General features: G+C 45.9%; 1 protein-coding gene and 1 pseudogene across 2 annotated transcripts, besides 7 other annotated features; one reads left to right on the top strand and one right to left on the bottom strand.

The window, feature by feature from the left end:
* Positions 5,240-5,831: an enhancer, noted in NCBI's record as "NANOG-H3K27ac-H3K4me1 hESC enhancer chrX:41334409-41335000 (GRCh37/hg19 assembly coordinates)". NCBI's record gives its function as "activates a minimal SCP1, AML or CMV promoter by ChIP-STARR-seq in naive and primed H9 embryonic stem cells {active_cell/tissue: H9 hESC(naive and primed)}" and the evidence as "EXISTENCE:reporter gene assay evidence [ECO:0000049][PMID:30033119]".
* NYX (nyctalopin) lies at positions 5,335-33,644 on the bottom strand. Of its 2 annotated transcripts, NM_001378477.3 has the most exons (3): positions 33,471-33,644; positions 33,061-33,138; positions 5,335-7,496 (listed from the first exon to the last, which is right to left on the bottom strand). In NM_001378477.3, the coding sequence occupies exons 2-3, from the start codon at positions 33,080-33,082 to the stop codon at positions 6,088-6,090; spliced, it is 1,431 nt and encodes a 476-aa protein (NP_001365406.2). In that variant the 5' UTR covers positions 33,083-33,138; positions 33,471-33,644; the 3' UTR covers positions 5,335-6,087. The 2 variants fall into 2 exon arrangements, with proteins under 2 accessions (NP_001365406.2, NP_072089.2); NM_022567.3 differs by having other exon boundaries at positions 33,061-33,644.
* GEMIN7P1 (GEMIN7 pseudogene 1) lies at positions 8,239-9,026 on the top strand (annotated as a pseudogene).
* Positions 35,519-35,568: an enhancer, noted in NCBI's record as "active region_29559". NCBI's record gives its function as "activates an Ori minimal core promoter by ATAC-STARR-seq in GM12878 lymphoblastoid cells {active_cell/tissue: GM12878}" and the evidence as "EXISTENCE:reporter gene assay evidence [ECO:0000049][PMID:35858748]".
* Positions 35,689-35,758: an enhancer, noted in NCBI's record as "active region_29558". NCBI's record gives its function as "activates an Ori minimal core promoter by ATAC-STARR-seq in GM12878 lymphoblastoid cells {active_cell/tissue: GM12878}" and the evidence as "EXISTENCE:reporter gene assay evidence [ECO:0000049][PMID:35858748]".
* Positions 35,909-35,978: an enhancer, noted in NCBI's record as "active region_29557". NCBI's record gives its function as "activates an Ori minimal core promoter by ATAC-STARR-seq in GM12878 lymphoblastoid cells {active_cell/tissue: GM12878}" and the evidence as "EXISTENCE:reporter gene assay evidence [ECO:0000049][PMID:35858748]".
* Positions 37,898-37,967: an enhancer, noted in NCBI's record as "active region_29556". NCBI's record gives its function as "activates an Ori minimal core promoter by ATAC-STARR-seq in GM12878 lymphoblastoid cells {active_cell/tissue: GM12878}" and the evidence as "EXISTENCE:reporter gene assay evidence [ECO:0000049][PMID:35858748]".
* Positions 38,288-38,797: a silencer, noted in NCBI's record as "silent region_20775". NCBI's record gives its function as "represses an Ori minimal core promoter by ATAC-STARR-seq in GM12878 lymphoblastoid cells {active_cell/tissue: GM12878}" and the evidence as "EXISTENCE:reporter gene assay evidence [ECO:0000049][PMID:35858748]".
* Positions 38,908-38,957: an enhancer, noted in NCBI's record as "active region_29555". NCBI's record gives its function as "activates an Ori minimal core promoter by ATAC-STARR-seq in GM12878 lymphoblastoid cells {active_cell/tissue: GM12878}" and the evidence as "EXISTENCE:reporter gene assay evidence [ECO:0000049][PMID:35858748]".

Below are 60,948 nucleotides of genomic sequence, written 5' to 3'. Positions count from 1 at the left end.
GCAGACTCGATCCTTGCCTCTGCAGAGGAAAGAATTTGTCCAAGGGGCATAAGGCAGAGTGAGAGACCTAGGCAAGTTTTAAAGCAGGAGTGAGAGTTTATTAAAAAGTTTTAGAGCAGGAACAAAAGGAAGTAAAGTAGACTTGGAAGAGGGCCAAGCAGGCAACTTGAGAGATTCAAGTGCATGGTGTGACCTTTGACTTGGGGTTTTCTATGTTGGCATGCTTCCGGAGTTGCATTACTTCTCCCCTGAGTCTTCCCTTGGGGTCAGCTGCCTGCATGCGCAGTGGCCTGCCAGCACTTGGGAGGGGCTGTACGCACAGTGCATTTACTGGAGTCGCATGCATGCTCACTTGAGGCATTTTTCCCTTACCAATCCAGTGTTCCTAGAGGAAGGTTAAACTCCACCATTTTGCCATTTTGTGTGCATGTTTGAGTCCACTCGGCCAACTCCTGAGATCTTATCGGGAAGCTGCTGATCACCAGTTTCAGGTGTTTTCTATCTATTGGCAGCCTGCCTTTCCCTGACACCAGCTGTGACAAATTATTATTTGAGCGCCACACTTTACCAACTGCCTGCCCATCACTTGATGGCCACCTGCCATTCCTGGTGGGGGGAGAGCCCTCTTCTGCTCTGCTCATGCCTGACTACCTACCCTAACATTATCATAGCTCACTGCAGCCTCCAACTTCTGGACTCAAGTGATCCTCCCACCCCAGCCTCCCTAGTAGCTGGGACTACAAGCATGTGTCACCACACCTGGCTAATTTTTTTGTTTGTTTTTTTTGTACAGACAGGGTCTCACTGTGTTGCCCAGGCTAGTCTAAAATGCCTGGCCTCAAGTGATCTCCTGCCTCAGCCTCCTGAAGTGCTGGGGTTACAGGCATGAGCCACCACACCCAGCCTGGAGCATTACTAGTGTTCACTGATATTCCCAGTTCCCCTCTCCTGGGTACATAGGGGAATCATGCTTCCATTTCTCAGTGAAATTAAGTCTGGCTATGTGTCCTTTTTGGTCAATGAGATTTGAGCAGCAATGTGTGTCACATCTGAGTGGAAGCATTTAAGAGGGATGCACAGGGCGGGTGCAGTGGCTCACACCTGTAATCCCAGCACTTTGGAAGGCTGAGGTGGGCAGATCACTTGAGGTCAGGAGTACAAGACCAGCCTGGCCAACATGGTGAAACCCCGTCTCTACAAAAACACAAAAATTAGCTGGGCATGATGGCGGGTGCCCTCCCAGCTACTTGGGAGGCTGAGGTGGGAGAATTGCTTGAACCCAGGATGGGGAGGTTGCAGTGAGCCAAGATGGCACCATTGCACTCCAGTCTGGGCGACAGAGCGAGACTCCGTATCAAAAAAAAAAAAAAAAAAGGCCGGGCACGGTGGCTCACGCCTGTAATCCCAGCACTTTGGGAGGCCAAGGTGGGCAGATTACAAGGTCAAGAGATCGAGACCATCCTGGCTAACACGGTGAAACCCCACCTCTACTAAAAATACAAAAAATTAGCCAGGCGTGGTGGCGGGCGCCTGTAGTCCCAGCTACTCAGGAGGCTGAGGCAGGAGAATGGCATGAACCCGGGAGGTGAAGCTTGCAGTGGGCCGATATCGTGCCACTGCACTCCAGCCTGGGTGACAGAGCGAGACTCCGTCTCAAAAAAAAAAAAAAAAAAAAAAAAGAGTGATGCACAACTCTCCCAAGCTCTCCTCTTCTGTGGCAAACCCTAGAGCCTCGTGTTTGGATAACAATGTCCTAAGATGGTGTACCCTTTGTCAGCCTGGGTCCCTGAATAGCTACAATGAGCAGAGCCCTGCTAATGATCCTACAATGGACAGGTAGCATGAGCAAGAAATAAACCTCCGTAAGCCACTGAGCTTTGGGAGTTATCTGTTACCGCAGCATAATATGGCCCATCCTGATTGGTACACATAGTTTTGCTTAACAGAATCTATAGTACCTACTATTTACTTAAGGTACCATGTAGCCAGTGATGGGGTGAGAGACTAAATGAACTCAAAATGGAAAGTCTTCACTCCCTGTTTTCTCACGAGAGCTCATAACGGCCACAAATTCACTGGCAACTCATTCCAAGCAACTCTGGGTCTGTTTGGCAGTAAGTAGCTCCCACGTTCCCAGAATTCTACTGGGCTGAGTAGCTCTATAAAAACCTGTTTCCCTGGAGGCTATTTTAATGCTGATACTCCTTCAAAAACATTCAGCCAAGCAAATGTCCATTAAAAAGCTGGCCATCTAACCACTCAGGCAGAACCGGAGCAGCATTTTGAGGCTGACTCTCACAAACCCGCTCCAAATGAAAGGAAGGACATTCCTCTCAAGGCAGCACCTTGTTCCTCAGTAACCCAGGCTGCATGTCAGCCACGGACTTCCATGGATACCTCAATGCAGAGATCTGGTCTCCAGGATTCTCGTGATCTTCACTCAGTTACCATGGTCACAACACTCGGTTTAAGCAAACAACAATTCTGCCCTCATCTGCTTGTCACTTTTCAAAAGTAAGACATTTGGAGAACAAATTCACTTTGAAATATTGCAATCAATCAACAGGTTTCTAGTTTTGAGTATTGTGACCAAACCAAAGCAAGCCATGACCTAGAAACCTCATTTTTCGCCCATAGGAAAAAAACATGACTGCTTAATAATTTTGATAACTCTTAAAATTTCAATATAGAGTGAATCTTTTTTTTTTTTTTTGAAGAGAAGAGGTTTTGTTCTGTTCCCCAGGCTGGAGCACAGTGGCGCAATCATAGCTCACTGTAACCTCAAACTCCTGGCTCAAAAGGTCATGATATTTGCAACTAAAACTGTTAGTAAGAAATAATAATAATACGGAAAGAGAGAGAGAAAAAGCAAATATGGTAAAATGTTAACAATTGGGAAACCTAGGTAAATGGCCAAAGTGTTCATTCTTGCAACTTTTCTGTAGGTTTGAAATTTTTCAAAATAAAAAATCACACATGCTCCAGATCAGTAGCTTTCAAATTTTAACATAACCCACAATAAAATATAAATTGTACACAGGAACCCAGTACACACACACATACAAGTATAATTTGAACAAATACATATATATTAAATAAAAAGTTCTGTCGGGCGCGGTGGTTCACGCCTGATAATCTCAGCACTTTGGGAGGCCGAGGCGGGTGAATCACAAGATCAGGAGTTCGAGACCAGCCTGGCCAACACAATGAAACCCCGTCTGTACTAAAATTACAAAAATTAGCCGGGCATGGTGGGGGGTGCCTGTAGTCCCGGCTACTCGGGAGGCTGAGGCAGTAGAATCGCTTGAACCCGGGAAGCGGAGGTTGCAGCGAGCCGAGATCACGCCACCGCACTCCAGCCTGGGCAACACAGCGAGACTCCGTCTCAAAAAAAAAAAGGTTTCACAAAACAATACTTAGTCTTATAATATTACGTGATACTCTGTGACTTTTCTATTCTATAATTTTTTTTTAAACGCTGGTTTTTGTTTTTTTTTTTTCCAGACAGGGCCTTGCTCTGTCACCCAGGCTGGAGTGCAGTGGTATGAACACAGTTCACTGCAGCCTCAACTTCCTGGGCTCAAGACATCCTCCCATCTCAGTCTCCTGCATAGCTGGGACTATTGGTGCTCGACACCATGCCAAACTAATTTTTTATTCTTTTGTAGAGATGGGGTCTCACCATGTTGCCCACACTGGTGTCAAACTACTGGGTTCAAGCGATCCTCCTGGCTCAGCTTCCCAAAGTGCTGGGATTACAGCCATGAGCCACTGTGCCCGGTCTGGTTTTTTAAGAATTTAAAACCCATTGAGTTAATGACCATTAATGGTTGAAACATTTGAATACACCTGTCCTCAGCAGTACTTTGTGCGACACTTCCAATACTTAGTATTACACAGAGACACAGGAGTGTCCCCATGAAGAAGTGACTGCTTGGCCGGGCGTGGGGGCTCACGCCTGTAATCCCAGCAGTTTGGGAGGCCGAGGCAGGCGGATCTCCTGAGGTCAGGAGTTCGAGACAAGCCTGATCAACATGGAGAAACCCTGTCTCTACTAAAAATACAAAATTAGCCGGGCGTGGTGGCACGTGCCTGTAATCCCGGCTACTCGGGAGGCTGAGGCAGGAGAATCGCTTGAACCCAGGAGGCGGAGGTTGTGGTGAGCCAAGATCGCGCCACTGCACTCCAACCTGGGCAACAAGAATGAAACTCCGTCTCAAAAAAAAAGAAGTGACAGCTTGGTGCACCCCGAATTCATTTGGGTTTTCTTTTTTTTTTTTTCAAGACAGAGTCTTGCTCTGTTGCCCAGGCTGGAGTGCAGTGGCGCAATCTCGGCTCACCACAACCTCCGCCTCCCAGGTTCAAGCGAGTCTCCTGCCTCAGGCTCCCAAGTAGCTGGGACTACAGGTGCGTGCCACCATGCCTGGCTAATTTTTGTATTTTTAGTAGAGATGGGGTTTCACTTTGTTGGCCAGGCTGGTCTCGAGCTCCTGACCTCGTGATCCACCTGCCTCAGCCTCCCAAAGTGCTGGGATTACAGGTGTGAGCCACCGCGCCTGGCCTTCATGTGGGTTTTCAAAACCCACCTCTTCAAATATAGAGAGGACATTAAAAAGATGACAATTTCCAGAATGTTGACAAATGCAGTCATAGCATGCAGTGCAGAGAACAGCTTGGGTTCTTGTGTAAGTGGTGAGCAGCATATGCACTTTTCTTGACTTGACTGCCTTACAGTCTGTCAGGAATCCCTGCCTGTTGTGACCAGCTTAGGACGGTTCTGCTGCAAACCACAGAGATGGCCACTGCAGACCAGCAGAGCCAGCATTTGCAACTCAGCCTGCAAAGCCTTATTCTTGCAGCATATGCTAAACGAGCTGCTGATCCTGAGGCAGACAGAACAAACACCGTTTGTTCCCACTGCAACCCTGAGAAAAGCTGGGTTTGGTAGGGCCCCTAGGTGGGATTTGGTAGCCCCGCCCTCAGGCACAGCACACCCAGAGCCATGCATGCTTGCTGCAGGCCTGGCTGGCCTTTGCCCTTGCAGTCAAGCCGGGGGGAATATAGTTGGCCAACCCCCAACCTGAGAAATCTCTAAATCCCCTTTCCCAGCTACTGGCTGCCTCCTTCCCTCTTGGCCGTTAGTCAGCCCCGAAGTGTGCAGCCCATAATAATTTCCACACCTAATGGAATCATCCAAGCTGGAGCCTCCCTGCCCCGCTCTCTGTGTCTTCCGGACATTCATCCCACAAAACGCTAAGAAAAAAGGATTGTGTGGCCTCTTGGGAGATTCACAATGAATGTTAGCATATGAAAGACTCTGAAAAGTCCAGCAGTAGAGAAACCGGTTTAACCTTTTTTTTTTTTTAATCCTCGGACTTTACAAATTTATTTGTCCACAAACACACCCCCTGCTGCCCCTTTTTTCCCTACCCTGCCCTAAAGTTCCTTTGTGGCTAGGGCCAGCCCTGGGAATAACTGTGGAGTAAATGAACTGGATCTTTGTTTTAAACGCCTCCTAACACATCTCAGACCCCAGGAACCACCGCCACCCTTTGTCTTAAATCTCTCTCCCATCTCCCTTCTCTCACGTCCTGCCTACCTTCCTGAATCCTAGTGTTTCCAGGCCCCTGGAGAGGAGGAGGAGGATTGTGGTAGAAAACAAAGGACTTCGGTGTAATGGGTTACCCCGCCAGGAGAAATGGGACGGCTCTTAACTACTTAGCCAATGGAAGTCTCTCTAATTCAGGCCTTGCAGGCACTGTTGCCTGGAAGATGAGGGGAAGGGGAGGGGAGGGGAAGGGATGTGAAGCCCTAGAAGCTTCCGATTCCTAGTCTTCCCACCCGAGGGCCCACGTTCATTCTTGCTTCTCTTTTCCAATGGATGCCCGTGTGACAAAAGCAGAAATCCATACCATCCTCCCCCTCGAGTGGCACGTCCCTGTGTTCTCCCTGGGGCCATCTCTGGAGGCAAACGGTTCCTTCCACCCTCCACTGGGATTTTCACCTCTGCCCTCCATTCCGGCTCCTCTCCCCTTACCACAAACACACTCAAGCCCAGTTAAGCAAACTTTCCCCCCTCTGGCCAGGTCAGTCCATCTGCAGGCCAAACACCACGTGCTGGGCCACGCTGGGCAGGAGACAAGAGGCGAGGAGAAACCAGGGCTGCCGGCCCGCGCCTCCCACCCCACGGGAGGAGAGGCTGTCGGACAGGGAGGCGTTGGCCAGCCCCCCAGTGGTGTTGGCCGCCTCCTCCACCGGGACCCTCGGGGCCAGCAGCTTGGAGAGGAGGCTGCTGAACCTGCTCACGGTGGTGGCCGCTGGTTCTGGGGACGGGCCTGGACTGGACGTGGTGAGGTTCAGCTCCTCGGGGTCCACACAGAGGCCATCGGAGGAGCGCCCGAAGGTCACCTGGCTGAGGTCCAGGCCGGCCACGGAGCCCGGGGAGGCGCACGGCACGTCGGTGACACGTCCGGAGCCCTCCATCCAGTCCCTCAGCCACTCCAGACGGCAGTCGCAGCACCACGGGTTGCGGAAGAGGAAGAGGCGGCCCAGGAAGAAGCCGGGCTGGAAGGCGACCCAGGCGAGCACGGTGAGGCGGTTGCCGTTGAGGTGCAGCGCGAGGAGACCCGAGAGGTTCTGGAAGGCGCCCTCCTCCACGAAGGCGATGCTGTTGCGGTCCAGGTAGAGCAGCTCGAGCTCGGCCAGGTCAGCGAACCAGGCGCGCGCCACGCGGTCCAGCGCGTTGCCACCCAGGTTGAGCGTGCGCAGGCGCCGCAGGCCGCGGAAGGCGTCGGCCGGGAGCTCGGCCAGCAGGTTGTCGTTGAGCAGCAGATGCTCCAGGACGCCACAGTCCCCGAAGGCGCCAGCGTGCACGGCACGGACGCGGTTGGCCTGCAGGCTGAGCGAGCGCAGGCGGCGCAGGCCCTGCAGCGAGCTGGAGGCCACCGCCTCGATGCGGCCGCGCTCCAGGTGCGCGTGCGTCAGGTTGGCCAGGCCGCGCAGCGCGCCCGGCACGCGGCGGAACAGGTTGTCGAAGGCGGCGAGTTCGCGCAGGGCCGGCAGTTCGGCCAGGAGGCGCTCGGGCACGCTGAAGAGGCGGCAGGCTGCTAGGTCTAGGCGGCGCAGGCGGCTGAGCGCCGCGAAGGTGCGCGCGTGCAGGTAGCGCAGGTCGCCGTTGTGCGCCAGGCGCAGCTCAGCCAGGCGCGGCAGGCCCTTGAAGGCGCCGGGCGTGATGAAGGACAGGTTGTTGTGGCGCAGCGACAGGCGGCGCAAGGACGGCAGCGTGCCGAAGGCTCGCTCGCCCAGGAAGCGCAGGCCGTTCCGGTCCAGGTCGATGGAGACCGCCTCGCACGGGAGCTCGGCCGGCACCCGCAGGAGGCCCGCGCGGTCGCAGCGCACCGAGCAGCCGCGCTCCACGGTGCTGCAGGCGCAGGCGGCGGGACAAGCGCGGGCGCAGGCCCCCACGGCCCAGGCGCTGGGCAGGCCGAGGACCACCGCTGCGGGGACAGGGTGGTGGGGAGTCGGGAAGGAGGAGAAAAGAGAAAAAAGGAGCAACCGTCAGCCAAAGGTCACCCCAGGAAAAATCCTGCCTGTCCGGGCAGCAGGATGCAGGCCCTCCACCGAGTTATCTTGTGTCAGGCACATGGCCTCTTCCCACCTCCGCGGCCTCACACGGGTTTATCCACCTAAGACACCCGCTCCTTTGCTTTCCGGTTACCTTAATCAGCAAAACCCAGCTGCAATCCCTGCAGCTGACCCCGTTCTAAACTCCCTCCTGCCTGTACCACCACTTGTGTGCTCCTAGTGTGGCAGGCCAGGACTCACTAATGCAGGCCTCCATAACTACTGTTTCGGCACTGACTGAATGGTTAAGTTAAATATTAAAAGCTGACCGGTCGCAGTGGCTCACGCCTGTAATCCCAGCACTTTGGGAGGCCGAGGCGGGCAGATCACCTGAGCTCAGGAGTTCACACCAGCCTGAGCAACATGGTGAAACTCCGTCTCTACTAAAAATACAAAAATTAGCCGGGCGTGGTGACGGGCTCCTGTAATCCCACCTACTTGGGAGGCTGAAGCACGAGAATCCCTTGAACCCGGGAGGCGGAGGTTCCAGTGAGCTGAGATCACGCCACAGCACTCTAGCCTGGGCGACAGAGTGAGACTCCATATCAAAAATAAATAAATAAATAAATAAATTTGCCCGTGACACGTGGGTTGGTGGCGGTGGCGCAGGCGGAACCCAGGCTCCGCGGCTCGGGGCCTGCCCTGGCCTCTACTGCGGGGTGCCGGCGGAAGTGGGGGCGCGCACAGTAGCCACGGACCTCGCCAAGACAATGCAGGCTCCAGTGACCTTTCCTGTGCCTGTGCTCCGGCTGCCCCGAGGCCCTGATGGTCTCAGCCGTGGCTTTGCCCCTGATGGACGCAGAGCCCCCCTGTAGTCAGAGGTTCTTGAAATCCAGGAGTGTTCCATAGCTCAAGAATCCTTGGAATCCCAGAAGCAGCGGGCCCGAGCCGCCCTTCGGGATCGTTACCTCCGCGGCCTGCTGGCCATGGTGAGTCATCAGGTGAGCTTCACATTGCACGAGGGTGTGCGTGTGGCCACCCACTTTGGAGCCACCGACATGGATGTGGCCAACTTCTATGTGTCACAGCTACAGACTCCCATAGGTGTGCAAGCAGAGGCGCTGCTCCGATGTAGTGACATTATTTCGTATACCTTCAAGCCATAAAGATATTGTTCACCTTTTTGCTTGAGGCTAAGCCACTGTATCCCAGGCCTCCCAATGTTCCCGAGCCAGGAACTCTGGGCTCCATGGAGTTATGAGCTCCCTTGGAATTTTGAGCCAAGCTTTAAGGAAGTCTGGACTCCTGAGACCTCCTGAGTCTAGTCAGTAAAATTCTGCAACTCTAAGAATTCTAAGATCCCATTGGAAGGAATGCTCTACCTCACAGAACTCTGAACTCTACGGAAATATGGGCCTGATGCCATTGCCTGAATACCAGGGCATCGGAGTGTGGTGATAAAGGAGGACAAACTGCACAGGGGGAAGTTGTTTATTAAAGAGGTTGCAAAGTTCAGCCACCCTGAAGATACTCCCCAGTGCTCCCCTCTTGCTAAAGAACCAGTTACCCCAGGGGAAAAAAAAAAAAAAATACATATATATATATACACCAGTGCCCTTATACAAAGGCTGGAAGGTAACAAAAGCCCACCAAGAGTTTTGCCCAAGCCTTTCCTGGGCCTTAAAGCATGACAAGATTATGAAATAATTCTTAACAGGACCCATTTAGGATTAAACAAGTTTTACTGGGGGTCTAAACTCCCCAGACCTCCACAGACAAGTTTATTGGGGGTCTGGAGGAACTCCCCAAACCTCCATGATTTAGCAGGAGACAAAATAAGGGTAATCACCCCAGCACCTGGACCCATCTAGATTAAGTAAATTTACTGAGGCTCCAGAGGAAGGTCTTCAGGACTCAGACCTTAGTTATAGATTAAAAGAAGTTAATCACATGTCTTTAGATGAATGCACACTTACACGTAGACATGTAGCTTAGAAGGTATATAAACTCTGGGCCAGGTGCGGTGGCTCACGCCTGTAATCCCAACACTTCGAGAGGCCGAGGTGGGCAGATCACCTGAGGTGAGGAGTTAAAGACTAGCCTGGCCAACATGGTGAAACCCCGTCTCTACTAAAAATACAAAAATTAGCCGGGCATGGTGGTGGGCACCTGTAATCCCAACTGCTCAGAAGGCTGAGGCAGGAGAATTGCTTGAACCCAGAAAGCGGAGGTTGCAGTGAGCTGAGATAGTGCCATTGCACTCCAGCCTGGGTGAAAAGAGTGAAACTCCATCCCCCCCCTCCAAAAAAAGAAGGTATATAAGCTCTGGAAAAGTTCGTAATTTTGAGTTGGTCTAGAGATATTTTCCAGGCCTTTTCCCTGTAACCAGTTACAGAAATAAAAAACTCCCTCCTTTCCCAGTTCATCTGCATCTCATTATTGGGCCGTGAGAAATAGCAGCCCCACCCTCAGTTTGGTCGGGGAACACTAGAATGTGGCCTTGAGGGTTTGTTGTCTGCAGGCCCTGGGGGATCTCCGAGGACATCGCTGTGGCCTTCACCCTAGATCTGCGCTGCCCAATACAGTAGCCACTAGCCCCGTGGGCTACTGAGCATTTGAAATGTGGCCAACCCAAATTGAGATGTGCTATGCATATAGAAGACACACCAGATTTCAAAGACTTAAAAAGAGTAAAATACTGCATCAATGATTTTTTTTTTTTTTTTTTTGAGACAGAGTCCTCACTCTGTCGCCAGGCTGGAGTGCAATGGCGCTAATCTCGGCCCACTGCAACCTCCGCCTCCCAGGTTCAAGTGATTCTTCTGCCTCAGCCACCCGAGTAGCTGGGATTACAGGCATGTGCCACCACACCCGGCTAATTTTTGTATTTTTAGTAGAGATAGGGTTTTGCCATATTGGCCAGGCTGGTCTCAAACTCCTGACCTCAGTTGATCCGCCCACCTTGGCCTCCCAAAGTGCTGGGATTACAGGTGTGAGCCACCACACCCAGCTGCATCAATGATTTTTATACTGATTACATGTTACAATGGTATTTTAGATATATTGGGTTAAATAAAATATTAAAATTAATGTTAACTGTTTCTTTTTACGTTTTTTAATGTGACTACTCAGAATTTTTAAACATGCGGCTTGTGTTATATTTCTGTTGGTGCTACTATAGTTCCTCTCACCAGAAGAATTCAATTCCTGAACACCCCCATTGAGTAAATTATGCCTCAAGGAGGAGGGAGAATTAGGGAGCAGGAGATTGGGAATGAAAGAAAAGCCTGTCAATCAATTTTTTTTTTCTGTAACAGTCACTAAAATTAAGCCAAAAGGACAGCATACTAAATAAAATCAATGACCTTCTTGCACATCTCAAAAGAATTAATTATAGACACGCTGCAGTTAAGTTCCATTCACCAGTCCTTGCCTGCTAGAAACTTTTTTACATCATCATGGGAGAGTAAGTTGCTTATAAATTACTTTCATTTTGAGCATTTGAATGGAGGATCAGATAAAGACTTCAAAAGCCCACAAGTAGGCTTGCCACCTGCAGCAAAGTAGAATGTCATGAGGCTGGGCACAGTGGCTCATGCCTGTAATCCCAGCACTTTGGGAGGCAGAGGCGGGTGGATCACCTAAGGTCAGGTGTTCGAGACTAGCCTGGCCAACATGGTGAAACCCTGTCTCTACTAAAAGTACAAAAATTAGCCGGGTGTGGTGGCATGCACCTATAATCCCAGCTACTCGGGAGGCTGAAGCAGGAGAATTGCTTGAACCCAGGAGGCAAAGGTTGCAGTGAGCCGAGATTGCACCACTACACTCTAGCCTGGGTGACAGAGTGAGACTCCGTCTCAAAAAAAAAAAAAAAAAGTAGAATGTCATCGTGGCCTGCTACCCTGTGGAAGCCAGAGGCCCCAAGCCCAATCTTGAGGACCAATGGAAAAGACAGCATGGTAGATGCACAATGTTTATTTCATGGTCAGGGGCAGCTCTATCTGAAATTCCTGTAGGAGAGCAAACGGTACCCAGATGTAAATATGCCCACCGATTCATAATTTCTACCCCTCCTCATCAGTACTCCCGAATTCCTAGCAAATACCCCTGGCCTGCCACTCACATCCTCCCATTCTGTACACATTACCCGGCCTTGCCTACCCAAGTCCCTGCAGGAACCTGAAGATGTGGCCCCAAAAGGGATATGTAGAATACACTTGCTGCCACCTCTGTAGCTCTGCTTGGTTTCCAGTGTCTTTTCAGGTCATCTGTTATGGACACTCCATGTTTTCTAAGCAGCTGAGAAGTGGATCCAGCCCTCTCAGACACAGCTGAAGAGCACTCAGGCCTTTGAACAGCCCCTCAGTTGTAAACTGGAGCCACTTCAACATTCTGATGTTGAGGATGCCTGACTTAGCTTTTCCATCTCCCTAAAAACTGAGATAGACACCAAGCTTCCAGCAAGGTTCTTGGGCTCTGTGCTGAGCCTGGCTGTAAACAGGGCTGCTGCTGGGCTGGGGAGACACCCTGCTAGGGAGACAGGGCCAAGAATATAACCTTAACTGCAGGCCTCAGCTGGAAAGAGGCAGAACCTTTTTCTATCAACCCTTCCAACTAGGTCAAGTATCAGGCATCAGGTTTCTTTACAAATAGTCCTTCATTCTACTCTCTTCTTTCTAATTAAGGAAAGTACACTCAGTCATATGACTCATGTTTATACCCCACAATAGCTAACACTGTTCCAGGCGCACTGTATGGCTCAATAAACGTTTGTAGAATTAAATGATGCCTTCCTATGCAAGGATTCCTCCATTTATTTTAAAAATTGTTTGCTGGCCAGGCATGGTGCTCATGCCTGCAATCCCAGCACTTTGGGAGGCCAAGGCGTGCAGATCACTGGAGTCAGAAGTTCAAGACCAGCCTGGCCAACATGGTGAAACCCCATCTCTACTAAAAATACAAAAATTAGCCAGGTGTGGTGGCGCGTGCCTGTAGTCCCAGCTACTCTGGAGGCTGAGGCATAAGAATCACTTGAACCAGGGAGGCAGAGGTTGCAGTGAGCTGAGATCACACTACTGCACTCCAGCCCAGGCAACAGAGCGAGACTCTGTCTCAAAAAAAAAAAAAAAAAAATTATTTGTCAAGGAACTCCTGGGATTACAACAGTCAGGATACAACCAATTTGTATAATGCAAGAGATCAGAAAGGTAGCTGCCTATGTTTAAAAAACATATATGAGAAGAGTGAGACTGAAGCTTCTCAATGTACACTGCTTTTAGCCTTTAACATTTTGAACCATGTGGCTATGTTACCTATTTCAAAAAATAGATTAGAGTTTAAACTTTAATTAAACACTCAAGAAATTGTCACTATTAGAGACTTATTTTTAGCCTCTGAAACTTTGATAGCCATTAGGAGCAATAACTAATTTACTGGATTATTTAGTGACATTTAAATTAAGTCAAGGCCGGGTACAGTGGCTCACACCTGTAATCCCAGCACTTTGTGAGGCTATGGCAGGAGGATCGCTTGAGCCCAGGAGTTTCAGACCAGCCTGGGCAATATAGTGAGACCCCTATCTCTATAAAAAATAAAAAAATTAGCCATGCACAGTGGTGTGCACCTGTAGTCCCAGCTACTCAGGAGGCTGAGGCAGGAAGATTACTTGAGCCCAGGAGTTCAAGATTACAGTGAGCTATGATTGGACCACTGAACTCCAGCCTGGACAACAGAGCAAGACCTTGTCCTCCCAAAAAATAATAAATTAAGTCTCCAGGCGCGGTGGCTCATGACTGTAATTCCAGCACTTTGGGAGGCAGAGGCAGACAGATCACCTGAGGTCAGGAGTTCGAGACCAGCCTGGCCAACATGGTGAAACCCCGTCTCTACTAAAAATACAAAAATTAGCCAGACGCAGTGGCACACGCCTGTAATCCCAGCTACTCAGGAGGCTGACGCACAAGAATCGCTTGAACCCGGGAGGCAGAGGTTGCAGTGAGCCAAGATCATGCCACTGTACTCCAGCCTGAGTGACACAGTGAGACTCCATCTAAAATAATAAATAATAAATAATAATAATAATAAATTAAGTCAAGTAAATTCTCAGAACTGACAGCAAAACTGTATTGGTTTGTTCAGTATAAAGACTAAGTACATGTTTAGTGAGCCAGAAAAGCAAGGCACCAAAAAAAAATTCTTTTAATAATAATATATGTGGATGAGTTCTACTGCAATCATGGCAGAGTAGCTTCTATCAGACTAACATTCCCACTGCTATCTATGGTAGACTCTGGACAAAATTTTTTTAAAAAAATTGTTTTAGCTGGGCGTGGTGGCTCACACCTGTAATCCCAGCACTTTGGGAGGCCGAGGTGGGTGGATCACCGGAGGTCAGGAGTTCGAGACCAGTCTGGCCAACATGGCGAAACCCTGCCTCTACTAAAACTACAAACAAACAAAAATTAGCCTGGCATGGTGGCAGGCACCTGTAATCCCAGCTACTTAGGAGGCTGAAGCAAGCAAATCTCTTGAACTCGTGAGGCGGAGGTTGCAGTGAGCCAAGATCACACCATTGCACTCCAGCCTGGGCAACAAGAGCGAAAATTCATCTCAAAAAAAAAAAAAAAAAAAAAAAAAGACCAGTCTGGCCAACATGGCGAAACCCTGTCTCTACTAAAACTACAAAAAAAAAAAAAAATTAGCCAGGCATGGTGGCGGGCACCTGTAATCCCAGCTACTCGAGAGGCTGAGGCAGGAAAATTGCTTGAACCTGGGAGGCAGAGGTTGCAGTGAGCCAGGTTCACGCCATTACACTCCAGCCTGGGCTACAAGAGCGAAACTCTGTCTCAAAAAAAAAAAAAAATTGTTTTAAAGCACCAGGGAACAACCAAAACAGGCAATCAGAGTCGATGCAACCCTTCAAAGAAGAGACACAAACTAGGTGAGATGTGCATCTAACTGATTTTTCCTCTCAGGATTTTTTTTTTATTTTTTATTTTTTTAGACAGGGTCTCTTCTCTCCGTTGCCCAGGCTGGAGTGCGGTGGTGCAATCTCGGTTCACCACAGTCTTGACCTCCCTGGGCTTGGGTAATCCTCCCACCTCAGCCTCCCAAGTAGCTGGGACTACAAGTATGTACCACCATGCCCAGCTAATTTTATGTAGACAAGGTATCACTATGTTGCCGAGGCTGGTCTTGAACTCCTGACCTCAAGAGATCCTCCTGCCTCGGCCTCCCAAAGTGCTGGGATCACAGGCGTGAGCCTCTGGGCCCGGCTCTCTCAGGGCAATTTCAAGTCCACACAGCACATGGTGAGTGAAGCTAAAGCAGAAAGCAAGCTGACAGCTTAGAGGTCAGCATTTATAGCTGCCACAGTGGCTGGAAATTGAGGAGGGAAAACATGGAAAAAGGGAGCCTCAAAAGAGGAGCCACAAAGTTAGTATACAGGTTCCCCTTATGTCCTTGGCTGAGTTCTGAAGGGCATATGTGTGGGATGACTCCAGGGAGCCCAAGGGGAAAGCAAGAACTAAACACCAAAAGACCTAAACAGAGATTTTAGCAATTGCCCAGTGACAGGAGGCAGTTTAAGAGTTCAAGGTCCCAGCTGGGCGTGGTGGTTCACGCCTGTAATCCCAGCACTTTGGGAAGGCGAGGCAGGCAGATCACTTGAGGTCAGGAGTTCGAGACCAGCCAACATGGTAAAACCTCATCTTTACTAAAAATACAAAAAAAAAAAAAAAATAGCTGGGTGTGGTGACAGGCACCTGTAGTCCCAGCTACTCGGGGGGCAGGTAGCTGGGACTACAGGTGGAGGTTGCAGTGAGCTGAGATCATGCCACTGCACTCCAGCCTGGGCAACAGAGCAAGGCTCTATCTTAAAAAAAAAAAAAAAAGAGTTCAAGGTCTGCCAAGTTAGAGGAGCTTGTCAAATACCTTGAGCTTTCCACTGAAACCCCAAAGGACCATGCCTCAGGAGTGAAGACCATTTCCCAGGACTAAAGGCAAAACTCAAGTAGTCCTACCCTTAAAAAGCCTAAAACCAAGGCTTTCAGGGAACAAGGTGATCTGCCAGTAATTTAACTGAATGCCAGAACAAAATTCTACACTCTTCAACAGAAGACAAGAGAATCCAGAGTTTCTACCACTGGCTCCGCAGTATCCAGTGTACAACCAAATACTAGTAGACATGTGAAGAAGCAGCAAACATGACACTTGTCAAGAAGGAAAAAAAAAACAGCAGAAGCAGATTCAGACAGCCCACATGTTGGAATTACCAAGCAAAGATTTGCTATAAATATGTTAAGGAATTTACAGGAAAAGATAGGGATCATGGGCAAAGACATGGGGAATCTGAATTTTAGAAGAGGTATGGAAACTCTAAAAAGGAACCCAGTAGAAATCTTAGTACTGAAACAATAGCTGAAATTTTAAAAATTATTGAATAAGATAAATAGCAGATTAGACACTGCAGAAGAAAATCTTCATAAACTTGAAGAGAGGCGAGTAGTTATTAACCAAAGTGAAGCACAGAGAGAAAATAAAAAGAAGACTGGGGGAAAAATTATCAGAGCCTCAATGACCTGTGGAACAATATCAAGCAATTAGACTAATATACATGTATGTGGAGTCTCAGAGGAGAGAAGATACAGAATATGGCTAAAAGATAGTTGATGACAGTTTCCAAATTTGATTAAAACAAGAAGCTTAGCAAGCCCCAAGTAACATAAAACACACACACACACACACACACACACGCACGGCCCATCATAGCCAAAGATAGAAAATTCTTAAAAGTATCCAAAACAAAAAGACATATTACATAGAGTAAAAAACAGTAAAAGATAATCACAGTTATGGTCTGAATGTTTATGTCCGCCTTCCAAATTTATGTGTTGAAATCCTAACCCCCAAAGTGATGGTATTAGGAGATGGAGACTTTGAGAGGTACTTAGGTCAGGAGAGTGGATGATCAAGAATGGGATTAGTGGCTGGGCACAGTGGCCCATGCCTGTAATCCTAGCACTTTTGGAGGCCGAGGTGGGTGGATCGCTTGAGCCCAGGAGTTTGAGACCAGCCTGGGCAACATGGCAAAACCCTGTCTCTACACAAAAATTAACTATGTGTGGTGGCATGTGCCTGTAATCCCAGCTACTTGGGAGGCTGAGGTGGGAGGATCGCTTAAGCCCAGGAGACAGAGGTTGCAGTAAGTGGAGATCATGCCACTGAATTCCTGCCTGGGCCACAGAGCCAGACCTTGTTTTAAAAAAAAAAAAAAAGAATGGGATTAGTGCTCTTTAAGCGCTGAATGAAAAGCAAAATTTGGCAACCTAGAATTCTCTCTCTCTCCAGTAAAAATATCTTCAGAAATGAAGGGCAATAGAGATATTTTCAGGTAAACAAAATCTGAGAAAATTCTTCTCCAGCAGATCTTCTGCACAGGAAATGAAGACATTCTTCAGTCTGAAAGAAAATGCTGGTAGATGAAAATTAGGTCTACAAGAAGGAATAAAGAGCGATGGAAATGGTAAGTATGTTACTAAATATAAAAGACTACTGGCCGGCACGGTGGCTCACCCCTGTAATCCCAGCACTTTGGGAGGCCGATGGGGGGGTGGATCACCTGAGGTCAGGAGTTCAAGACCAGCCTGGCCAACATGATGAGACCCTGTCTCTACTAAAAATACAAAAAATTAGCCAGGCATTGGGCTGGACGTGGTGGCTCATGCCTGTAATCCCAGCACGTTGGGAGGCCGAGGCGGGCAGATCACTAGGTCAAGAGATCTAGACTATCCTGGCCAACATGGTGAAACCCCGTCTCTACTAAAAATACAAAAATTAGCTGGGTGTGGTGGCGCACACCTGTAGTCCCAGCCACTCGGGAGGCTGAGGCAGGAGAATCGCTTGAACCCAGGAGGCAGAGGTTGCAGTGAGCCGAGATTGCGCCACTGCACTCCAGCCTGGGCAACAAGAGCAAAACTCCGTCTCAGAAAAAAAAAAAAAAAGAGACTACTATTTCTCACCTTAATTGCTTAAAAGACAAGTGACTATTTAAAACAAAAATAACAATGTATTGTGGAGTTTAAAACACGTAAATGAAAACTATGACAACAATTACATGAAGGATGAGAAGGGAGGTGAATTGAATTGTACTCTCATAAGGATCTTACATTATACTTGAAGCAATACAAGATTAATTCAAGGTAGACCACGACAAGGATGCATAGTGTAATCCCTGGAAAGTAAAAAGAATCTCAACACCTACCTCACACCATACGCAAAATTCATTTTAGATGGACCGTAAACCTAAATGTAAAAGCTAAAACTTACAAAGCTTCGTGGAGATAACACAGGAGAGTATCTTTGTTACCTAGAGGTAGGTGAAGATTTCTTGGGACAAAAAAAAAGAGAGAGAGAAGAAGAAAAAGCAATAACCATAAAATTAAAAATAATAATAATAAACTAGACTTCATCAAAATTTAAAACTTCTTCTCTTTCAAAGACACTGCAAAGTAAATGAAAAGACGGGCAATAGACTGTGAGAAAATATTTGTAAGTCACATATCTCATTAAAGACTTGTATTTAAAATATATGAAGAACTCCCAAAACTCAATAAGAAAATAATCCAATTAATAAATGGGCAAAATATTTGCAGAAACATTTCACCAAAAAAAGATAGACAGAAGATAAATAAGCACATGAAAAGATGCTCAACATCATTAGTTGTTAGGGAGATACAAATTAAAGTAGCCACCTATTAGAATGGCTAAAATTAGAAAGACTGGCCATACTATAAGAAGACAGCAGCCTGCAGCCCAGGAAAGAGCCATCACCAGAACCCAACCATGCTGGCACCCCAATCTTGGACTTCCAGCCTCCAGAATTGTGATAAATACATTTCTGTTGCTTATAAGCCACCCAGTTTATGGAACTTTGATACAATAGCCTGAAGGGACTAAAACAGGTGCCAAGTGTTGGAGAACATGTGGAACAGGTGGGACTGTCTTACACTGCCGGTGGAATGTAAAATGGGACTTCCAAATTGGAAACAATGAGGTTGTTTCTTTAAAAGTTAAACATATGCCTACCTTATAATCCAGCCATTCTACTCCTAGGGAAATAAAAGCGTATGTCTATACAAAGACTTTGGCAGCTTTATTCTTAATAGCCCAAAACTAGAAACAGTGCAAACGTCCATCAAGAGTTGAATGGGCAAACAAATGATATAGCCATACAGTGGAATATTACTCAGCAATAAAAAGCAATGACTATTGGATAATTCACAAAAGAAGATATACAAATGGCCAAGAAACATGAAAAAATGCTTGGCCAGGCACGGAGGCTCATGCCTGTAATCCCAGCACTTTGGGAGGCCGAGGCGGGTGGATCACGAGGTCAGGAGTTCAAGACTAGCCTGGCCAATATAGTGAAACCCCGTCTCTACTAAAAATACAAAAATTAGCCAGGCGTGGTGGCCCGTGCCTGTAATCCCAGCTACTCAGGAGGCTGAGGCAGGAGAATTGCTTGAACCCAGGAGGCAGAGGTTGCAGTGAGCCGAGATCGCACCACTGCACTCCAGCCTGGACGACAGAGTGAGACTGTGTCTCAGGAAAAAAAGAAAAAAGAAAAAATGCTCAACATCATTAATGATCAGAGAAATGCAAATCAAAACCACAACGCAAAACCACCTTACTCCTGCAAGAATGGCCATAATCAAAAAATCAAAAAATAATAGATGCTGGCATGGATGTGGTGAACAGGGAACACTTCTACACTGCTGGTGGGAATGTAAACTACTACAACCACTATGGAAAACAGTGTGGAGATCCCTTAAAGAACTAAAAGTAGAACTACCATTTGATCCAGCAATCCCACTACTGGGTATCTACTCAGAGGAAAAGAAGTCATTATATGAAAAAGATCCTTGCACGCACGTTTATAGCAGCACAATTCGCAATTGCAAAAATATGGAACCACCCCAAATGCCCATCAGTTAACAAGTGGATAAAGAAACTGTGGTGTATATATATATATATATATATATGACGGAATATTACTCAGCCATAAAAAGGAATAAATTAATGGCATTCGCAGCAACCTGGATGGGACTGGAGACTATTATTCTAAGTGAAGTAACTCAGGAATGGAAAACCAAATATCATGCATTCTCACTCATAAGTGGGAGCTAAGCTATAAGGATGCAAAGGCATGAGAATGATACAATGGATTTTGGGGACTCAGAGGGAAAGGGTGGGAGGGGGTGAGGGATAAAAGACTATAATTTGGGTTCAGTGTTTGTTGCTCAGGTGATGATTGCACCAAAATATCACAAATCACCACTAAAGAACTTACTCATGTAACCAAATACCTCCTGTTCCCCAAAAACCTATGGAAATTTTAAAAAATGAAAGAGAAAAAAATAATGTTAAAATTGCCAAAAAAAAAAGGAATGACTATTGATACCTGCAACATGGATGAATCACGTGATAGATAATTCTGCTGAGTGAAAGGAGCCAGACCAAAAAAAAAAAAAAAAAAAAAAAAAAAAAATACATACTGTGTGACTCCGCTTACATAAAATTCTAGAAACTGTAAACTAATCTATAGTAACAGAAAGATCAGGGGTTGCCTGGGGATGAGTAGGGAGGCAAAGAAGGGCAGGAGGGAGAGATTATAATGGGGCATGATTCTTGGGGGTGATGGATATGTTCATTATCTTGATTGAGGTGATGGTTTCGTGAGGATACACTTTAAATATGAATTGTATGTATGTATGTATGTGTTATATATATGACTATACAGAATGTAAAAATAACTCCTACAAATGAATAATGAAAAGACAACTAAGTAAAAATCGGTGATTGCTTTCACTTTGCCAGCAAAGAAAAAGAATAAAATTTTTTAAAATTTATTTTTAAAAAATGGATAAAAGACTTGAATGCTTAACAAAAGAATAGGCTGGGTGCGGTGGCTCACGCCTGGAATCCCAACACTTCTTTGGGAGGCCGAGGTGGGCAGATCACTTGAGGTCAGGGGTTCAAGAACAGCCCCGCCAACATGGCGAAACCCCGTCTCTACTAAAAATACAAAAATTAGCCGGATGTGGTAGCGGGTGCCTGTAATCCCAGCTACTCAAGAGGCTGAGGCAGGAGAATCGCTTGAACCCAGGAGGCAGAGGCTGCAGTGAGCTAAGATGGCACCACCGCACTCCAGCCTGGGTGACAAAGTGAAACCTTGTCTCAAAAAAAAAAAAAAAAGAAAAAGAATATATTACATGGCCATTAAGCACATGAAAAGGTGCTCAGCATCATTAGCCATCAGAGAAATGCAAATTAAAACTGCAGTGAGATTTTCTGCTAAAATTCAAAAGACTGATAACCCCATATGTTGATGAGGATGGAGAACAACTAGATTCTTTCACATAGTCAATGGGAGTGTAAAATAGCTCAATAGCTTTGTAAAACTTTGGCAATATCTATTAAAGCTAAATATATGCCTATCATATGACTCAGCAATTCCACTCCTAGGTATTTGCCCAAGAGAAATGAAAAAAAAAAAAAAAGTCCACAAAAAGACTATAGAAGAGTGTTCATAGAGGCTAATTTATAATTGATAAAAAGTAGAAATTACCCAACAGTAGAATGGAGAAATAAATTATAATTTATTTGTACAGTAGAATACTACTCAGCAATAAAAGGAACAAACTACTGATACAAGCAATAAAAACATGTTAACAGAAACTTGACACAAAAGAAACATACTATACGATGACTTTTTGTTTTCTTTTTTCTTTTCTTTTTTTTTCCCCAAGACAGAGTCTTGCTCTGTTGCCCAGCCTGGAGTGCAGTGGCATGATCTCGGCTCACTGCAACCTCCGCCTCCTGGGTTCAAGTGATTCTTCTGCCTCAGCCTCCCGAGTAGCTGGGATTACAGGCGCCCACCACCACACCCAGATAATTTTTGTATTTTTAGTAGAGATGGAGTTTCACCATGTTGGTCAGGCTGGTCTCGAACTCCTGACCTCAGGAGATCCACCTGCCTCGGCCTCCCAAAGTGCTGGGATTACAGGCATAAGCCACCACACCCAGCCTATATGATGACATTTACGTGCAGTCCTAGAACAGAGCTGCTGGGAGTGGCTCGGGGCAGCTCAACAGAACAAGACCTACAGATGGAAGCACCCCCAAATGACAGCAAATATCTACAGGACATAGTTTAGGTACTGTGGTAACATATGTTATCTGGGTAATATGAACATGTATAATGCTACTCAAATTAATTAAATTGTATGGGTTTCTTTTGCTCTTAAAACAACGAACTTTGTTGTTGTTGTTGTTGTTGTTTGAGACGGAGTCTCGCTCTGTTGCCCAGGCTGGAGTGCAGTGGCGCCATCTCAGCTCACTGCAACCTCCACCTGCCGGGTTCAAGTGATTCTCCTGCCTCAGCCTCCCAAGTAGCTGGGACTACAGGCACCTGCCACCACACCTGGCTAATTTTTTGTGTATTTTTGGTAGAGGCGGGGTTTCACCATGTTGGCCAGGCTGGTCTCGAACTCCTGACCTTAAGTGATCTGCCCACTTTGGTCTCCCAAAGTGCTGGGATTACAGGCGTGAGCCACTACGCCTGGCCAACAACCAGCTTTTAATAAGAATTTGCTCAGGGCCGGGTGTGGTGGCTCATGCCTGTAATCCCAGCACTTTGGGAGGCTGAGGTGGGTAGATCACTTGAGGTCAGGAGTTTGAGACCAGCCTGGCCAACATGGTGAAACCCCATCTCTACTAAAAATACAAAAATTAGCTGGGCATGGTGGCACGCACCTGTAGTCCCAGCTACTCAGGGGGAGAGGGGCTGAGGTAGGAGAATCACTTGAACCCGAGTGGCAGAGGCTGCAGTGAGCCAAGATCATACAACTGCACTCCAGCCTGGGCAATAGAGTGAGACTCCGTCTCAAAAAGAATTTGCTCAGGGCTAAGCTTGCCATAGACATTATTCCATTTAATATGACAGCCATGCAAGATAAGGATTATTCTTCTCTTCTCATGAAAGAGGAAACTGAGGTTCAGGACGGTTAAATGATGCCAACCTTTGTTTGTTTTTCACTATACTGTACTATCTCCCACCCCACACACCTAGCCTTTCTGAGATTTCATTGCTTTAACTGTAAACTGAAGAAACTGCATACTATGGTTTGAATATGTCCTCCTAAGTTCACGTGTTGGAGACTTAAACCCCACTGCAGTAGTGTTGAGAGGTGGGCTCTTTAAGAGGTGGTTAGGTCGTGAGGCCTCTGCTCTCATGAAGGAATTAATGTTATTATTGCAAAAGTAGATTTGTAATAAAAGCAGGTTCAGCCCCATCTTGCTCTCTCACACTTCCACCTTCCACCATGGGATGGCGCCGCAGGAAGGCTTTTACTTGATGTGAGCCCCTCAATCCTGGACTTCCCAACCTCCAGAAATGTAAGATATAAATATCTGTTCTTTATAAATTGCCCAGTCTCTAGTATTGTTACAGCAGCACGAAATAGACTAAGACACTGCACATCCTGGTCTTTGAGAGCCCTTGTAGCTTTCATTTTCCACGGTCTGACAGCAGGTGTTGCCAGCCACTGCCTCTAAGAAAAAAATACCCTACTCAGAGCCCCATGTGTCTCTGCCATCTCCTCCCAACCACAGCTGTTTGCACCGCAGTTGAACACTTTGACCTAAACAGAGCTAATCAGATTCATTCTTTCTCCGTGAAAATGGAATAGGCAGTGAATAACTAGTCAGTAAGGTGATGTGAGCACCAACCTGTCTAGCTTTGGGGCTGGAGTTTGTACCAAAGCCATGTGCAGGTCAAAGTTATGGGGGAGCAGGAGCCAAGGGCAAGGTGAAGAAGCTGGTGTATTGTCTTAATCAGTTCAGGCTGCCATAACACACTACCGTAGACTCGGTGGCTTACAAACAACAGAAATTGATTTCTCACAGTTCTGGAGGCTGGCAAATCCAAGAGCAAGGCAGATTCTGCGTCTGCCAAGGGCCCACTTCTTGGTTCATAGACAGTTGTCTTCTCACTGTGTTCTCATGTGGTAGAAAGGGCAAGGGAGCTCTCTGAGGCCTTTTTTTTTTTTTTTTTTTGAGATGGAGTTTCGTTCTTGTTGCCCAAGCCTGGAGTGCAATGACACGATCTCGGCTCACTGCAACCTCCGCCTCCCGGGTTCAAGCGATTCTCCTGCCTCAGCCTCCCGAGTAGCTGGGATTACAGGCATGCGCCACCATGCCCAGGTAATTTTGTATTTTTAATAGAGATGGGGTTTCACCATGTTGCCCATGCTGGTGTGAACTCCTGAGCTCAGGTGATCCACCCGCCTCAGCCTCCCAAAGTGCTGGGATTACAGGCATGAACCACCACACCTGGCCTCTGAGGCCTCTTTTATGAGGGCACTAATTCCATTCATGAGGGCTCCACTCTCAGGACCTAATCCCCTCCTAAAGGCGCCACCTCCTAATACCATCATCTTGGGGAGTTGGGTTCAATATATGAATTGGGTGGGGAATGGGGGTCAGAAACATTCAGACCATAGCATGTGTTCTGGCTCCTGAGTACCTTTTAAGCACTCTTTCTACATTTAGAGAATTTCCAACATCATACGTCCTGCCTCCTCAAGATGGAAGCCGGAAACTCTCTTTCTCAACTCCCTTTACAGTTAGGGCTCAGGCATGTGACATAGCTTTGTCAATCAAACACCCAGTAAGACTTGGATTCAGAAGTAGGCACCAGGCAGAAACCAATGTCTGGCCAGAATGATGGCAGAGGCTTTTAGGCTTGCATTTCTGGCACCCAGTACCCAACATGATTCCCTGGAGCTGCCAGGTATGGCCACCAATGGCAGTGGCCACAGGATTTTTGCTGGAGCTGTGCACTTCCTGGTTTAGGCATTGCTCTGGGCAGTGTGGCCTCTAGTAGGAAGCCTGAGAATACCTAATGTCCCTAAGTAAACTCCTTCTTGCCTTCAATGACCTAGAGAAGATGCTTTGCAACAAGAGTCCTGAGCAATATCCTGAATCAGACAGGCTCCCTTAATCTCTCTAGAACCATCTCCCTCTTCCTGGCCTCTCCTCCTTTTCCTGAAGAACCACGTGATGCAATGGCAGGATCTCAGCTCACTGCAACCTCTGCCTCCCGGGTTCAAGCGATTCTCCTGCCTAGTCTCCCAAGTAGCTGGGACTACTGGCACGCACCATCACGCCCAACTAATTTTTGTATTTTTAGTAGAAACGGGGTTCCACCATGTTGATCAGGCTGGTCTTGAACCGCCTAGTCAAGTGATCCGCTCTCCTCAGCCTCCCAAAGTGCTGGGATTACAGGCATGAGCCACCGCACCCAGCCAGTGACCTCTTCACCTTGGCAGAGAAAACAACTCAAATTCAGGACCATGCAGCACCCCTCAACCAAAAGGAAACTGCTCCCCATTCGCTGACAGGAAATACATAACATCAAATCAAACACTGTTTAGGACATCCCTGGTTTTGCTGAATCCAAATGAAAAAATAGCCTCTCCCAGAATCAGCAGTGATCATTCCAAAAACGAATCTCCTTGGCTATTCAGAGCTGGGTTCCATGGGAATACCTTGGCCAGAAAAACATTTACCACATTAAAAATAAAGATTACAGTTTGTGAAAAGAGAAGGTGAAACTCATTTGGCAGTTGCTTAGCAATTTCTCTTCTTGCACCGGTATTTTGGGGAAGGATCCATCTGGAAATCGGAAAAAGGCTTCAGAGCTTTTTTTTCCCAGTCTGAGGTAGGGAGGGGAAGATGAGAAATAAATGTAGCAGGACTGCCCTGGGCTCATGACAGGTCCCTACTCAGCCAGCCTCTGTCATCACCCCGGGATTCACATGCAAGGCTTTCCAGAACATTCGGTCTTAAAATACTCACCCCGAGGGCACAGCCTCTTGACCTAGTTCTCTCATAAACTCTGAGGACACTCTCATCCCTGTTCTGTCATACTGCTTTAAAAAAAAAAAAAATCCTCAGGCTGGGCGCAGTGACTCATGCCTGTAATCCCAGCACTTTGGGAGGCCGAGGCAGGCAGATCACCTGAGGTCAGGAGTTCGAGACCAGCCTGACCAACACGGTGAAACCCTGTCTCCACTAAAAACACAAAAAATTAGCCGGGCATGGTGGTGGGCGCCTGTAATCCCAGCTACTCAGGAGGCTGAGGCAGGAGAATCACTTGAATCCAGGAGGCGGAGGTTGTAGTGAGCCGAGATTGCAACACTTTACTCCAGCCTGGGCAACAGAGTGAGACTCTGTCTCAAAAGAAAAAAAAAAACAAAAAAACAAAAACCTCAGACAACCTCTGTCTCTCAGTTTCCTCATCTGTAATTTGTAGACAGTTATGGGGGACAGATGTGTCTCGTTGCTTGACACAGCTGTGAAAACACTGGCCCAAGCTAGTTGTGGGCTCTTATGAACCATTCTTGTCACAGGATTAAACCTCACTAAGGCACAAATCCTTCAAAGACCATGTGGAGGCCAGGTGCAGTGGCTCATGCCTGTGATCCCAGCACTTTGGGAAGCCAAGGTGGGAAGATCACTTGAGCCCGGAAGTTCAGGATGAGCCTGGGCAACATGGCAAGACCTCATCTCTACAAAAAATACAAAAATTAGCCAGGCGTGGTGATGCACACCTGTACTCCTAGCTACTTGGAAGGCTGAGGTGGGAGGATTGCTTGAGCCAAGGAGGTCGAGGCTACAGTGAGCTGTGCCTGTGCCACTGCGCTCCAGCCTAGGTGACAGAGTGAGAGCCCATCTTAAAAAAAAAGGATCAGCCGGGCGCAGTGGCTCACACCTGTAATCCCAGCACTTTGGGAGGCTGAGGCAGGTGGATCACAAGGTAAGGAGTTCAAGACCAGCCTGGCCAATATGGTGAACCCCGTCTCTACTGAAAATACAAAAAATTATTCAGGCATGGTGGCATGCACCTATAGTCCCAACTACTCCGGAGGCTGAGGCAGAGGAATTGCTTGAACCCGGGAGGCGGAGGTTGCAGTGAGCTGAGATCACGCCACTGCACTCCAGCCTGAGCGACAGAGTGAGACTCCATCTCAAAAAAAAAAGGGACCATGTGGAAATCTGCCCTAGAATGGAAAGCAAGACACCAGTTGTCAGAATACTGAAGCTATTACTAGGGATAGGCTGTAAAGAGGAGTCTGGAGTCTAGGATGGTTCATTTCCAGGGCTGAACATTAGAATCACCTTGTGGAGCTTTGAAAACTCACAGTGCCCAGGCCATACATCAGATCAATTACATCAGAATCTTCAGGGGTGGGATCAGGCATTGGTATGTTTGAAGCTCCACAGGTGATTACCATATGCAGCCAAAGTCAAAAATCAAAGGTCTAGATGCACCAATTTTATAAAAATGGGATTCATCTGTGTGATATAAAGAGTTACAAAGTGTAATGTAGAGTTAGTATATGACCTAGCAATTCCATGCCTAGGCATATGCCTAAAGGAATTGACAGCAAGGTCTCAAAGAGACAGTTGCACATGCACGTTCACAGCAGCATTATTCACAACAGCCCAAGGTAGAAACAACAAATGTCCATCAGCCAATGGATGGATAAGCAAATGTGGCATAACTATACAACGGAATATTATTTGGCCTTAAAAAGGAATGAAGGCCTGGCACGGTGGCTCACGCCTATAATCCCAACACTTTGAGAGGCCAAGGCAGGCAGATTGCTTGAGTCCAGGGGTTCAAGACCAGCCTTGGCAACATGGTGAAACCCCATCTCTACTAAAAATATAAAAATTAGCTGGGCATGGTGGTGCATGCCTGTAGTCCCAGCTACTCGGGAGGCTGAGGCATGAGAATAGCTTGAACCTGGGAGGCGGAGGTTGCAGTGAGCAGAGATCGTACCACTGCACTCCAGCCTGGGCGACAGAGCAAGACTCTATCTCAAAAAAAAAAAAAAGAAGAAGAAGAAGAAAATAAGATAGTTAATGGTTAATTTTATCTTGTGTGAATTTTCCTTCAGTTTTTTAAAAATCTTACAAGGCGTCCCTGAATCTGGGAAAATAAACACCAGAAATGGCTCCCTGCTTGTGTGTCCCTATCGGGTGTCCTGGCCAGCCCCCGAGCTGCAAGGAGGCAGGGATGGCCAGCCTCAGGCACCCGCATAATGAGGTCTAATGCAGACCATCTGAGCAGTTTCTCTTTCCTAAGCCCTCGGCTTTTCAAATATGTGCTTTCCCACCTTGAGGTTTGCTAGGAGAACAGCTACTTGGTGTTTCCAACCACAGACTGAGATTGGAATGTTTCTTTATTCTCATTGTTTTAAAAGAACTTGAGCCTTATGAAACCAAAAATAGCAAGGGAAAACATGGTCAAATTTCTGGTTTCAGCAAAATCTATTTAGCTACCTTGGCTCTAGAAATCACTTTCCTTCCATTCTTGGCAAATGCTACCAAGTGGCTCCTCGGACCAAAACCCAATGCTGGATCTTCAAAACAAGACTGGCTGGAGGAAACAGAAGTGCGGAGGCGGAGACCATGCTGTGGCCTCTGGCCTCCTGTGACCCCAGAACTTGGTTTTCACCCCATGCAGGTACCTTTTGTGACAGGAAAGAAAGGATTCGAGCTGCAGTTTTGCTGGCTAACGTGAGTCATAAGGGATGGAGAAGTCAATGTTTCCAGAGGGGTGGTGTGCTGGTAGCCTCGCAGGCCTGGTGAAACTTGAAGATGAACATCTGTCCCATCTAAGGAGAAGAACGCAAGGCCCCAGAAAGGCCTCCGGGCCTAAATATAAACAATCACCTCAAACTGGAAACAAACACCCGACAATAGGGGAATGGATAAACTAACCAGTCAATCTGTACAAATGAATATTACTAGGCATTCAAAAGGAAAAACTACTCTAATCCACGTAATAACGTTGATGAATCTCACATACATGTTGCCTGATATACCACACTGCCTGACTGTGGACAGTGAAGCATTTTTTCTGCTTCTGGTACAGCCACTCTCTCCCTCCAGCCTTCATTTTTTCTTTTAAATCAAGTTGATTAAGGTATACTTTACTTACAATAAAATGTACCCATTTTAAGCGTGCAGTTCAGTAAGTATAATAAATGTACACATGCCTGTGTAACCACCACCCCAATCAAGACTTAGAACATTTCTGGCTGGGCACCCAGCACTTTGGGAGGCCGAGGCAGGAGAATTGCTTGAGGTCACGAGTTCAAGACCAGCCAGGGCAACATGGCGAAACCCCATCTCTACAACAAAAAACAAAAATTAGCCAGGCATGGTGGTGCACATTTAGTCCCAGCTACTCGGGAAGCTGAGGTGGGAGGATCCTTTGAGCCCAGGAGGTTGAGGCTGCAGTGAGCCATAATCGCACCACTACACTCCAGCCTGGGCAACAGAGCAAGACCCTGTCTCAGAACAACAACAACAGCAACAGCAAAAAGACTTAAAACATTTCTACCACCCAGAAAGTTTCCTCAGGCTCCTTTGACTTCAGTCCTTTTCCCACCCCTGGCTCCAGGCAACCACTGACCTGCTTTCTGAACTATAGATTAGTTTTGCCTGTTTTAGAACTTTACAGAAATGAAATCAAGGTCGGGTGCAGTGGCTCACGCATGCAATCCCAGCACTTTGGGAGGCCGAGACAGGTGGATCACCTGAGGTCAGGAGTTCGAAAACAGCCTGGCCAACATGACAAAACCCCATGCCTATTAAAAATACAAAAATTAGCAGAGCATGGTGGGGGGCACCTGTAATCCCAGCTACTCAGGAGGCTGAGGCACGAGAATCACGTGAACCCGGGAGGCGGAGGTTGCAGTGAGCCAAGATCACACCACTGCACTCCAGCCTGGACGACAGAGCAAGACTCTGTCTCAAAAGGAAATGAAATCAAATGCTTATTTTGCACAACCTTCTGTAAAGTTCATCCATGTGGTCATGAATATCAGTTGATCATTCCTTTCTATTGCTGAGCAGTATTTCCCTGGATAGAGGTGCCTCAATTTGTTTATTCACTCACCTGTTGATGGACATTTGCATTGCTTCTAGTTTCAGCCTATCGTGACTAAAGCTGTGACATGTGTTTTTGTTTCTCATTTATCTAGGAGTGGGATGGCTGAGTTATATGATAAGTATGTATTTCACTTTCTAAGAAACAGTTCTTCAAAATGGTTGCACCATTATACATTCCCAGCAGCAATGTATGGGAGTTCCAGTTACTCCACATTCTCACCAACATTTGGTGTTGTCAGTGTTTTAAATTGTAGCCATTCTTGGCTGGGCATTGTGGCTCACACCTCTAATCCCAGCACTTTGGGAGGCTGAGGCAGCCTCACTTGAGCCTGTCACTTGAGGCCAGGAGTTTGAGACCAGCCTGGCCAACATGGCAAAACCCCATCTCTACTAAAAATGCAAAAATTATGGCTGGGCGTGGTGGCTCACACCTGTAATCCCAGCACTTTGGGAGGCCGAGGTGGGCAGATCACTTGAGGTCAGGAGTTCAAGACCAGCCTGGCCAACATGGCGAAACCCCCTCTCTACTAAAAATACCCAAAAAAAAAAAAAAAAAAAAAAAAAAATATATATATATATATATTAGCCAGGTGTGGTGGCTCACGCCAGCAATCCCAGCTACTCAGGAGGCTGAGGCATGAGAATCACTTGAACCCAGGAGGCAGAGGTTGCAGTGAGTCGAGATAGTACCACTGCACTTCAGCCTGGTCGACAGAGTGAGACCCTGTCTCAAAAAAAAAAAAAAATGTAGCCATTCTAGCTGTGTGAGTGGCACCTCATTGTGATTTTATTTTCCTATAGACTTCCTTTAAAATGCAAATCTTGGTGGGGCACGGTGGCTCACACCTGTAATCCCAGCACTTTGGAAGGCCAAGGCAGGCAGATCACTTGAGGCCATGAGTTCAAGACCAGCCTGGCCAACATGGTGAAACCCCATCACTACTAAACATACAAAAATTAACCAGGTGTGGTGGTGGCGCATCCCAGCTACTCTGGAGACTGAGGCACGAGAATCACTTGAACCCGGGAGGCAGAGGTTGCAGTGAGCTGAGATCATGCCACTGCACTCCAGCCTGGGCAACAGAGCGAGACCCTGTCTCAAAAGAAACACACACAAAAAACACAAACACACAACCCCTGACTCTCTTTGAAGACTCAGTGTAGAGGAAGTCACATGTGAAAGACCCTGTAAAAGAAGTTAAGGGTTTCAGATATTATGCTGTGAACAGCGGGAAGACCCCAGGGGTTAACATGGGGGGAGGAGGTGGAGGTATTTGCACTTATGCATCTGAGAAGTGGGGCACTTCCAGGAGCCCTGTGTGTCCAGAGGAGAATTTCTCTTGCCCCAAATTTCCCTGCTGCGAGCCACTTCTGATTTCTCCAAGGTGTTGTTTTGTGAGGCTCACTTAGTCATTTTCTTTCTGGCCAAGGAGGTAGAGCACTATCCCTGCCTGCTTCTCGGGAACATATTGTCCGTATTGCTTGTGACTCGCAGTCAGAGAAATATTCTCTGTGCTTGCTAGAGTGTGTTTTAAATTAAAGTGCCAGGGGATGTGGAGATGGTCATTAATTTTAAGTGCATCTATTGTTAGCAAATGATGTCACCGCTGAGCTCTCCAACTTGTCACAAGAAGTCTGGATATATTTCGGGTTTCTGTAGCAGGGACAGTTCCTGTTTTGAAGTGTGCAGGCTATGAATACGGTCTGCTTTCTGTGAGGAACGGTAGAGCTTTTGGTGCACGTTTAAAATGATACTGGCTGTTGGAAGCAAACATTGTGCCCCAATGAGTCAATCAAGTTTCATTTTTTTTTCAAGGTAGGAGGAATGGCAAGAAGTTGACTGTTAGTAATTATATAAATATCAACCTCTGTTCTTTAGAACCTCTTCGAGGTAGGAAGTCATGTCCTATTTATCACAGTGTTCCACGTGCCTTGCTCCAATTTTTTTTATTGCTTATTTATTGAATCTCTTATAAAAGAATTTTCTCAAAGACAAAGAGCATGCTATTATATCCCTCATAAATATCTCTCGAGCGTTTTGAAGGCACACAGTGTATGCCTGTTGGTTGACTGAACAGAGCAAGTTCCGGTTTTTGAAAAGGTGGAATAAAGAGGAAGAAAACTCCATTACTCCTGTTTTAGATGATCTGGTAAAATGTTCTCTATCAGCATCGCATACAGAGGTCTATTACATAGATCATCATATCTCAAATAATTAAATTCACTTGAGGGTCAGAAAAAAACAGATTCTTTGTGTAGAATCATTTACTGAAGAATTTAAAGGATTTTTCCTTGGGCTATCTCAGTCAGATTGGAACAGCTAGAGCCAGGGAAAATATTTCATAACGAGTCTTCTTGGTATATTAAAGTGCACATAACAGAGCGAGAAACTTTGAAAAATAACTTCAATATCCATAATCCTATAATTCCAAGGCATTTTTCATTTTTTCTTTTTCCTTTAGGAAGGTGGTTTTTTAAAGGGACTTTTGTTTTTAACTAAATGAGCTTAAAATAATGTGATTAGAAACCACTGTAGGCTGGGCACGGTGGTTCATGCCTGCAATCCCAGCACTTTGGGAGGCCGAGACAGGCAGATCACCTGAGGTCAGGAGTTCAAGACCAGCCTGGGCAATATGGCGAAACCCCGTCTTTACTAACAATACAAAAAATTAGCTGGGCGTGGTGGCAGGTGCCTATAGTTCCAGCTACTCAGGAGGCTGAGGCACGAGAATCACTTGAACCCGGGAGGCGGAGGTTGCAGTGAGCCAAGATCCATGCCACTGCTCCCCAGCTTGGGCGAGAGTGAGACTCTGTCTCAAAAAAAAAAAAAAAGAAAAGAAAAGAAAAGAAAAAACCACCGTACGGTGGCTCACGCCTGTAATCCCAGCACTTTGGGAGGCCGAGGCGGGCAGATCACGAGGTCAGGAGATCGAGACCATCCTGGCTAACATGGTGAAACCCCGTCTCTACTAAAAATACAAAAAATTAGCCAGGCGTGGTGGCGGGCACCTGTACTCCCAGCTACTCGGGAGGCTGAGGCAGGAGAATGGCGTGAACCCGGGAGGCGGAGCTTGCAGTGTGCCGAGGTCGCACCACTGTACTCCAGCCTGGGTGACAGAGCGAGACTCCATCTCCAAAAACAAAACAAAACAAAAAAACACTGTAGCACTGTAGCTTTTGGTTATCACACCAATGAATTCATATCTGAAATTAGAATAAGAAAATCACCAAGAGGACTATTTCATATATTCGGCTCAGGAGTTTTGTTTTTAGGAAACAAAAATCCCCACCACCTGCTGTTTTCTTGCTTTCTCTATCCCCTCCCCCACGATCACAGGGTCAGTGAAACCTGATCAGAAGTGTCCAGATACCGCTGTCCCAGAAGCCACTTTAAAGACTCTTTGGGCAGAAGCTCTGTGGCTTCCACCCCTCTTCCCAACCCTTGCACCCACCGGCAGGAGAACTCACCATGCAGAAGCAGGACCAACATCCCTCGGCCTTTCATCCACCCAGTGGCTTAGGACCACCCAGCCGTGGGACCCCTACCTGAGGGGAGAAAGGACAGGTCACCCAGTGCCCAGGAGGGCCCCATGAGAACCCTCCCATGCCTCCACACTTCTTCCTGAATGCCCTGCCTTTCTTTCTTCCTCACATTCCTTCCTTCTTAATGACCCTGGTGTTGGGCTAAGGGAAACCAGTAACAACAGAAAATCAGAAGCTCCCCACAAATGGACAGTTTGGATCTATTAGGAAACCCTTTGTCAGGCTACAGCCCTGACAGCAACTCAGATGGCATCACTGACAACCCAGCAAGGAAATGGATGGAGAGGAAACCCCTGCAGAGAAGCGTTAGTGAATGGTCCTCAAATGTTGCTTACCGTCCTGGGAGTCTCCCTGGTCCTGCTCCTCTGAGGTCCCCCTCCACTCCCTCAGCCCATCCATCTCCCAAGTCAGGCAGCCACAGATGCTGAAAATGGTTTGAGAGAGAAGTAAAGGTGGGGGTGGGGGGACGGGAGGAAGGGGTGAAGAGGAATAGTTACTTGTGCAGGTTTGAGTGCTTATTTTTCTTTCTCCAGATTTAATGGCAGGAAAATCCTCTGTATCACATGAGGATTAACAGAGATGAAAGAATGTGTCTGCCTTTCGAATCACTAAAGCCAGTGACAGATTTTGCTGACATACCAATCGGCTTTATCCCCGGGCCTTGACCACCCTGGCCCTCCTGTCCTCTCTCCATCTGCCTGGCCCCTTTCTCTCCTTAAACCTTCCCCAGACCCTGCCCCGTTCCCTGACCCCAGCCCCAGCCCCAAGCAATATGTAGCCTGAAATTGGCTTCCTGCCACCCAAACAGCATTATCAGCATTTTCAACAAGGACGCATTATATAACTTGGAGAGCTGGAGAAGGGACAGGACAGCTTAAAATGTTTCCCCAAAATGCCGGCTGCTGATTTCCTTTCTTTGAAGTGGTTGATGGTGAATGATACAAAAACGGACTGGAGAGAGTCCTTCCACTACAAGAAGGCAAGAGGTTCCCACTGGGGTTAGGGCTGGTAGTGGTGGCCTAAGGCAGTGGGTCCAGGAATGGGACCTTCAGAATCTGGCTGAGGTTTCTGAAACCCACCAGGACTCAGTTTAGGCCCTGGCTACTCAGTGTGGCCGGTGGACCAGCAGCAGTACCTGAGAGCTCGTTAGGAAAACAGAATCTCAGCGCCTTCTACCCCCCGCCCCAGACCTGTTGAATCAGCATCTGCTTTTTTTTTTTTTTTTTTTTTTTTGAGATGGAGTCTCACTCTGTCGCCCAGGCTGGAGTGCAGTGGCACAATCTTGGCTCACTGCAACCTCCACCTTCTGGGTTCAAGCGATTCCCCTGCCTCAGCTTCCTGAGTAGCTGGGACTACACCATGCCCAGCTAATTTTTTGTATTTTTAGTAGAGACGGGGTTTCACCATGTTGACCAGGATGGTCTTGATCTCTTGACCTTGTGATCCACCCGCCTCGGCCTCCCAGAGTGCTGGGATTACAGGCGTGAACCACCGCGCCCGGCCAGCATCTGCATTTTAACTAGGTCGGCGGAGAGGGGGATTCCTGTGCCCGGTAAAGTTTGGAAAGCCCTGTTTTAGGAGACTGGTGGAGGGGGTCTGATCAAAATGAGGGTGGCAGGGGGGCCTGTTTATCTAGCCTTTCTGGCCAGCAGTTCAGGTGCCCCCACATTCTCCTGGCCCCAGCAAGCCTCTGCTGTCTGCTGGGACAGCACTTCCAGGTATCCATGGCAACCTGCCAAGTTCTGGCCACGCAGGACTTGGTGAGCCAGTGCTGATGAAAGGAAGCCAGGAGTTCCCTTCCCACAGAAAGGGTTCTGGATGTGAATCTAGACATCTCAGGCCACCGTGCCCTGGGGAATTTTTGTTTTCTTCCATTTGAGCCTTGAAAGCCAAAATGTGGCTGAACTTGTCTAACCTGCTGGAAAGAAGAGAATACTAGGGATGGGGTAGGGATGTGGGTGGGGGAGGCCTCTCAAATGACATCTCTATCCCCAGTGTTGGACTCGCCTGGCTTATTAGATGAGAGCAGTGGGCAGCCCTCTCATTGTGACCACCAGTGTCGGAGGTGTCCCTGTAGCCATCACCCCAAGCCTTAGCCCAACGAAGCCCCCACTCCCCCAGCAGCAGTCCAGAGGCTGAATCTCGACTGTAAGAGCCAACCTGTCTGCACCCACAACCTTTGTTCGCAGCTTATTGGTCCAACCTTCCCTTCAATCTTCTCCAGGCCAGTGGGCCTGGTGCTCTGGCACTGGGATCCCACTAAGGAAGACCTTCTTCTCCACCTGTGAACTGAAACATTTCTCCCAAGTGGAAAATAAGGAGGCATCAGAGACTCTTGGCATAAAAAGGAAGGAGCCCATCCACCAGGTGAGCTGGTACCACCGACTTGGGAGGATGAGCAGCCCTTAATCAAAACCTTGCTGCAGGGAGAAAAGCAGGTGGCCCAGGGTTGTTACAGGAAATGCGATTGACTGACTTCCCCTGGGAGAAACTTAAAGCTCAAGACAGGAGAAAGGCCGGCCCTTTCAGAGCCTACTCCAGCCACTCGTGGGCTGCTGGGGGAGGGATTTTTTCGTTTTTGTTTTTGAGATGGAGCCTTACTCTGTCCCTCAGGCTGGAGTGCAGTGGCGTGATCTCAGCCCACTGCAACCTCTGCCTCCCGGGTTCAAGCAATTCTCCTGCCTCAGCCTCCTGAGTAGCTGGGACTACAGGTGAGTACCACCACACCCGGCTAATTTTTTTTGTATTTTTAGTAAAGATGAGGTTTCACCATGCTAGCCAGTTTGGTCTCGAACTCCCGACATCAAATGATCCACTGGCCTCAGCCTCCCAAAATGTTGGTATTACAGGCGTGAGCCACTGTACCTGGCCCTCCTGGGGTGGTTTTGTACCCATGCTAGTTCTCACTCATCATGCAGTTGGTAGCCCATAAAAGGAGCTGAAGGAGGGAGAAGGGGTGTGTAAGTGACCTTGAGAAATAGTGATGGCCCAAGATGCATGATTTTGCCAGCCTCCACCTCCTGGATTCAAGCCATTCTCCTGCCTCAGCCTCCCAAGTAGCTGGAACTACAGGCGCCGGCCACCATGCCTGGCTAATTTTTGTGTTTTTAGCAGAGATGGGGTTTCGCCGTTTTGGCCAGGCTTCCCCACCTTGGAATTGGTAAGAATTACCGATTAATTAAGACAGCCGGCGACTACTGGAGGCTTTGCCTGCTATCTGGAGGACACAGATTTGCCCTCCAGCCTTTCTGCCCTGTAGTGACAATTCACAGACACCCCAACCCTGGGTAGCCCTTCCTGGGCCTTTGCTTTGCTCCTTTCTTTCCCCACTTCTCCACCTGCTGAAATCTCAATCTGCCTGCTATGCTTAGCATAAGCGCTACCACCTCTAAGAAATGAATCCCCTTCCAGTGCCCTCCTTTCTCACTTGCAGGCATCTGCCTCGAAGTTCACAGTGTTTGTTTGTTTGTTTGTTTGTTTGTTTGTTTGTTTGTTTTGAAACTGAGTCTCGCTCTGCTGCCCAGGCTGGAGTGCAGTGGTGCGCTATCGGCTCACAGCAACCTCCGCCTCCCGGGTTCAAACAATTCTCCTGCCTCAGCCTCCGGAGTAGCTGGGATTACAGGCACGCGCCACCATGTCCGGTTAATTTTTGTATTTTTAGTAGAGATGGGGTTTCACCATATTGTCCAGGCTGGCCTCAAACTCCTGACCTCAAGTGATCCGCCCACCTCGGCCTCCCAAAGTGCTGGGATTACAGGCGTGAGCCACCACGCCAGGCCTGAGCCACTGCGCCCAAAGTTCATAGTGTTTGGATGGCTGGCCTCCTTGGAGGGGCTGTGCTTGATCCAAGTCTGCACTCCCACAATGTCTGGCTGGTGTCGCCTTCAGACAGGGCAAGAGGCAGGGAGACACAGGGCAAGGAGTCATTGAGGCCAAGACACTTACCCACCCAGAACCACGTTCTGGATACCTGCGACCTGGGAATTCACTGCCCAACAGGTTCTGAACCCACTCCTCTAGGTCCAGTCTCCTGAAGGTGGATGGTCTCACCAATGTGCATACTCGAGAGGTGATCCTTTAGGGGGTAGACAGTTGCAGAGAAGGGGACAGAGCTTGGATATGAGGACGTGCGTGGGAAAGATCCGCTATAGCATGGGATGGATCCGGCCTGGGAATAGAGGGAAGCTACGCCATGGCCTTGAGCTGGGGCCACTCTCTGTGCCATCACACCCTAGCCCAGAATGCTGAGGAATGCAAGAATTGCAAACTTGAATTTAACCTTCCAGATTGTTATGAAGGTATATCTGCTCAGATAGGAGGATAGAACATGTTTTATTTAACAGTTTTTTAGCTTGATGTGTAGCTTTTAAATATTCAGACATACAGTGTGTGGTCCTCCGTGCGTACTCTTGCCCCAGGCCCCACAAAGCTGGGCCCAAGCCTGGGTTTGGCACACAGGCGGAAGTGCACAATTGTTTGCTGAAGGGAATTGAAGCCCATGTGAGAATTTGTAAGGGAGCTATAGAAAGAGAACCGGGTGAGTGACAGCCTTGGCCTCTTACCCTTCCTTTTTCTCTGACTTACTGGATGGTGTCAGGACAGGGACTTTCAGTTCCTAGGCCTGATTGTACTCGAAACATATTCCATAATCTTGTCCAGACCCCTCATTCTTCAAGTGAGGAAACTGAGGCCCAGAGAGATTAAGTGACCTGCTCCCCAGAGTGACATATGAAGGTGGAGCTGGGACCCAGTGGGTACCCTGTCCTCCTGCCTCCCAGTCCCTGGGTTTTTCTCGGGTCCTAATAAGGACACACACAGCCCCTGTGGCCACCCCCGACGTCCCCACTGCATGCCTCAGATCAGGATGGGGGAGGGGTAGCCACTCCCCTCTTGCTGGGCACCTCTAAATGACCTTGGCTGAACCTATTCTGTGGCTAAAGCACCCAACTCCCTTGTTCTTTATTCGCAAACTATCCTACTTCTGTCGTTTCACATCCGCCCTTCCAATCCAAACCCCAGCTCAGTGGGGTTGGATTGGATCAGCCTGGGCTCCCGGGCCTCATTTCTGGAATTGGAGGAAGGAGGAAGAGAGGCGAGAGTGCCCTCATTCCGCTGACTCCCAGTGTAGTGACAGTGACGTCGCCCCAACGGCAGGCCCGGACACAGTTAGGTGCGGGCTCGCGCCCCATCTGGTGCCCCGGGGCTCAGGGCGCGCCGCCGCGGTCCTGGAGGGGCAGTAGGCAGCGAGTCACTGGGCTGGACGTTTCCGCTCTGGCTCCTCCCTCCGCGGGCTTCAGAAAACTAGTTCAGCTCGCTGGCCCCGGCTGGCAACCGTGCGTGACACAGTGGTTTTTTTTTCCCATAAAGGTCACGTCCTTGCGAAACCTCTGCAGCCTCTGCCGGTAACCACCACCCCGGCCCCACCCTGGGGAGAAGGGGCGGAGCCTCCGGGGCGAGCCACGCCCCCGATGAGCCCGGTCCTGCCCAGCGTGGCCGCCAGAGGGCACCGAGGTTCGGGAGTCGGGGTGGGGCGGCCCCGGGACCTCTGTCTGCTCCCCGCCGCGGCACCCGCACCTACTCGGTGGGGGCGGGGGCCAGGGCTGGGGAAAGTCCCAGGGCGTGCCTGGTGCCAGAAACGTTCCTCACGCACCTGGAGTCGCAGAATGCCCGGGCTGGAAGGGATGCCAGGGTGGGGACCTAACCTGCCAAAGGTCACACCCTGGGGAAGATCTCCCAGTGCCGTGTCCTCCTGACCAGGCCGCGTAGTGCGCATGGCCTGTTTGTCACCTGTAAATGAAGGGTTAGCTCACCAACAGGCTCTGCCCACTGCCCACAAATACACCTTCCTGGGGCCTCTTCTGAAATCATCGTTCTTTACATTGCATCCAAAGTAGGTTTCTCTCCCATTGCAGCAGATGTCAAACAAAAAACAAAGTAGGTCTCTCCATTTCCCGATACAGTTGACCCTTGAACAATATGGGTTTACACTTCGCGTAACCACTTACACTTGGATTTTTTTTTCAATAAAAGTTACACCAAGGGCCGGGCGTGGTATTTTTGGTAGAGATGGGGTTTCACCATCTTGGCCAGGCTGCTTTTGAACTCCTGACCTGGTGATCCACCTGCCTCGGCCTCCCAAAGTGCTGGGATTAAGGGCGTGAGTCACCGTGCCTGGCCAGTTATTGTTTGTGTATGTGTGTGTGTTTTGTGGTTTTTTGTTTTTTTGTTTTTTGTTTTTTTGAGACAGAGTCTCACTCTGTCGCCCCGGCTGGAGTGCAGTGTTGCAATCTCAGCTCACTGCAGCCTCCACCTCCCAGGTTCAAGAGATTCTCCTGCCTCAACCTCCTGAGTAGCTGGGACTACAGGCATGCACCACCATGTCTGCCTAAATTTAAAAATTTTTTTTTGTTGAGACAGTGTCTCACTATGCTGCTCAGGCTGGTCTTGAACTCCTGAACTCAAACTATCCTTCTCCCTTGGCCTCCCAAAGTGTTGGGATTATAGGCGTGAGCCACTGTACCCAGCAGAGAATATTTGTTTGCTTGTTTGTTTTGAGATGGAGTTTCACTTTTGTTGCCCAAGCTAGAGTGCCATGGCATGATCTTGGCTCACTGCAACTTCCATCTCCTGGGTTCAAGTGATTCTCCTGCCTCAGCCTCCCAAGTAGCTGGGATTAAAGGCATGCACCACCATGCCTGGCTAATTTTGTACTTTTAGTAGAAATGGGGTTTCACCATATTGGTCAGGCTGGTCTCGAACTCCTGACCTCAGATGATCCATCCACCTTGGCCTCTCAAAGTGCTGGGATTACAGGTGTGAGCCACCTCACCTGTATATATAGAATATATATAGAATATACATAGAATATATATAATCCATATAGATTATACATAGAATATATATAGAATATATATAGAATATATATATAGAATATATATAGAATATATATATAGAATATATATATAGAATATATATAGAATATATAGAGATTATATATAATCCATATATATAGAATATATAGAGATTATATATAATCCATATATATAGAATATATAGAGATTATATGTAATCCATATATAGAATATATATAGAATATACATAGAATATATATAGAAAATATATAAGAATATATATAGAAAATATATAAGAATATATAGAATATATATAAGAATATATATAGAATATAGATAAGAATATATATAGAATATAGATAAGAATATATATAGAATATAGATAAGAATATATATAGAATATAAAGAATATATAGATATAGAATATAGATATAGAATATATAGATATAGAATATATAGAGAATATAGAGAATATATATATAGAGAATATATAGAGACAGAATATATATATTCTATATATTATATATAGAATATATATATATTCTATATATTATATATAGAATATATATATATATTCTATATATTATATATATTCTCTTACAAAGTTATGTTAGTTGACTCTTGATTGCAAGGTACAAGTATCTAACTCAAAACAGTTTAAGCTCAAAAGTGAATTTCCTGGAGAGAGGAGAGAATCAGGAGTTATAGTTTAAAGGGTATAGAGCTTCAGTGTGAGATGAGGGAAGCATTCTAGAGAAGGATAGTGGTGATGGTTGCACAACAATGTAAGTGTACCTACTGCTATTGAATTGTACTTTTTTTTTTTTTTTTTTGAGCCTCACTCTATCACCCAGGCTGGAGTGCAGTGGCACGATCTCGGCTCACTGCAACCTCCGCCTCCCAGGTTCAAGCAATTCTTTTGCCACAGCCTCCCACTCAGAGGCTGGGATTACAGGCGTGCATCACCATGTCTGGCTAATTTTTGTATTTTTAGTAGAGACAGGGTTTCACCATATTGGCCAGGCTGGTCTCAAACTGCTGACCTCAGGTGATCTGCCTACCTCGGCCTCCCAAAGTGTTGGGATTACAGGCGTGAGCCACCGAGCCCTACTTGCTTTTATTTTTTTTTTAATTTTATTGACCTGTGGTTTGACCATTTGGTGGATGGTGTTTCTGCCTTTCTGTGAATACCAAAACAACCTAATACATTGAATAAACTGGTTAATGTGTGCTAAACTAATGAAAGAATGAGTCTTTATTGTCCAATATAGGATCTTAGTTTTTTTATATGTTCGTTTGTTTGCAGATGGTATGATCTATGTACACTTGAAAAGAGACAATATTAACTTGTCCCATCTCTAATCTCTCCATAAGTCTGTTAAATTCATATTGTTCATGGACTTGTCTTCTAGCATGTAGCACAGACTTAAAATCTAGTAAGCCCTGAAAACAGTTTTTTGAAAGAATTATTCAATTATACAGTATTTTTCAATTTAGTTTGTGTCTATTTTTTCCAGAAATGGAATATTGAGGGTTCCAATTAAAATCATATTTACTTCTTCTTGCCTTTTTGTCTATTTTCTTTTATGGGTTTGTTACAATGGTTTTTGTAACACATACATTCAGTATTTTCAATTTTCATAATGTAATATACATTTGAGCATTATGTAATGACCTTATTTATTTATTGTACTGCCTTTTGCTATGACATGACATCTGCTTTATCTGCTACTAAAATAGTAATCCGAGCTTTTCTTCTGTTCACATGGGAATATCCTCAAACATTGCTACTCTCTTGATGATGATTTTGGTTTGTGCGTCTCTTGTTTGCAAAAAGTTGTTAGATTTTGTTGTAGGCAGTTGGTAGGCTGCCATTTTTTAATAGGAGAGTTCGGTCTGTTTACATTTAATTCTTTAATTGGTAAAATTTTACCATACCCTGTTTCCTTTTAGGTTTAATTTTTATTTGTTACTTCCCTTTCAATTTATGGAGTTTATGTAGATTACTTAACTTTTTGTTTCTGGCTGGGCATGGTGGCTCAGGCCTATAATCCGAGCACTTTGGGAGGCCGAGGCAGGCGGATCACCTGAGTTCAGGAGTTCGAGACCAGCCTGACCAACGTGGTAAAACCCTGTCTCTACTAAAAAGACAAAAAAAAAAAAAAAAAAAAAAAAAAAATTAGCCGGGCATGGTAGCACACGCCTGTAATCCCAGCTACTTGGGAGGCTGAAACAGGAGAATCCCTTGAACTCGGGAGGTGGAAGTTTCAGTCAGCCAAGACTGGGCCACTGCACTCCAGCATGGACAACAGAGTGAGACTCCGTCTCAAAAAAAAAAAAAAAAAACTTTTTGTTTCCTTTTCTTTTCTTTTTTGAGACAGAGTCTCACTCTATCTCTCAGGCTGGAGTGCAGTGGCATGATCTCGGCTCACTGCAAACTCCACCTCCCAGGTTCAAGCAATTCTCCTGCCTCAGCCTCCCGAGTAGCTTGGGCTACAGATGTGTGCCACTACACCTGGCTAATTTTTGTATTTTTAGTAAAGATGAGATTTTGCCATGTCAGCCAGGCTGGTCTCAAACTCCTGACCTCAAGTGATCCACCCACCTCGGCCTCCCAAAGTGCTGGGATTACAGGCATGAGTCACTGCGCCGGGCCTTTGTTTCCTTTTAAATGACATCAGAAGATTTTGTTTTTCTTTCTTTTTTTCTTTTTTTTGAGATAGCCTCACTCTGTCCCCCAGGCTGGAGTACAGTGGCACTATCTCAGTTCACTACAACTTCCGCCTCCTGAGTTCAAGCAATTCTCATGCCTCAGCCTTTTAAGTAGCTGGGATTACAGGCATGAGCCACCACACCTGGCTAATTTTTGTAATTTTAGTAGAGACAGGGTTTCATCATGTTGGCCAGGCTGGTCTCGAACTCCTGACCTCAGGTGATCCTCCCGCCTCACCTTCCCAAAGTGCTGGGATTACAGGCATGAGCCACCTCACCCAGCCTAATTTTTGTTTTTCTAACATTTCTATTTATTAGGTTTTTACACAACTGTTTTGTTCCAGTATTTACTTCTGTTCTTAGCATACTTTGAATTCTCATGTGGGGATGTTAAACATATAGTTTCAAAACTTTATCCTCTGTTTCTTTGTTCTCTGCCCACCCCCATCATCTATGATTACTAGATAGTCTCATTGAAATTCAACCTGTACCAATTATTTCTAAAAAATTGTTACTGATTTATTTTACTTTTTCTTGTCAAGCTTGTCCTTTATTAATGTTAGAATGTCCTGATCTCTCATTTGCATCTTGCTGTTTGCAAACCTCTATTGTCTTGAAATTTTACTTTTGGCTTAAGCTGGACCATCAAAGAGCTGTGTACCTGTGCCTGATCAGGGTGAGCATTTGTGGTATAACATTTATGGAAACTTGCCTTGGCATTATGCCCCCCACCTATGTTGAAGATGTTAATAAGTAGTCCGATTTAGCTGCTTATTTATTATAGAGATGGGTTTCAAAGTTCATTTTTGGTTTTTTAAATATCACAATGCCTCTATGTATGTATGTGTGTGGGCCTGGGAGACAAAGTTTTCGTTAGAAACAGTGGAATTGTGTATTAATTGCATTTCCATCTTTTAATTGGCTGCTGGCTGTTAAGCATCAAATTTGAAAGTCATCTCTGTTAAATACAATTTATGGAGGCCATTGATTAGACTGAGCTCCTGCACAAAACCCCAACAGACCAACCCAAAATGCAGTCACTCATGCTGTTTCCATATCACCAAACCAAAACCTAAGCTGTTCACTTGTCAGATAGGGTCTTTCAAGAAATCAGAGAGGGCACCACCCTCATGAATAGAATAATGTCATTATAAAAAGGGCTTGTGGCTGTAGGTTCGCTCTCTCCTGCTCTTCTGCCATGTGAAGACAGAGGTTATCCCTCTCTTGCCCTTCTGCCTTCTGCCATGCAAGGATGCAGAAGGAAAGTCCTTGTTAAGGTGCTTTGATTTTGGACTTGCCAGCCTCTAGAACAGTGAGAAATAAATTTCTGTTTTTTATGAATTACCCAGTCTGAAACTGCCTTAGTCTGTTTTCTGTTGCTATAACAGAATATCTGAGACTGGATGATGATGATGATGATGATGATGATTATTATTATTATTATTATTATTATTATTATTATTATTATTATTTGAGATGGAGTTTCGCTGTTGTGGCCCAGGCTGGAGTGCAATGGCATGATCTCAGCTCACTTCAGCCTCTGCCTCCCGAGTTCAAGTGATTCTCCTGCCTCAGCTCCTAGGCTCAGGTGACCCACCCGCCTTGGCCTCCCAAAGTGCTGGGATTACAGATGTGAGCCACTGCGTCCGGCCGAGACTAGATTATTTATAAAGAACACAAATTAATTTCTTACAGTTCTGAAGGCTGAAAAGTCCATCTGGTCGGCTTCTGGTGAGGGCCTTGTGCTGTGTTCATAACATGGCAGAAGGCATCATAGGGCAAGAGGGGCTCTGAGAGCCAAACTGGCTTTTATAATAGATCCACTCTTGCGATAACCTATCAATCCATTAATCCAACCACCTCTTAAAGGCCCCACCTCTTTTTTTTTTTTTGAGCCATGGTCTCAGTCTGCCACCCAGGCTGGAGTGTAGTGGTGCAATCTCAGTTCACTGCAACCTCTGCTTCCTGGATTCAGGCAATTTTTGTGCCTCAGCCTCCCTAGTAGCTGGGACTATAGGTGCACGCCACCACACCTGGCTAATTTTTGTATTTTTTGGTAGAGATGGGGTTTCACCATGTTGGCCAGGCTTGTTTCGAACTCCTGGCCTCAAGTGATTCACCTGCCTCAGCCTCCCAAAGTGCTGGGATTACAGGCATGAGCCACTGCGCCCGGCTAAGGCCCCACTTCTTAATACTGTTGCATTTGAAATTAAGATTCAATATGAGTTTCAGAGAGGACAAGTATTCAAACCATAGCACAAGTATTCTGTTGTAACAGCACAAAATGGACGAAGGCATCCCTTCTGCTTTAACCCGCACAAGTAAAGTAACCTGAAGTAACCCGATGTTAACCAATACGATTTTGTATTACGTTGTTTCCTTTTTCCTGCTGGGTCCGCCTTACAAAAGCTGATCAGTCTGCCAAGACCAGCAAAGCTCCTTCTATTTTGTACACAGGATATTACCCAATTCATGAATCGCGAATAAAAACCAATTAGATCTTTAAAACTCCGTTTCTTGAAACTTTGTTCTTTGACACCTCTAAAAACAGTACATGTCCACCATCCTCCGCAAACACAGAAACAGAAAACCAAACACCGCATGTTCTCACTCATCAGTGGGAGCTGAACATTGAAAACACACGGACACAGAGAGGGGAACAACACACACCAGGGCCTGCTGAGGGGTAGGCGGTGAGGGGAGGGAACTTAGAGGATGGGTCATTAGGTGCAGAAAACCACCATAGCACACGTATACCTATGTAACAAACCTGCACATTCTGCACATTTTCCCGTTTTCTTTAGAAGAAATTAAAAAAAGCTCATCCCTCCCCAAAAAAAAACACAAACAAAAATTTTCTCTTAAAATGTCAAATCCCAAGGTTGTAGTTTTTTGTTTTGTTTTGTTTTGTTTTGTTTTGTTTGAGATGGAGTTTCACTCTTGTTGCCCAGACTGGAGTGCAATGGTGCGATCTCGGCTCACCGCAACCTCCGCCTCCTGGGTTCAAGTGATTCTCCTGCCTCAGCCTCCCGAGTAGCTGGGATTACAGGTGCCTGCCACCATGCCTGGCTAATTTTGTATTTTTTTAGTAGAGGCGGTGTTTCTTCATATTGGTCAGACTGGTCTCGAACTCCTGACCTCAGGTGATCTGCCGGCCTCGGCCTCCCAAAGTGCTGGGGTTACAGGCGTGAGCTACTGCACCCAGCCAAAGTTGTAGTTTTGACTCAGGATTTAACCAGCAAGATATTTATGACAATCAAACTCAAATGAAATATACTTCATAGCAATGAAAAATAAAAAAACAACCACAAACAATACATGTTAGCCAGGCGCTGTGGCTCATGCCTGTAATCCCAGCACTTTGGGAGGCTGAGGTGGGTGGATCACCTGAGGCAAGGCTTTTGAGACCAGCCTGGGCAACATGGCAAAACTCTGTCTCTACAAAAAATACAAAAATTAGCCGGGCATGATGGCCTGCACCTAGAGTCCCAGCTACTCGGGAGGCTGAGGTGGGAGGATTGCTTGAGTTCAGGAGGCAGAGGTTGCAGTGAGCTGGGATTGCGCCACTGCACTCCAGCCTGGGTGACAGAATGAGACCCTGTCTCAAACAAACAAACAAACAAACAACAACAACAAAAACCCAAAAAACCCAGTATATGTTACATCATGAATTTTATACACTAACCTAGGCTTCATTCTGTTTTTCCTGTCCTGTTTTCCTTCCTGTCCAATTTCTTCACTTTGGTTAGAAAAAAGTTGATTTTAAAAAGTCTTACTGTAGAAGCCCAATTTATTTTATTTTACTTTTGTGTTGTATGCCACTAGACTTCCTTTTGGTATAAGTTTCAAATAATAACACTTGGCCGGCCACGGTGGCTCACACCTGTAATCCTAGCACTTTGGGAGGCCAAAGCGAGTGGATCACCTGAGGTCAGGAGTTTGAGACCAGCCTGGCCGACAAGGCGAAACCCCGTCTCTACTAAATATACAAAAGTAAGTGGAACATGGTGGTGGGCGCCTATAATCCCAGCTACTTAGGAGGTTGAGGCAGGAAAATCACTTGAACCCGGGCGGGTGGAGGTTGCAGTGAGCCGAGATCGCACCACTTCACTCTAGCCTGTGAAAGAGCGAAATTGTCTCAAAATAATTATAATAATACTCTTATTTATATGTGCCAAGACTGCTCAATGAATGTTTCCTGAAAGATTGAGTAAGCGTTTTCAAATTTGTGGCTCATCATCTTTGGACACTCATTGCACTGCAATTATGTGGAGTCATAGCTTTGCTTGATAATCCACTTAAGTGAATGATATTCTTTAATCTTTATGATAATCTTTAGCATGGAGTTCTGTTGTCTCCACAAAAATCTTACATCCAAGGAAACCACAGAAAACTCTTTTCTGATAAGATATTCATAAAATGACCTTAGAGATGGCCTTGAGAATCTATATGATGAAGGATTTTCACATTTGATTTAATGTTCATTTTAATGTTTGAAAAAAGGTGGCTGGGCACAGTGGCTCACGCCTGTAATCCCAGCACTTTGGGAGGCTGAGCCGGGTGGATCACCTGAGGTCGGGAGTTCAAGGCCAGCCTGACCAACATGAAGAAACTCTGTCTCTACTAAAAATATAAAATTAGCCGGCGTGGTGGCACATGCCTGTAATCCCAACTACTCGAGAGGCTGAGGCAGGAGAATCGCTTGAACCCAGGAGGCAGAGGTTGCAGTGAGCTGAGATCGTGCCATTGCACTCCAGTCTGGGCAATAAGAGTGAAACTCCATCTCCAAAAAAAAAAAAAAATGGCAATGCTTTTCTACACTTTCACCCCACTTGGTAGTTCAAGTTGACCAGGGATTTCTACGAGAACATTTTTACTAGAAATCCCAAGCCTCATGTCTGAGGTTCTGCCAATGGTCAATTGTGCATTCTGCTTCCTTATTGTGGATAAAGGTATAGGAGGAGAAATCTTTATTAGTTTAAGAGCTGGAGGTGGCATTGTTTGTTGCTTACCATAGAGCCAATCTCCCATCTACATGGCTAACAGAATCCTGACTTTGTTTGGGCAAACTTGTGCCCAGCTCCAGTGGATGAAGGAGGCTGGGCTTCAGCCTATCATAGGCATCTTGCTTTCTTTTGCCAGAGATTTGCCTCCCTATCTTCCTTTGCAGTTGAGAGTAGCCATATGGACCCATCAGGGCCAAAAATGTTCAAGGAGAAGTCCGCTGGATTACTTCTGGGAAAAAATTTCTCTTCCTGGTAAGAAACAGAGCGATGAAGAGAAAGTTACAGCCTCCCTGGATACAGCTTCTTCCTCCTTCCTTTGAATATATGCTTCAAAGACAGAATGTCTGGAGCTGTGGCTGCCATCTTGCAACAAGCATGAAGCTGAAATACCAACATGCAGTGGTGGGCGAATGGAAAGTAGGAAAGCACCTGGGGAGATTGTTACCCAAACCAACCCGGAGCCACCTACCTCAGACCTCTTAACAATACACAATAAATGTCTTTATGTTTTATCATAGTAGTTCTCAAAGGGTATTCTGGAGATCTCTGGGGATCCCTAAAACCCTTTAAGGGATCCCACAAGGACAAAACATTTTCATGATTTTATATATATATATATACACACACACACACACACACACACACATATATGTGTATGTATATACGTATATATGTTTGTATGTATATATGTATATACATATATACTTATATAAATATATATATATAATGTGTATATATATATTTTTTGAGGTGGGGTCTCACTATGTTGCCCAGGCTGGTCTTGAACTCCTGAGCTCAAGAGATCTACCCGCCACAGCCTCCAAAAGTGCTGGGATTACAGGCATGAGCCACTGTGCCTGGCCTCATTTTCATAATAATATTGACATTATTTTTTTCATCCTCATTCTCTACAAGTATACTGTAGAGTTTTCCAGAGGCTATATGTTTGATAGCTCTTCAATAGACAGAAGCAGATAGAGAATCCAGCTGTCTTCTATTAAGTCAGACATGAAAGAGATTTGCAAAAAGGTAAAACAAAACAATGTCATTCTTTTCACTAATTTTTTTGTTTTGGAATTTTTTTCATGAAAATGTATTATTGAGCTTATTAATGTTATTTTTAAATGAATTAATAGGCTGGTTGCAGTGGTTCATGCCTGTAATCCCAGCACTGTGGGAGGCCGAGGCGGGTGAATCACTTGAGACCAGGAGTTCAAGACCAGCCTGGCCAACATGACGAAACCCTGTCTCTACTAAAAATATAAAAATTAGCTAAGCATGGTGGTGCACAATGGCACACACCTGTAATCCCAGCTACTGAGGAGGCTGAGGTACAAGAATCGCTTGAACCTGGGAAGCAGAGGTTGCAGTAAGCCAAGATGGCACCACTGCACTCCAACCTGGGTAACAGAGCGAGACAAGGTCTCAAAAAAAAAAAAAAAAAAAAAAAAACACTTAAAATGAATTAATGAATACTTATATTTAAATTTTCTCAGTTTGAATTGGTAATACAGTAAATACTGATAGACATAACCCTCACAAAGAAAAGTTCTTTGGGCTCCTCAGTAATTTTTTTTTTTCTGGAGTTGATACCCGAAGATCCTCAATAATTAAGAGCGTCAAGGAGTCCTGAGACCAAAAAAGTTTGAAAGCTGCTAATTTAAGCCATCATTAGATAGGTTTTTCTGTCAATTACTGCCCAAAACATTGCTGAATGACAGAAAAGAATTCTTTTGGGGGGATAATTGTCTTTGTTAGAAAAGCAAACTGTTGGACCATTGTGGTTGTAGCGGAGCTGAGGGGACCTGGGGCTGAGGTGGAGAGAGAGCTAGACTGCTCAACATAAGAAAACAATGAAAAACTGAGGCCTGGCACGGTAGTTCATGCCTGTAATCCCAGCACTTTGGGAGGCCAAGGTGAGAGGATCGCTTGAGATCAGGAGCTCAAGACCAGCCTGGGCAACATAGTGAGACTGCATCTTTATTTATTTATTTGTTTTTTTGAGATGGAGTCTCGCTCTGTTGCCCAGGCTGGAGTGCAGTGGTATGATCTGAGCTCACGGCAACCTCTGCCTCCCAGGTTCAAGTGATTCTTGCGCCTCAGCCTCCCGAGTATCTGGGACTACAGGCGCCCACCACCATGCCTGGCTAATTTTTGTATTTTTAGTAGAGACAGGGTTTCACCATGCTGTCCAGGCTGGTCTCAAACTCCTGGCCTTAAGTGATCCCCCTGCCTCAGCTTCCCAAAGTACTGGGATTACAGGTGTGAGCCACTGCGTCTGGCCTGCATCTTAAAAAAGTAAAAATAAAAAGTTAGCTGGGCATGCTGGAGCTCGCCTGTAGTCCCAGCTACTTGAGAGGCTGAGGCGGGAGGATCATTTGAGCCTGGGAGTTCGAGGCTGCATTGAGCAGTGGTCACACCACTGCACTCCAGCCTGGGTGACACCCTGTCTCAAAAAAATAGAGAGGGAGACCCTGTCTCAAAAAAATAATAAAATTAAAAATTAAAAAAAAATTTTAAAAACTTGAGGTATTTGGGATGAAGGAGAGGAAGATGGCTTCGCAATGTGGCTAGAGACAGAGCTGAGTAGAAGAGATGCCCAGTGAAGGGTCCCTGGTGGGAATGGAGGGTGGGGGGAGATGGATGGATGGCTGACGGCGATCTACTCTTCTATTTTAAACTCTCCCTTGTGCTCTTCTGTGAGGCAGCTCTCCATTGCTGCCTCCAAATCCTAGTGAATGTCTGCTAGACATTCACATCAGCTTTGGTGAGTGGTGGTTAGGGAAATCGAGGAAAGGGAGCTTTATTCACGTCAGGGTTGACATGGAGTGGAGAGAAAACAAGAGGTGAAATGTGGATGACAGAGAGTTCTGAGCAAGCCGGAAATCAGAACCAGAAGTCACTGGGTGAAATGCAAGGTTCTCCTGTGCCCCATCCCACTATCCTAGTGGAATATCTGCAGATTCTGGAAAAGGGAACAGGGTTTCCCACTGCAAGGGATTTGAGCTCATTGTATTCAAATTTCAAACAGCTTCATTCCTATAGCTGAAGTCTGGATTGTCAATGCGCTGGTCAGCTACTTTCCAGAAGGCTTGGCATTTAATGGCTGGAAAATTGCCCATCAGGTGCCAGGAGACAGGAAACTTGTAGCTCCTTACCTCCTGGTGAGGACTTAAAAGACAAGTACAGGTCTCTGAGAGTCTTTGGAGGCAGTTACATTGAGTTTTCCAAACCCTCAATCTCAGCATTTTATTTCATTACTGCTGCCCTCTGGGTTTTTGGTAGGCTTACCAAAAATATGGCCACTTTTAATGATCATTTACTCCATTCACAAAGCAAAAAGATTTCTCTCTCCACAGGCTTTCACTCAGATATGGGGAGTTTGTACTTATTTGGTATGTTTTAAAAGCCTAATCAGGAGTTAGTAAGTATTTGGAAACTTTACAGCTTTCAGGATGAAAGCAGCGATGGTGATGACATCATTACTGTTAATTACCCCTTTGCAAAATCTGCTTGAATGGCGAAGAGGTGGGTGTGTCTATGTGGGTATTTAATGTGATGATTAAAATATATTAATGATAGTTTTCACTTCTCTAGCATCGTACATCTTAGGATCTTCTTTAAAAGTGCTTCCACAGGCTTTAATTAGTAAGTAAAAACAGCCCCATTTTACAAAAGAGGAAAATGAAATGCTAGGAGAAGGATCTTGGGGGAAAGGCCTTTGGGAGAATAAAGCTGCCTCCCCACAGCTCAACAGTGAGCAGAACCTTTCTCCTTCCCTTTGACTAAGAACTGACATTCAAAGGCTTTAAATAAAGTACACAAATTTGTTCCCACCTTGACACTTTAGACATCTGAGCCAAAAATAGCACATTTTGGGGTCCATAAGAAATTGCTTATGATGAGCTATCTCCTAAGATTATCTTAACAAACAAGAAAACTGATTGCTAATTATTGCACTTTTTATAGGTCATTTTCACTTTCAGATAAAGGAAATATAGGAAAGTGGATAGGAATGCATGGGAAGAAATGCAGAGAAAAATAGAAAATTTTCTTTGCACCAAATATATTTAGTTATAATCTGAAAGGGAACAAATGAGGGGCATGTTTCGCTCTCGTTGCCCAGGCTGGAGTGCAATGGTGCGATCTCGGCTCACCACAACCTCCGTCTCCTGGATTCAAGCGATTCTCCTGCCTCAGCCTCCTGAGTAGCTGGGATTACAGGCATGTGCCACCACGCCCAGCTAATTTTGTATTTTTAATAGAAATGGGGTTTCTCCATGTTGATCAGGCTGGTCTCAAACTCCCAACCTCAGATGATCCACCCGCCTCGGCCTCCCAAAGTGCTGGGATTACAGGCATGAGCCACCGAGCCCAGCCTGAGGGGCATACTATTTAAAAGCTATTATGAAAAATTTCAAGCATACACAAAAATGGAGAGACGTCATGTATTCATCACCCAGTTTCTACTGCATGCTATTCTTGTTTCAATTCTCCCCTACCACTCATTTCATCAGGGCATTTTAAAGTAAATTCCAGACATCATTTCACTATAAATACTTTGTGTTTTTTCCTAATGGATAAGAACTTTAAAAACAGAACCATATATTCAATTAGGAAAAGAGGAAGTCAAATTGTCCCTGTTTGCAGATGACGTGATTGTATATCTAGAAAACCCCATCGTCTCAGCCCAAAATCTCCTTAAGCTGATAAGCAACTTCAGCAAAGTCTCAGGATACAAAATCAATGTACAAAAATCACAAGCATTCTTATACACCAATAACAGACAAACAGAGAGCCAAATCATGAGTGGACACCCATTCACAATTGCTTCAAAGAGAATAAAATACCTAGGAATCCAACTTACAAGGGACGTGAAGGACCTCTTCAAGGAGAACTACAAACCACTGCTCAGTGAAATAAAAGAGGATACAAACAAATGGAAGAACATTCCATGCTCATGGGTAGGAAGAATCAATATCATGAAAATGGCCATACTGCCCAAGGTAATTTATAGATTCAATGGCATCCCCATCAAGCTACCAATGACCTTCTTCACAGAATTGGAAAAAACTACTTTAAAGTTCATATGGAACCAAAAAAGAGCCCGCATCACCAAGTCAATCCTAAGCCAAAAGAACAAAGCTGGAGGCATCACACTACCTGACTTCAAACTATACTACAAGGCTACAGTAACCAAAACAGCATGGTACTGGTACCAAAACAGAGATGTAGATCAATGGAACAGAACAGAGCCCTCAGAAATAACACCGCATATCTACAACTATCTGATCTTTGACAAACCTGAGAAAAATAAGCAATGGGGAAAGGATTCCCTATTTAATAAATGGTGCTGGGAAAACTGGCTAGCCATATGTAGAAAGCTGAAACTGGATCCCTTCCTTACACCTTATACAAAAATTAATTCAAGATGGATTAAAGACTTAAACATTAGACCTAAAACCATAAAAACCCTAGAAGAAAACCTAGGCATTACCATTCAGGACATAGGCATGGGCAAGGACTTCATGTCTAAAACACCAAAAGCAATGGCAACAAAAGCCAAAATTGACAAATGGGATCTAATTAAACTAAAGAGCTTCTGCACAGCAAAAGAAACTACCATCAGAGTGAACAGGCAACCTACAAAATGGGAGAAAATTTTCGCAACCTACTCATCTGACAAAGGGCTAATATCCAGAATCTACAATGAACTCAAACAAATTTACAAGAAAAAAACAAACAACCCCATCAAAAAGTGGGCAAAGGACATGAACAGACACTTCTCAAAAGAAGACATTTATGCACCCAAAAAACACAGGAAAAAATGCTCACCATCACTGGCCATCAGAGAAATGCAAATCAAAACCACAATGAGATACCATCTCACACCAGTTAGAATGGCAATCATTAAAAAGTCAGGAAACAACAGGTGCTGGAGAGGATGTGGAGAAATAGGAAAACTTTTACACTGTTGGTGGGACTGTAAACTAGTTCAACCATTGTGGAAGTCAGTGTGGCGATTCCTCAGGGATCTAGAACTAGAAATACCATTTGACCCAGCCATCCCATTACTGGGTATATACTCAAAGGACTATAAATCATGCTGCTATAAAGACACATGCACACATATGTTTATTGCGGCACTATTCACAATAGCAAAGACTTGGAACCAACCCAAATGTCCAACAATGATAGACTGGATTAAGAAAATGTGGCACATATACACCATGGAATACTATGCAGCCACAAAAAATGATGAGTTCATGTCCTTTGTAGGGACATGGATGAAATTGGAAATCATCATTCTCAGTAAACTATCGCAAGAACAAAAAACCAAACACCGCATATTCTCACTCATAGGTGGGAATTGAACAATGAGAACACATGGACACAGGAAGGGGAATATCACACTCTGGGGACTGTGGTGGGGAGGGGGGAGTGGGGAGGGATAGCTTTAGGAGATATACCTAATGCTAAATGACGAGTTAATGGGTGCAGCACACCAGCATGGCACATGTATACATATGTAACTAACCTGCACATTGTGCACATGTACCCTAAAACTTAAAGTATAATAATAATAAAATAAAAATTAAAAAAAAAAGAACCATAATAACATGATCACGCCCAACAGAAAATCAATTCTTTAATGTTATCTTATAATGATTATAATCAGTGTATATTTTGTTTCTACTGAGTGTTTCAAAATTGTCCAAAAATGGCGTTGATTGATGTCTCTTAAGGCTTTTTTACTTAACAAGTCCCGCTTCCTCCTCCCCTCCCCCATTCCATTAATTTGTTGGAAAAACTGGATCATTTGCCCTGTAGAACTTTCCAATCTATATTCAGCCGATTGTATCTTTGGTGTTTTTTGTTTTTGTTTTTGTTTTTGTTTTTGAGATGGAGTTTTGCTCTTGTCACCCAGGCTAGAGTGCAATGGTGTGATCTCGGCTCACTGCAACCTCCGCCTCCTGGGTTCAAGCGATTCTTGCCTCAGCCTCCCTAGTAGCTGGGATTACAGGCGCCTGCCACCATGCCCAGCTAATTTTTGTATTTTTTTTTAGTAGGGATGGGATTTCACCATGTTAGCCAGGGTGGTCTTGAACTCCTGACCTTAGGTGATCTGCCAGCCTCGGCCTCCCAAAGTGCTGGGATTACAGGTGTGAGCCACCATGCCCGGCCCCTCATATTTCTTTAAGTGGTAGTTAGGTCTGGAGGTTTGATTATCCTTGGGGTCTTTCTGTTTTGCTTTTTAAAATTTTGTTTTTTTATTTTTTTGAGACAGAGTTTCACTCCTGTTGCCCAGGCTGGAGTGCAGTGGCGCAATCTCAGCTCACCGCAACCTCCGCCTCCTGGGTTCAAGCGATTCTCCTACCTCAGCCTCCCCAGTAGCTGGGATTACAGGCATGTGCCACCACGCCCAGCTAATTTTGTATTTTTAGTAGAGAAAGGGTTTCTCCATGTTGGTCAGGCTGGTCTCAAACTCCCAACCTCAGGTGATCTGCCCACCTCGGCCTCCCAAAGTGCTGGGATTACAGGCGTGAGTCACCGTGCCCAGCCGTTTTGCTTTTTTTCTTTTAATATGAATACTTCTCCAATAGTTGTGCTCTGTACTTTCTATCAATTGCCATCCCACTGGGAGCACATGATGTCTGGTTGTGCCATTTTGGGGGCATGTTAAGATTAATTGGTACAGCCGGCTGCAGTGGTGCCTGCCTGTAGTCCCTGCTACTCTGGAGGCTGAGATGGGAGAATCATTTAAGTTGGAGTACAGTCTGGGCAACATAGTGAGACCTCATCTCTAAAAAATAAAATACAATTTTTTAAAAGGTGGATTGATAGGATCTGTGATGTCATTGCAGCATACTGATTTTCTCATTCTATCATGTCTGCATCTATTAGCTGTGATTCTTTTATAAAGAAAAACTTTTGGCTGGGCGCGGTGGCTCATGTCTGTAATCCCAGCACTTTGGGAGGCCGAGGCGGGTGGATCACTTGAGGTCAGGAGTTCGAGACCAGCCTGGCCAACATGGTGAAACCCCGTCTCTACCAAAAATACAAAAACCAGAGTGTGGTGGTGCGCACCTGTAATCTCAGCTATTTGGGAGGCTGAGGCATGAGAATCCATTGAACCTGGGAGGTGGAGGTTGCACTGAGCTGAGATCATGCCACTGCACTCCAGCCTGGGTGACGGAGCGAGAGTTTCTCAAAAAAAACAAAGAAAAACTTTCTGCTGGGCACAGTAGTTCACACCTGTAATCCCAGCACTCTGGAAGGCTGAGGCAGGAGGATCACGTGAGCCTAGAAGTTCAAGACCAGCTTAAGCAACATGGGGAGACTCCCATCTCTACAAAAGAACAAAAAGTTAGCCAGGCAAGGTGGTGCATGCCTGTGGTCCCAGCTACTCAGGAGGCTGAGGTGAGAGGATCACTTGAGCCCAGGAGGTCGAGGCTGCAGTGAGCTATGATTGAACCACTGCACTCTAGCCTGAGTGACAAACAGAGACGCTGTTTTAAAAAAAGACGAGTGTGGTGGCTCACGCCTGTAATTCTAGCACTTTGGGAGGCCAAGGCGGGCAGATCACGAGGTCAGGAGTTCGAGACCAGCCTGGCTAATATGGCGAAACCTCATCTCTAATAAAAATACTAAAAATACAAAAATTAGCCAGGCGTGGTGGCATGTGCCTGTAGTCCCAGCTACTTGGGAGGCTGAAGCAGGAGAATTGCTTGAACCCGGGAGGCGGAGGTTGTAGTGAGGAGAGATTGTGCCACTGCACTCCAGCCTGGGCAAAAGAGCGAGACTCTGTCTCAAAAAACAAAACAAAACAAAAAAAAAACTTTCCTTTATCAACTACTGTATTTGGTTACCCTGAAATATAGTCCATAAAGCAAAGGCAAGATACATGTGTGAATATTTTCCTTCAGTTAGCACTTTTCAGAATAATGCCCTAGTAACCCTCAGAGTCTACCAATGAGTGTTTGTCTTTTTAAGGTATCATTATAAACTCATGGGCTTAAAAAATATATTTATTTGATGCATTTCAATTCATTACAGTCACTATTCTTTTTCTTTTTAATTATTTGTACAGAAAAGGTCTTGCTATGTTGCCCATGCTGGTCTCAAATTCCTGGGCTCAAGCGATCCTCCCTCCTCAGCCTCCTGAAGTATTGGGATCACAGGCAGGAGCCACTGCACCGAACCTACAGTCACTATTCTTTTTTTTTTTTTTTGAGACGGAGTCTCGCTCTGTCGCCCAGACTGGAGTGCAGTGGCACGATCTCGGCTCACTGCAACCTCCGCCTCCTGGGTTCACGCCATTCTCCTGCCTCAGCCTCCCTAGTAGCTGGGACTACCGGCACCTGCCACCACGCCTGGCTAATCTTTTGTATTTTTAGTGGAGATGGGGTTTCACTGTGTTAGCCAGGATGGTCTCGATCTCCTGACCTCGTGATTCGTCCACCTCGGCCTCCCACAGTGCTGGGATTACAGGCGTGAGCCACTGTGCCTGGCCCCTTATTATATATAATAAAGTAAGCTAGAGAAAAGAAAATGTTATTAAGAAAATCATAAGGAAGAGAAAATATATTTACTACTCATCAAGTGGAAGTGGATCGTCATAAAGGGCTTCATCCTCATCGTTTTCGCATTGAGTAGGCTGAGACTCCATCTCAAAAAACAAACAAAACCAATAACCAAGCGATGGGCCTCTGATATGTGTATTATATTTTTCTGTACCATGTTATACTTCATAAAAAGTGTAAAAAGTGACTGAAAGTGGAAAATTTTGAAAAAGCTACATGCTCTAAATGCAAATACTAGTTCACACTGTATCCTGGAACAAAAAAATCACATTCATGGAAAAACTGGGGAAATCTGGCCAGTCCATTGTTTGGTTAATAATAATGTGCCAGGCTGGGCACGGTGGCTCACACCTGTAATCCCAGCACTTTGGGTGGCCGAGGTGGGAGGATCACCTGAGGTCAGGTGTTCGAGACAAGCCTGGCCAACATGGCAAAACCCCATCTATACTAAAAATACAAAAATTAGCCAGACATGGTGGAGCATGCCTGTAGTCCCAGCTACTTGGGAGGCTGAGGCAGGAGAATCGCTTGAACCTAGGAGGCAGAGGTTGCAGTGAGCCGAGATCGTGCCACTGCACTCCAGCCTGGGCAATAGAGTGAGACTCTGTCTCAAAAAAAAAAAAAAATAGTAATGTTCCAATTGTTGGCTCCTTAATTTCAACGAATGTACCATGTATACTATGCAAGATGCTAACATTAGGGGAAGCACAATCAGGGCTATACAGCAACTCTACTATCATTACATCTTCTCTGTAGATTTTAAGTTTTTCCAAAAAAACCTTTTAACGTTATAGCTAGCAGCAGTTCACAGATGTTTTGGTCTCAGGATCCCTTTACACTCTGAGAAATAATTGATGATCCCAAAGAGGTTTGTTATGTGGGTTGTATCTTATCAATATTTACTGTATTCGAAATTAAAACAGAAATTTTGAAATATGTATTCATGGCCAGGTGTGGTGGCTCATGCCTGTAATCCCAGCACTTTGGGAGGCTGAGGCGGGCGGGTGACCTGAGGTCAGGAGTTCGACACCAGCCTGGCCAACATGGTGAAACCGCTGCCTCTACTAAAAATACAAAAATTAGCCAGGTATGGTGTGGTGCACCTGTAATCCCAGCCACTCAGGAGGCTGAGGCAGGAGAATTGCTTGAACCCAGGAGGCAGAGGTTGCAAGGTTGCAGTGAGCCGAGATTGTGCCATTGCACTCCAGCCTGGGCAACAGAGCAAGACTCTGTCAAAAAACAAAACAAACCAAACAAAAAAACAGAAATATGTACTCATCGATTCATTTAAAGTAAGAATATGCCAGGTACAGTGGCTCGTGCCTCTAATCCCAGCACTTTGGGAGGCTGAACAGGGAGGATCTCTTGAGCCCAGCCAGGAGTTTGAGACCAGCCTGGGCAACATTGCAGGACTCTGTCTCTACAACAACAACAACAAAATTAGCCAGGTGCGGTGTTGTGTGCCTGTAGTCCTAGCTCCTTGAGAGGCTGAGGCGGAAGGATCGCTTGAGCCCAGGAGTTGGAGGCTGCAGTGAGCTATGATCGTGCCACCGCACTCCAGCCTGGGCAACAGAGCAAGACCTGGTCTCAAAAAAATAAATAAGTAAATAAATAAGAATAATAAATCTATTATATATTAACAAATATATATTGTTATAAAAAATAATTATGTTCTCCAAACCAAAAGTAATTAGCCAGAAGAGTGGCACTGTTTTTGATTTTTGCAAATCTCTCATGTCTGGCTTAATAGAAGACAGTTAGTTGAATTATCTCTGTGTGTCTCCCTTCAGTCTGTTGTGACAGGAAACATCATACCGCCCCTGGAAAACGCCACGGTATACTGGAGGGAGAATGATGGTGAAAAAGGCAAACAATATCTTAGTATTATTATGAAAGTAGTTTTAACCTCATGGGACCCCCCCAAAAGGGTCTCAGGAGTCCCCAAAGCTTCATGAACCACACTTTAGAGCCACCGCTACATAGAAATGGATTAAACAAGATTGCATTTCATTAGATTCTTTGTTACAGAAAATTGCTTGGATAACTTTTTCGAATGTTAAAAATGAAACCGCCTTCTGCAGGAAGCTAATTAAGCCTCTCTGCCAAGAAGCCAGCGGCTCCTGTTCGAACTTGCGCTTCTGCATCTTGCCTGCAATAGAAAGACACTGCTGTCCTGGCTGTCAAAGAGGCCCTGTACCTGCTGGAAAGCCCTGCTCACCACTCCAGATTCCAGATGTCAATGCAGATTTTTTTTTTTAACTCAATGCTAAGCAGCAGACGCTAAGGTCATGCATGTGAGGGGAGCGTACCCTGCTCAGGTTTTATTTGGGAGCTCGTACCAGGGCTTTGAGCTTTTGGAGCTTCAATGCACAAATGTGCCCATGCCTGCCCTGCTTGGAGGTTGCAGGGCGCAGGGGTTGGGGAGCTGCTGCCAACAGGGCACCATTAGGCCGGGACAACACAAGCGCCCACCAGCCTGCCCCAGCTCTGCCCAGTGCCACCAGCACAATCTAGCCAATGGCCACCTTCTATTTGTTTATTCTTTATATTAACTGGATTTGGTTTTGAACTTTTTGTTGAAGTGTAATCTGGATATGGAAAAGGACACACATCATAAGATACAGCTCCATGAATTTCTGCAAAATGAGCATGACCCATGTGGCCCGAACCCCAAAAGCCCCCCTGCCCCCCACCAGTGGACCCCATTTCCATCAAATCCCACCCAGTCCCTTAGATAATCACAATCCTAACTTCCAACACCACAAATTAGTTTGCCAGTTTCTGTACATAAATAGAATAAACTGTACATCTTCTTTTGTAGATGGTTTCTTTTGCTCAGTGTTACATCTGTGTGATTATCCATGCTGTTGGCATGTAGTTTATTCATTCTCATTGCTGAATAGCGAGTTTTCCATTGTATGAATTCCTCTGTATGATATATCCATATTCACATGATAGGGTGTTCATATTCACATATACAGTATTCTATTGTATGATTCCCCTTTATGAATAGACCACAGTTTGTTTATCTAGTCTCCTATAGATGGATACTTGAACTATTTTCATTTTTTGTTTTTTTGAGACAGAGTCTCATTCTGTTGCCCAGGTTGGAGTGCAATGGTGCGATCTCGGCTCACTGCAACTTCCACCTCCCGGGTTCAAGCGATTCTCCCACCTCAGCCTCCCGAGTGGCTGGGACTACAGGTGCATGCCACCAAGCCTGACTAATTTTTTGTATTTTTTAGTAGAGACAGGGTTTCACTGTGTTAGCCAGGATGGTCTCGACCTCCTGACCTTATGATCTGCCTGCCTCAACCTCTCAAAGTGCTGGGATTACAGGCGTGAGTCACCGTGCCCAGCCAAACTAAGAGTTTTAGTTTGCATTTATTTAGTTAGGAATTGTATCTAGCATCTTATCACATGTTTATTAGCCACTTGTATTTCATTATTTTTTAAACTACTGGTCCCTGACTTTTGCCCATTTTCTGCTGGATTATTGTTCCTTTTTCTCATTAAGAGAGCTCTGCCAGGCGTGGTGGCTCAGGCCTGTAATCCCAGCACTTTGGGAGGTTGAGGTGGGCAGATCACTTGAGGTCAGGAGTTCAAGACCAGCCTAGTCAACATGGCGAAACCCCGTCTCCACAAAAAAAGACAAAAATT

This window comes from Homo sapiens, chromosome X (assembly GCF_000001405.40).
Source record: "Homo sapiens chromosome X, GRCh38.p14 Primary Assembly".
Taxonomy (NCBI): domain Eukaryota; kingdom Metazoa; phylum Chordata; class Mammalia; order Primates; family Hominidae; genus Homo; species Homo sapiens.
This window is presented reverse-complemented; position numbering and strand designations above follow the sequence as displayed.

Coding starts and splice junctions, on each gene's coding strand:
- NYX (NM_022567.3), bottom strand. CDS start 33,082: ATGTTGGTCCTGCTTCTGCATG. Junction 7,497..33,060: donor GTTGGTCCTGCTTCTGCATG/GTGAGTTCTCCT, acceptor CTGTCCCCGCAG/CGGTGGTCCTCGGCCTGCCC.